This window comes from Phalacrocorax carbo, chromosome 1, assembly GCF_963921805.1.
Source record: "Phalacrocorax carbo chromosome 1, bPhaCar2.1, whole genome shotgun sequence".
NCBI lineage: Eukaryota > Metazoa > Chordata > Aves > Suliformes > Phalacrocoracidae > Phalacrocorax > Phalacrocorax carbo.
In genome coordinates this window covers 142236207-142307379 of record NC_087513.1, presented here as the reverse complement: position 1 = coordinate 142307379, position 71173 = coordinate 142236207, and the positions used below count along the sequence as shown (strand labels likewise).

Here is a 71173-nt window from a genome sequence, read left to right as displayed (position 1 = left end):
GCAGGAGAAAACAACAGCTGTCCCAGGGAAGGGAAGAGAAGCAGCAGGAGGGATGGCCAACCCGACCCCTGTTCCAAGCACCTGCAGTGCTCCTCTGTTGTTGTAAATATGCCAGGTCAGCTTCAGGAAAATCAGATTTTCTGATTTCGAAGTCTTTGCTCGTCATCTCCCCCTCCCCAGCTTCTTTCTCTTCAGCAGGCTCTGGCTGGATGCAATGCAGGGCTCTGTCCCAGGAAATATATTTTCAAACTGCTGCAGGGCACGCACTGTCCCACTGACCCAACGCAAAACTGAAGCCTGTTGCTCCCAGGGCAGCTGAGACTGTGACTCGGGGGGCCTGAGGGGTCTTCAAGGACCCATCTGGCCTCTGCTTTGACTGTCAGATGCAGCAGAACCTGGGGAGCTTTGACCACCAGCAGGGACCTGCCACCTCTTGGCCAAATCCCAGACACAGGCTTGCACTGAACTGCAGATGTGCAGGAATAAGTGCAACCCAAGCACTTCTCTCGGCCTCCTCTTCACTGCCACCGTTACTTCACTTGACTCAGACCTGGCCAGTTGTACAAAATGGTCAGATTAGCAAAGAATTATTAGGCTCAGCTATAGCTTGTAGCTACTTTCACCCTCGTCTTGTTAGATAAAGTACCATTTCCTTTTCATCTTCCTTTACCCTGTCAGGCCAGATAAGCGTGAGTTTAAAGCACAAGTGCTAATCAACTGACACTGCAACAGTTTTGTGGATAAGAATCACATTAGCTGTGTAAAAGCTGCTGATCCTCATTGGCTAGATTTCTGTCCTTGAAGAGAGAGGCATGGCCTGGAGGGCAGTCTGTTCCATTTCTCTGAAGTAGCTGTCTTGGAATAAAATGAAATTTCTTTCTAGAAGTGCCTGTCTTTCCTCATTTGACAAGATTAACCCAGACACCCACATTTTAGACTGTTCAATTTACATGAGCTGTATCCCATCCTTTCTGACTTACTCCAGAAAGGCAAGTCTTAACTCATGGGTATTTTAATGAGTTAAACTCATTACTGCCATTGCTGAGCATATCTTGTAGCTTCCCAAAACTGGCCTTGGCATACTCAGTGTATGAAACTAAATTAGAGTGAAGCTTAGATAAAACCTGAAAACGGATGAGTACAAAAGTGATTTTCTCCACCCCCCACCCCCCACCCCGTTTCTCATAAAGAGATATAACTATTTCGTTTCTGTGGGTGTACAAGTTACAACAATTGAAAACATGAGTCTGAGGTAGTGCCAGTTGGTGCCACTGATGCTTTAGCAGATTAAGTCTAGGGTATTGCTAGCTATGCATACTGATCTTTCAAAATAATTTCAAATTAAATGTGGCAGAATTAGAGCATGGGGCGAGAAAGTAACACTGTTTTTAAACTCCTTAACACTCTTACCTGGAGGTCCTACTGCCAGTCTCATGCATCTAGAAATCCTAAATGTGAGGAATACTAAGAGATTGCTTTAAAAATCAGATTATTTCTTAAATACTTGCTTTATGGGTTGTCATTCGCTGAGATTCATAGCTTCTAACCTGTTTCTGCAGCTTTGGGGATGAAAAACTTTCTCTTAAGAGAAAAAAAAAAAAGGGAAGAAGAGAGTTTAAATTATAATTAAAAGGAACCAATTAATGCAATTAAAAAAGGATCTGAAGTGATCTGGATTTGGAGATTTAGACTGCTAGCTAAATGTTTCCAGATCAACAGGAAAAGCCAGAAGGAAGGTGAGCATTTATTAAACGTAAAATGACATTTTAAAAAGTAGTTTGGAATGTCAAACTTGTGGAAACTAGGAGATAGTAGCATGAAAATCACTCTCCCTCTGCACAAACTTTCTGAGAAAATTTGTTCTTTAACTACATAACCATATTCCCTCTTTTCCTTTGCCTCAGTCAGAGGGTGGCTATTGCTAGGCTACCTCGGCTTTATGTGCCTGTATGGATATAAAGGACTGCTGATGCCAATTATGCGTGTTGGAAAACCAGGTTTTGTTGATACTGCTCATCAAAGCAGGAGCTGTGTTTATGCACTCCCAACCCCACAACCCCATTTCTTTTTGTATCTGCACGTTAGCCTAACCACAGTTCTGGCTCAGTATTTACGGATAACCAGACTCAAATATTTGCAGGTGGATGAACCTGGAGTATACTTGACCCCACCTATGCCCCATCCTCCTGAAACCCAGACAAGGGAAGGGCACTGGGATAAAGGCTTGGGGACTCAGCTAGGCCTGTGCCTGACATCGGGCTGCGGTGTGGGTGCATCTGGGCTCAAGCGCAAGCCCAAATGTAGACAAAATGCAGAAAAGTTGTCCAGCAGTTGCCATCACACATGTAGGGTTTGGAAGCTGTAGTGATGTGGAGCTACCCACCAGGTGGTGCCAAGCAAGCGCAAGAGTTACCATCACTGGCTTACAGTGGCAAATCCAGCAGGGACCTTGTGCTCCTCTAAACCCTGTAGAAATCTGAGTTATTTCACATATAAACGTTTTTTTTTTGCTGCTGTTGTTGTAGTAGATATCAACCCTACGAGATAATTCTTGCAACTGTGTTTCTACCCTGGTCTTTGGAGCTGTATTGTATTTTTCAAGAAACACCATAAAATAAACGCAAAGGAAAAAAACAAGACAGACATTATCGATGTAATTCCTATGTTTTTGACACTATCTCCCTTGACTTTTCTTTCCCTCAGTGTTGAAGAGCATGCATTCAGTCCTGAGATAAAAGTTTCAGCTGATGTTTCGGTGTTGAAAAGATTGTGCTTATCAGCAACGAGCAGGAAAACTGGTGTTATAATAATGAAAACGTTTTGGGGTTTAGTCAGCAGATATCAAGACTGAAAGCACACAGCTTGAGGTACAAACATGTATATCTGCTGTCCTAGAGTGGGAGGTGGGCTCTGACATCCAGTAGTATTCTCTCTTTCTTCCAGTTGTCCTCACAATTACTTTTACTAGCATGTCCTTTCCCCGACACATATCTCAACAATCTTTTTTAGACAGTAAAAAATGGAAAAGAAGGTTATCTTCATCCCTTGGCCTTCCATCTCCTTCCTGAACTCCCTAAGAAGGACAGTTTACTCATCTATACCAAGTGTTTGACTTCCTTTTGTCCCTTTTCCATTTGACTCATTCCTGCCAAGGTATCTACTGTGTCTGACTTCCCCTTGTAGATAATGCTCATCTGCAGGGCTGAGGAGCTGCAAGCAGCAGAAAAATCTGGCACTTTTGGAGGCAGGAGACAAATAATGCAGTATAGTCAGAAGGTGAGAAGGGATTCTCCATACAACCCACTTCTGGGGAGATCTTTGGGCTATTTTGTGCTTTGATGCAAGTAAGAGGAAGAGAGTTGGGAAAAAATTGTGGAGACTTGATAGCTCCAGACAGATAGCCCTGAAGTATAATTCAAAAAGCCTTAAAAAAATTATATGAAAAATCTTAAAGCCCAAGAAGCAACAGCCCACAGTAAGGTTATCAAAGCTCAGTACTGACCAATGAACAAATTCAAAGACAGCCCGTCCTGTTCGCAAATGCCTCAAGGAGTCGGCCCTCATGCAAGGCATTGGGATAACATAAATATAGCCATTTCAAAGTATGATCCTCTGATGCCCGGCTGATGGGTGACAGAGTTTCCAACTGTTAGAAACAAACCACCTGCACTTGCCTTAGAGCTCCTGGGACACACTCCAAGGCCTGGGGCTCAGCACAGATGGCTTGCCTTCACATCAGAGGAGATCCTTGGATGAAGTTGCCTGAGACTTGAGGACAGAGGGGCAAGGCCCCTCATCTCAGCTAGATGGAGAGCTGCCTTGGGTTGAGTGGGGTCATAGCAAAGGAGATAGTGCTGAGTCAGTTTTGGATTCCCGAGGCTGAGGCAGTGGCACCTGCTGAAAACCCCCATTGTTCATTTCCAGGGAATTGTGGCCGAGACAGGGCAGGAAGAACGTGTTTAATGCCATGGCTTTGTTGTGTGACTGAAATGGCAAGTTTCTGACCCCCAGATGGAGGGTTGTAACTGAAAGCTCATTCCCATATTACAGTAATACAGCACCTGAAACATCTCTCAAGAAAGGGACTTTTTTTCTCTGACTCAGACCAGATGTCTTTTCGTCCTAATGTCATGGCTTCATACTTACTTTATGCTGAACTTTGACGTCATAAACACAATACGAGGCAAAAAATAGTGTTTGTATTTCCTTTTGCTAGGTGTTCCACACTGGTAAGGACCATGAGCGGGTTTTCAGCTGTTTCACAAACGGATTTTGATAAATGGACTCTGCATCGTTTGCACGAGAATGCAGAAAAAAAAAAGGAAGCACTTGAGTTGCAAATTATTCATCGCTTTCCTTTTCCTTTCCTTGTGTTTTGGCAATGGGGTCCTTGAGCTCTACAGCTAGCTCATGACTTGGCTATAAATTACAGCCAGGACCTTGATTTACTACCAAGTTTGTTCAATGCCCAACAGTTAAAAACTTCAGGCCATCCTTACTTCTGAGCAGCTTCGCTGGCACAGAACCAGTTTCAAGCTGTTTCAAGCAAGGGCACACAATCTGACAAGCTCAATGTTCAATCAATTTACTTAAGGCAGGACTTATTTCCTACCACATACATAGAAAAGGTAGTTTCTGCTGCACATTCGTACATGAGACAATAGAAAGCCAAGCCTATTGGCTTTCATTTCATGTCATGGCTGGGTCACATTCTCAATCCATAAATGAAACTGCACTTATACTGTCAACAGAGCTTTTTTCTCCACCTAGGATCTCATCAGAAACCGGACATTTTTAATTTTTACTTTGTTATGCCCAGCTGAATCTAAACCCACCTCCCAGTGAGGAACCGCCAAAAGCAGAAACCATTTAAAGGGAGTCAGCCAGGCCCTACAGACCTGTTCCTCAACTCCCTTTTTTGGCAAGGCAGCTGTTATTGCATAGAAGATGTAGTCCAAATCACAACCCTACACTTGCCTGTGAATGGTGAAGTAGTGATAAATAAATAAAAAAGAAAAAAGCTCCTCTGATGAGAAGTGGAAAAGCTCTACATTACCTGTGTGTAATTTGAGCTATATCACAGCCTGGAAAGACACTTTAATATCTAAAATAAGTGATATGAAGCTCAATTGCGTGCTCATGCCAGTAATAACCTTAGCAATATTTTTAGTGCACTGAAGTATCAAGTAGCACATTGAAACTTCATACTGAAATACAAATAAGCCCCATTGTTATCAACTAACATTTCTGTTATGGTGTAACCACTGCCTGTAGATAGAGATATTTCAAAATTATCTGCCTTTATCCCTTCCTGAGAGCAGTAAGTCCATACCATACTACAAAAAGTCATTATCTTTGTGGCTGTATGAAGTAAATGCAAATAAGGGTGATGTTCTCAACATTCAAGGCTTTTACCTGCTCCAATCTATCCTACCTCATTACAGCTGTAGACTCCTCTCTCTGCTCTACTGTGAAAGTCTTTTTTTTTCACATACTATTCTGAAAAGTTCAGCCACAGCCACAAGAGAACAATGTGCTTCCTGAAAGAGACTTGCACAGAAATCAACTTTTATTGTTCTAGGGAACAATATGGTGAGCGGCAGAGTGAGCCTCCTTCCAGATATGATCAGAAAGAGTTCTGAGATTTCTGGGAAGTTCGGGCATGTTCTGGATTTGGGTTTGGTCTGAGTCAGAACAAAACTACACACACAGAGACCTTTTTTTTTTTTAAATTTCTCGCAAACCAAAAATTCCAAGAAATTATGATATTTCCTCAGATGAAACACACCTTGGGTGCTGCCCCTGTTCCAGGAGCTTGATGTTTCTGAGTTTCATGTTTGGTGCAGCAAACCCTCAAGGATTTTACTGAGTTACTCAGTATGTCTATTACCTGCTGCACAGACAAATACCCTGAAGCATCTCTTCCCATCATGGGCTCGTCAGACCATGGCCACACTGGCCTCTAAAGCTTTTTCACTTTGCTGGCCTCACGTTCCAGGACCCTCAGAGCCCTGGTTGGGAACCAGTGACTTTGCTGATAATACAATATATTTCCAGGAAAACAATTTAGGTAAACCAACAGCATTTCTCAGTGATATTTGCAGGAAAAATTCAGACCAGCTCTGCTTCTGAGCCCCCATTCTCCAAGACCCTGAGTGCAGCCCCCAGCTCTGCCACCACGTCCCACTCCCCAGGGCCAGGCTGCTCCTGCTCAGGCCAGCCCTGCTGCAGCTCAGCTGGGTAACCTGGGATCACACTGCTGGGAAAGAGCTGGGGCAGAAAGAGCTGGGAGTAAACTAGGGCAGCTTTATGTCTCCCATTTTCTTGGGAACTGCATTTGTGACCAGATCCTCCACCTTGGTCCTTGCCTGAGCTGCACTGCAGTCTATTTGTCCCCACCCTCGTACCTGCTGACCACCACCTACTGCTCCCCGCTGGACTTTGCACCACCTCCATCGCTGTGGCCTTGCCGAGCGGTTGCAGGGGTCTGGGCTGGCCCTGGTCACCATCCCTGCCCTGTCCCTGCTCCCTCACTGGGTGCTGCTGGATGGACCTGGTTGGGGAGGACATGGCCCTGCTGGCCCATGGCCACCCTTGGCTCCTTGCTTGTGCCTGTGGGGCAGCCTGCCCTCACAGCCCTTGTGACATCTTTATGGGACAGTGACAGCAAAAAGGGCACTCTTCTGCTCACTTCTCAGCTACTCTAATTTGTCTACATACTTGGTTTTACAGGCTCCGGTAATTTCCTAAATAAAAGTCAGGGCACAAAACAGAAAATAAAACAGAATACAGCTACCGAGTGTGTGTGTGTCAAGATGCAAGCACTTGATCAAAAGAGCACAGCTGAACAGAAAAGCAAGTACTTTGGAGATTTCCCATTAGGAGTTATCCTTTCAGTAGAGAGGTACAGGTATCAGGCTATGATGTTGAACTCCCTGGCTATGGAGTCATAACAAACAGAAGTGGAGAGGAAAAGCTATAAGACTTCAGGCTCTGCTTTAATCCTTTAATGGGACTTTCTACAGAAGATATCAATTCCCTTAGACAATATGTCATCCTTCTCAAAAAAGTCATACAGAAACTGGTGAAAACCACTGTACTTTTCCAGTGGCTCCCTGGGGTTTATCCTAAGCAGTCAAGTATGAGGAAAACAGTGGAGGGCAGACAGAAACCAGACTTTTTCACACTAACTGTTCCACAGGGTGAAAAAAAAAAAGCAAGAAAACCACTTCTGTAATGGCCTTTCTCTATGGAAAGAACCTTTTGCCTCATTATAATTGATGGGCAATATGTATGTATGTATGAAATACTTGAAAAGCTCTATATATTGCCAACCTGAGTATTCATAAACTCTGAACGTTGTAACTGAGTATTAATTCGATGACATCTGCACCAGCCTTGCACAAATGTGCAGACGCTTCTTCACAGTGTCTGAAGTCACGCATGTCTGTCCAGGACAGTAAAAGCTTTCTGCCGAAAAGTCCATTTTCTCCCCATGTTTACCAGGTGGCCACGGTGTGTTGACAACAGTCCAGGTCACCTTCCTCCGCTCCACTGTCCCTCCAGCATCCACATCTCACCCACCTTCCCTCACTCTCATGACACCAGTTTCACTTCCCCTCTCAGCAGCTCATTGAATGCACGTACATGCAGATGGACAAGAACAGTCCCTCTCCCTGCAGCAAACCCATGAAGCACAAGTAAAATAAACCAAGCAATTATCTGACTTTTGGTTTTCATTGTTACGCAGTCCCTATTCTACTCAATCCTGCTGCGGCAGGCACCTTTCCTATGTTTCACACTAGCAGGTCTTTGGAAATGGATGCTGAATAAAATGTTTCTTTATGAAGCCTAAGTAACTTCAGAAGGCAAAATCTGACTTGGGTTCTTAAACCACTTAAGCATTCTGAAAACTTCAGCCTTTTCCTGAGATGGATATATGAATGTAAAGTACTTGGCTTCATAAAGAACGTGTGGAAATACACAACCGAGCGAGAGCTAAATACATAGTTGGCTAAATGAATTAACTAGACAGTAGTTACAACACTGAAGCCCTGTTCTCAGAAAAGCACCATTGCCTTAAACAGGGAAGATTTTCACACCTTTATTTAACCATGGTCAGGCCTGAATTCCATACAGATGTTTTCAATAAAATGTGGCTTGTTATAGTACGCAGTTCAACACAGTTTTATGTAATTATACAACTAATTTGGCAAAATAAAAGCACATCACTTATGATCCATAGGGCTTTGGGGAATTTATACATCAAATATTAATCTGGGGGGTTTTATTCTTCTGGAATTTGTCTCACTGACAGACAAAGTAAAGGTAGACCAAAACCTGGATTTAGCCTTGTATAACTCAAAATACAATACAAGAAATAGCAATCACAGTTTCATAAAACAAATAGGGCTGGATGGGGCTGTCTTTGTTCATATCCTTTCCCTATGGCAGAATCAGTTCAATTTCTGACATAAAATGTCTATCTAACATCTTTTTAGAAAGAACGATGGGGAGTATAATTTCCTCAGGCAATTTGTTCAAGTGCCACCTTTAAATTAGAAAAAAGAAAAAATCTAGGCATCACTCTTCTTTACCTAGGCTGGAGCCTGGGACTCCTGTCTTACCTATCCTGAACACAGAGTATGAGCTCCTTCCTATATAAGCCCTGCAAACACTCTTCTTCTCCAGGCTAGACAAGTTCAATCTCTTAAAACTACAAAGACTGAATGAATACTACCATGAACCTAACACTCGTGTCAGTCAAACAAACTGTGGAAAGAGTTACTTCTGCTCCTAATAAATTTATAAATTATTAATAAATTATTCTCTTACCTGACTTTTTAACACACATTGAATTTCTTCAGTCTTTTCTCACTGAATGCATTTCTGCTGTAGAATGCAATAAAAACATGTTATACTGTAACACCTACTTCCTCTTTTTGTTTCTTTTAATCACTGGCAAAGCTATTTTAGAATATTTGCTAAAAGGATACATATTTTTTTCCCAATTCAAAAATCTATTTTTGGAATAGACACCCATTACTCATGAGCACTGTATGGCTGTTTCACTCACCTTGCATCACAAACGCTGAAGTCACAGCCAGAGGTATTTTTCCAGAAAGGACATATGGTTTTGCAATGCTGACATTCCATGTATGTCCACCTTCTCTTTAAAGCAAGGAAAACTGCAAAGAATTTCTTAAAATATTAAGTGCGATCCAAGTAGAAGATGAATACAAGTACAGGGAAAGCAATATGTTTGTCTCCATATTACCAGCCTGATCTGCCTCTGTCATTCACCCATAAGATTAATTTTTCATGGTTGAAAAAAAAAGGTAACCAATTTCAATACTTATTTGAGATTAGGCACATGAGGATGTCCTAAACTGAACCAAGACTCATGGTTTGCAGCTGGTCAGACAGATGTCCAGCTCAAGGTGTCTCCAATATGACACAGTGCAGTGGTCTCCGAACTTCATGCACCCCAACAGTAAAAAATTTTTGAGCCCACCCCCTCAACAGATGTATGTTTATTTGTAAATAAGTTACATGTACTACTGTATTAATATATTATGTACATTATAAAACCTACAAAAAGTAGAAATTAAAAAGGATGACATAAAGATGACATAAACACTATTTTAAAAACTTATATTTTTATTTTATTACTTCATGGTACAAAAATATTTTCTTCCTGCACTCCAGTGGATTGTCTTGCACACTCCTTGGGGTGTGTGCACCCTGCTTTGGAGACAATTGACATAGATATCATGTTAGGTTATGCCAACAGTGGCTACAGAATCCTTAGCAGACCTCTATGGTCCCTGTAAAATCCATTCCTATGCTAAGCCTTCTTCCTAAAAAATAGCTTTTGCATTTGTTTTCCTGTCTCATTAAACCAGAGAACTTGTCTGAATTAGCAGTAGTGCCCCATGCTAATCACATTAGCTAAGAATCACTCCTGACTGGTGCAAACGTCTGAGATTGGGAACAGGATGTCCTCTTCAAGATCTAGTTGGGATGCTGAAAGAAATTATTTACCTCAGCTATTCATATGCTCCTTCGCAGATTGATCATTTAACGTGAGCTCCTCTAAAAGAGCTTAATACGTTCAGCAGTAGAAGATAGCAGCAAAATAGACTGGGGTAGTAATAGACATAGAAGCTTTCACAGTAAAAATGGAAAAAAAATTATATACATCCATCTTGGCTTTGTTCATGTTAATAGGAAATACAACAACTTGAAAGAATCAGAGGTGAGAAGATCCAGAAGTGAGAAGTAAGCTGGGGCTTTCCAGGAAGTCAGAAAGTGTGATGACTAAAATCAGTAGATATTCAGAGTTCTTTATATAGAATAGAAAACTTCATGTTAGTTTTAGGTATATTACACCTGATAACAATTAGGAATACGTGATAAAAATAGTGGTAAAAATAATAATTTGCCCTAATTAATACAATTCTGATTTAGTAAAAGAGGTGCTTTGCTTGGAGATATATCCCTCTCTCTTTCATTGGGCTAGTGTCTGTGTTACAGTTACGTAACTCCTCAAGACCCTCTTTGAAGTTGAGTCTCTCGATTTAAGTTACAGTTGATTTTTCCTCTCTTAGACTGTTCTCCTGTTAGTGATCTTCAAGGTGAAACTTCAGTTTTGAATATTAATATTTTTTTTCTTGCTTGGACATCACCTATATAAGCTAAATTTTATACTCGTTATCTATGAATTCTTGGTGTATTGCCTGTATTTCATTACTCTTCACTTTCTTGTTATTGTACTTGTATCGTCAGTCAGACACAGTTCTTTTCACCTGTTGCTGTGAGAGCCTAGTTACTCTGTGTCACACTGCTTGAACTCTTATCGTTTTTAGATTATAAATGGAGGTCAACAAAGAGAGCAACACACTCTATGTACAGAAGCCTTCCTAAAAGACACCGCTCTATACAAGCAATCTTCTTTGCTTTTGTGCAACATCAAAATTTGCAGCCAGTTTCCTGCACAGAGAAGTACTGAGAAGGAGATGGAGAAAGAACCATATAAGTTTTGTCTTTGTGCTGTTTCTCACATCTACTTTAAACTAGTGCACAATTACATTAATTAAATTAAATTAATTAAATTAAATCAAAGTGATTCTGAATCTGGCAGCAGTGCAGATCCCAAAGTCACACACAGAAGCATTGACCTCAATTGCTCCATATATATTTCAGTGAACTTTTTGTGTCAAGAGATCCAAATGATCTCTTGCAGTGCTGACTGCAGCAGACTAAAATGTGGCATTTGCCCCCAGCTCCTGCATAGTTAAGTAAGTTGGGCTGTGCATGAGGGCAGCAGAGGTGTAAACACAGACTTTTCCTGCTTCTGCTTGCGACATTTTATCTCGAGGAGAGGAGAAAAACAGATAGGTGCAGAAAATAATATCTTAAGCTGAGGTAGCGACTTCTGCCCGACTCTGGCTGGGGCATTAGTTACCACCTGCCCGCTGCCAGCCGGCAGCTGGGCGAAGGAGAAGGCATGGGACAAGGCTCTCCATTACCACAGATAAAATCAATTGGGTCAGCTATGCTAGAGCTGGCTGACTGGCGTTTGCCTTCTGCATGAGGGAGCACTCATAGGAACTGGTTCACTGACAGATCAGCAGACACGGTTGTCTTTGACCAGCATCACTGAATTCAGCAGAGGGTGCCTGGACCTGGTCTAAAAGAAATACCTAAAAAAGAGATGAAGCTGATGTGAAAATAATTGAGAAACACTGTGTATGCAAATAAAAATTTCTCCAAGTACTTCTTACAAGTAGCACCACACAGACTTGGACCTCAGCATCACACAGGCTGTAGAATATCACCCACTGATTCATGCCTTGCGGTCAGTAATTGCTGGCTGAGCAACAGACCTTTGACAAAGTCCTTCATGACAAATTTTGTGTACTAGGTGCTAAAAACAATTTCCTTTACCTTTTAAACTCATCAGTTTGACAGCAGTAAACACTATCACATTTCTGGTTCTAGACCCTGTACTGAAACGTAGAGCTTGCTAGAAACCAAACACCTCAGGTCCGTAACAGTGAACAGTTGCTTCTGTGTTAAGAATATTCTGGTTTAACTACGTTGTAAAAATGTACCCTGATAATTTTGGTTATGGGCTTGTTTCCCTTTGGGCTGAGATGGTGTCATGGTTTTAGCTGGGATAGAGTTAATTTTCTTCACCGTAGCTGGCACAGTGCTGTGCTTTGGGCTTAGTATGAGAACAATGTTGATAACACACTGGTGTTTTAGTTGCTGCTGGGCAGTGCTTGTACTAGTCAAGGACTTTTCCAGCTTCCCACGCTCTGCCGGGTGCACAAGAAGCCGGGAGGGGAGGGGGCACAGCTAAGAGAGCGAATCCAAACTGGCCAAAGGGATATTCCATATCGTATGACGTCAAGCCCAGTATATTAACTGGGAGGAGCTGGCTGGGGGCAGGCAGCAATTGTGGCTCAGGGACTGGCAGCATCGGTCAGCGGGTGGCGAGCGGTTTTATCACTTGTGGGTTTTTTTCCTTATTATTATATTATCATTACTATTAATATTATTACTAGCATAATCATTATTATTATCATTACTATTTTATTCTAATTATTAAACTGTTCTTATCTCAATCCACGAGTTTTCTTGCTTTTGCTCTTCCAATTCTCTCCTCCATCCCATAGGGGTGGGGGCAGTGAGCAAGTGGTTGTGTGGTGTTTAGTTCCCAACTAGGGCTAAACCACAACAGATGGGGAATGAGCTTAGGATTTCCACCTCACCCAAGGGAGCCCGTGAATTGTGAGGGTCCTGTGATTCTCCCACCAGAAGGACCCTAAAGAAAAAAGCAACTGCTTGATCCTTGAGACACAGAGATTCAGCACTTGCCTTTTGCAGAGAGCTGAGATGAAGACCCAAAATCCATACCTGACTTCAGTTTTGGCCAGTTCTGGCTCCTTCCAACTGGCTTTTTAGAATCTCACCTAATGTATTTGACTCCCTCCCTACACTGTATGCAGATGTGCCCATACGGAGCAATGGCTTTACACTTCAAATTTTAGCATCACCGTGCTTAATTCCTTTAGCTGGAAAGGCTTTATACAGAAGTTTTGACAGGGAGGGCAATTCAATTTCAGTCTCTTGGACAAGCATTTCAACTATCAAAATGCTTTCTTCTACGTACTGTGGAGAGTTACTATCAGCTGTCATGCACTTGGACTTGGCAGGCCTCATGAGTTTATTCCTACAGGGATGATGCTTTACTCTCAAACTGATGTGCCATATCTCTAAATCACTGTTCTAGTACGAACATGTGAGAATGTTAGTGAAAGGCAGCAGAGCACGAAAAGGGAGCGCTGAGCTGAGAGTCAGGGCAACTGCAAACATTTGCCTAAAACTTTATACTTCCCTGCAAGCTTGTGATCAGCAGAACTTGCTTAAAAAGAGTCATGGTCCCTGATAAACTGGTTGAGATTACAGGAACAACATCCATCTTTGGAAAGAAAATTGGGGTAGCCCAGGTCTGTAGAGAAGCATAAAAAAGTTGTAAATAATCACTGATGTAGAATCTAAATTCTTCAAGTCCTTTTACAATACCATAATCCACTATATACAATGAGCCATATATATGTAATATATTCAAACACATAATCAGAAGGAAAGAAACATGAAAAAATCCAGCCCTTAGCTCAATAAGCAAAGGCTTTCTAAAAGAGACAACAAGTGCTCCAGAACACTAGCAAGCTTGTGAAGCCAGAGAAATATCACTGAAATCTAGTGGAGATACCAACTCATTATACCACCTGTGTTTACCAGCAAAGGGTAAAGTGGGCAACTGAAGCTACAGACAAAAAGTTCTTATACTTTACAGCTTTGCCCAGATAGATTTATTTCCTACAAAGTCTTTTAAACAAAACAATCTGGCTGTTATCATGAATTCCTCTTTTTACAAGACAAAGAATCTTGCAATCATGACATTTTTCTTTCTAAGTCATGTCCTATTGTGCTGGTTTTGGCTGGAATAAAGTTAATTTTCTTCACAGTAGCTGGTATGGGGCTGTGTTTTGGATTTGTGCTGGAAACAGTGTTGATAACACAGGAATGTTTTCGTTGTTGCTGAGCAGTGCTTACACAGAGCCAAGGCCTTTTCTGCCTCTCACCCCACCCCACCAGCGAGTGGGCTGGGGGTGCACAAGAAGCTGGGAGGGGGCACAGCCGGGACAGCTGAGCCCAACTGACCAAAGGGATATTCCACACCGTATGGCGTCATGCTCAGCATATAAAGCTGGGGGAAAGCTGGGTGGGGGGCCACTGTTTGGGGACAGGCTGGGCATCAATCTGTGGGTGGTAAGCAATTGTTTTCATTTGCATCAGTTGTCTTTCTTGGGTTTTATTTCTCTCTCTTTTTGTTATTTTCCTTTTTGTTACAATTTATTATTATTTTATTGTATTTCAATTATTACACTGTTCTTATCTCAACCCACAAGTTTTCTTACTTTTACTTTTCTGATTCTCTCCCCCATCCACCAGGAGGGAGGGAGGGAGTGGCTGGGTGGTTCTTGGTTGCCAGCTGGGGTTAAACCATGACATCTATGACTCATAATTAGGTCCCCCTGCACTAAAGTAAATAACTTTTCTTTTCCGTTGGTGCAAAGCTTGCTTCATGTGGCTATTTCAGACTAAATTAGAAGAGAGACAACAATTAGACTGTAGCCTATATAGATGAAATTACAGTTAAGTTAGAATTCATTACTTCTTTTATAATTAAAATTACTTAGAATCCTTTTATTCTCTCCCCACTTGAAGAACTGTCATTATATCAGTGATTATCACTGCCCAAAGACATGAAATATAAGGCAACCTATATCTTCCGTCTTGGGGCTCCTCTTCCCACCACATCTGTATTACTGCAAAAGGAATAGGAAAGTGAAGGTTAAATTAGAAAACTGATTAAAAAAGGCTTTTTCCATTCAGTCATTGCAGAATCACCGGTTAGGAAAAGTAGCTTACTTGCAGTGATGTTGTGGGTCTTGCAGCCAGAATACTGGAAACTCCCAAGATTTATGTGAGTATTTAGACATAGGCAGAAGAAGTAAATCCTACACAGAGATGATGTGTCAGATTTTCCTGGGGGGCACGTCAAACTACACTATACCTGGTGATGTCACCAGAACAGAGTTATTAGCCTTATTTCTCCTTCCTTTTACATTTTTCTGCCACTTCCTAATAACACATCATTTCTTACTCAGGTTAGTTTTTACAGCACTCATGTCTTTCTTCATAGTTCTGTCCCATGATAAAGATGGCTAACAGTTAATGATTGATAGGCTTCAGTATATTACTGACTGCTGCAGGAGTTGTTCCTTGGACATGCAACAGCTGATTTCTGATGCTCTATCATACAAACCTTGCAGAAATGCCTTTATTTATTTGTCACAGGCTTCAACGTTTTTTTTTAAATGTTAGAAAACCATTTTAATTTTAATTTTGATTACATACTATAAAGTAAGATGCAAAATGAAAATATATGCCTCTGCCTAACATTTTTCAGGTCTAGTCTGGTTGATAAAATTAGTAAGAAACAGTACTCAGATAGGCAAGTATTTTGCCCAAAGTCACATGAGAATGAGTTGCAAAACAAGGAACAGTATCAAAGCTGCTGCTTTAACCATATGTTGTGGTTTAACCCTGCTGACAGCTAAACACCACACAGCTGTTCACTCACTCTCCCCCACAGTGGGATGTGGGAGAGAACTGGAAACAAAAAAAGTAAAATTCATAGGTTGAGATAAAGACACTTTAATAGGACAGAAAAGGAAGGGATAATAATAATAATAATGATGATGATGATGATGTTGATGATGATGATGATAGAAGAATATACAAAATAAGTGATGCACATTGCAGTTGCTCCCCACCGACCGATATCCAGCCAGTTCCCGAGCAGCGCACACCACCCCCCAGCCAAGTCCTCCCAGTTTATATACTGAGCATGACATCATATGCAATGGAATATTCCTTTGGCCAGTTTGGATCAGCTGTCCTGGCTGTGCCCCGTCCCAGCTTCACTGGCAGAACATAGGAAGCTGAAAAATGTCCTTGACTAGTGTAAGCATGACTTAGCAACAATTAAACACCAGTGCATTATCAACATTGTTCTCATACTCAATCCAAACACAGCACTATACCAACTACTAGGAAGAAAATTAACTGTACCCAGCTGAAACCAGAACAGTATCCACCCATTATACTATACCATCTATGTCATGCCAGCTTCCCACACTTTCCAATACATTCCAATTAATCACCACCACCATTCCTGTCTTTCAATATATACACACACAAATATAATTCCTTCAGTCTATGGGCCATCCCTCTAAAATGACCACTGAGTTATTTTAGTCCATGACTTTGAACTCCATCTGTCATAACAGTCCGTCAGGACAGGAGAGGTGGTGTTGGCGCTGTTGCATGATGAAGCCAATTCTGGTTCCATCACCACTGCACTTTGCTCTGTTTCATCAAAGTTCATTCTTCATTAATCTGGGTGATTCTTTCTGCAATACTATTGATATGGCATACAGCCATCATAGAAGTGATAACATACAGTATCATATAGAAATTAACGTCATACTATTCAATTCATTGGCTATTTTCACCCAAAATCAAATCCCCTTGAGGTGCACATTGGGCTTCCTCATCCTCTCACATCACCCACCAAGTGCAATCAGGTCTTTGAGCAAAAGGAATCCCAGGGATGGGTTTGCCATTGCCTGAGGCAGGAACAACCCAGATTGTCTTCCCCAGGATATTCTTCATGTGCACTACAGGGACTTTAGCCCCCTCTAGAGTACGTAAGAGTTTTGATGGAGCAGGGCCAGCTCGATCAGCAGATCCCCCATTGTTAACTAACCAGGTGGCCTTTGGTATATGTGTAGCCCAGTGTTTAAATGTGGTGTTGTGTCCCGTCCCCCACCCCCCCACCCCCCCATTGCTCTCAGTGTAGTCTTTAACAGTCCATTGTATTGTGTGATTTTCCCGGAGGCTGGTGCGTGATAGGGGATGTGATACACCCACTCAATGCCGTGCTCTTTGGCCCAGGTGTCTATAAGGTAGTTTCAGACAGCAGTCCTGTTGTCTGACTCAATTCTCTCTGGGTGCCATGTCACCACAGGACTTGTTTTTCCAGGCCCAGGATAGTGTTCTGGGCAGTGGCCTGGGGCATGGGATATGCTTCCAGCCATCCAGTGGCTGCTTCCAACATTGTAAGCACATGGCACTTGCCTTGGCAGGTCTGTGGGAGTGTGAGATAATTAATCTGCCAAGCCTCCCTAGAATTATATTTCAACCGTCGACCTCCATACCACAGAGGCTTTACTTGCTTGGCTTGCTTGAGTGCAGCAGAAGTTTCTCATTCACGTATAACCTGCGCAGTAGTGTCCATGGTCCAGTCCATCCATCAATCACGAGCCCACCTGTACGTTGCATCTCTTCTGTGATGGCCTGAGGTATCATGGGCCCACCGAGCTAGAAATAATTCACCCTTCTGTTGCCAGCCCAGATCCACCTGAGCCACTTCAGTCTTAGTAGCCTGATCCACCTGCTCGTTGTCTTGATGTTCTTCACTGGCGTGACTTGTGTACGTGAGTATCCACATGATGTATTTTCACAACAGGTTCTTGGTGACGTGTTAAATATGAGAAAAAAGGTCTTCCCTGTGAGGGTGCCAGAGCAGTGGCACAGGCTGCCCAGGGAGGTTGTGGAGTCTCCTTCCCTGGAGACATTCAAAACTCACCTGTATTTGTTCCTGTGCCCCCTGCTCTGGGTGTCCCTGCTCAAGCAGGGGGGTTGGACAAGATGATCTCTAGAGGTCCCTTCCAACCCCTGCCATTCTGTGATTCTGTGATCTGTGTGAAATAAGAACCACTTTCAAAGCAGGTCAATCCCCTTTTATGCTGCCAATATCTCTTTTTTGGTTGGAGTATAGCAGGTCTTGGATCCTCTGTATCTGACTCCAAAACCCTAGGGGTCGGCCTTGAGTCTCCCCTGGTGCTTTCTGCCAGAGAATCCAGGTAGGGCCATTCTCCCCAGCTGCAGTGTAGAGCACATTTTTTACATCTTGCCCTTCCCAGACTGATCCAAGGGCTACTTCACGAACTATCTCCTGTTTAATTTGATCAAAGGCCTGTTGTTGCTCAGGGCCCCATTTGAAATCATTCTTCCTGCAGTCCACTTGATAGAGAGGGCTTGTAATCAGACTGAAATTTGCAATATGCATTCTCAAAAGACTCACAACATGTAAGAAAGCTTACGTTTCATTATTGCTTGTTGGTAGGGACATGGCTGTTACTTTGTTGATCACATCCATTGGGATCTGACGATGTCCATCTTGCCATTGGATTCCTAAGAACCAGATCTCCTGTGCGGGTCCCTTGACCTTACTTTGTTGAATGGCAAAACCAGCTTTCAGAAGGATTTGGACTATTTTCTCTCCTTTCTCAAAAACTTCTTCCGCTGTGTTGCCCCACACAATGATGTCATCAATGTATTGCAGGTGTTCCAGAGCTCCACCCTGTTCCAGTGCAGTATGGATCAGTCCATAGCAAATGGTAGGGCTGTGTTCCCACCCCTGGGGCAGTCGATTCCAGCTGTACTGGACATCCCTTCAAGTGAAAGCAAACTGTGGCCTGCACTCTGCTGCCAGAGGGATTGAGAAAACCATTAGCGATATCAGTTGTGGCATACCACTTGGCTGCCTTTGACTCCAGTTCGTATTCAACTTCTAGCATATCCAAGACAGCAACACTCAGCAGCAGCGTGACTTTGTTTAAGTCTCTGTAGTCTACTGTTAGTCTCCACTCTCCATTAGATTTCTGCATTGGCAATATGGGACTGTTTAAGTGTGAGCAGGTCTTACTGATGACTCCTTGGCTCTCCAGTTGATGAGTGAGCTCATGGATGGGAATCAACGAGTCTCAATTGGTGCGACATTGCCGCCGGTGCGCTGTTGTGGTGGCGATCGGCACCTCTTGTTCTTTGACCTTCAGCAACCCCACAACAGAAGGGTCCTCCAAGAGACTGGGAAAGGTAGACAGATGTTTAATTCCCTCCATCTCCAAGGCTGTTTACCAAAAGCCCACTGGTACCCTTCTGGGTGCTTGAAATACCCTCTCCTGAGGCAGTCTATGCCACAGACTCACGGAGCCTCGGGGCCACTCACGATGGGGTACTTTTGCCACTCATTCCTGGCTAGGCTCACTTCGGCCTCCAGTAGTTAGCTCTTGGGATCCCCCTGTCACTCCAGCAATGCTGATGGGTTCTGCCCCCGTAGAGCTTGATGGCATTAGCGTGCACTGTGCACCAGTGTCCAATAAAGCCTTATACTCCTGTGGGGCTGACGTGCCAGGCCGTTGCATCCACACAGTTCAGTAAGCCTGCTTATCCCTTTCCTCCACCTGGCTGGAGGCAGGGCCCCTCTAGTCCTGGTCAGAGTATTCTTTGCTCACACTGTGTAAATATGAATCAGAAGTCCCTGTATTAGGATTTGACGTACAATCAGCCCTTCTATTCTGTCTGGAGAACTGCCCACTGGACACTGGAGCAGCAATTTTCCTGGAAGAAGCCCCCTTGTGAGACTGTTTTTCCTTGCAAATCACGTAACCGTGCCTCTAGGGTCAAGGGAGATTTTCCATCCCACCTCCTCATGCCCTCTGCATGGTCATGCAGGTAAAACCACAGGGTGGGCCAGGTGTGGACCCACTATACCCTCTCTCTTGAGCAGGGCGATGCTTACTCCTAATGGCTGAGATACTGGTTCATGCAGGGGGTGGCTCTTTGTCTTTCCAGGTCAGTATTGCCCGTGTGTTTGCGTGTGGTGCTGGAGCGCTCCATACAAACTTCTGCCACATGGGTCATGTGCACCCGACTTTCTCTGGATCTTTGGGTGACTGCTTGTCGTTTGGGTCATCATAAATCACCTCCAGCATGGCCAATTCCCTCAGGTACTGGACACCTCTCTCCTTGGTGGTCCACTTGCCTGGACAACACATGACATCTTCCTTGAAGGGATACCTTTCCTTCATACCTGACAGTAATCTCCTCCTGAGGCTGAGGGTTTGGGCCTCTTTTCCAATCATTTTGTTAATGCCCCCTTCCCTTGAAAGGGATCCCAGCTGTTTGGCTTCCCTACCCTCTCGTTCCAGGCTACTGGCCCTGTTTTCCCAGCATGGGAGCTGCCAGGTGACAACGTGCTTGATGACTGAAATCTTTTTGTATATTTCGCAGCTCTCTCAGGGATAGGGACTGGGTGGTTACCATGTAATTTATGGGTTCTGCCTATTCCTCCTCCTTTCTTGTGACGGCCCTGGTTCATCTTCATCCCTTACCATATGAGCTCATTTTCTTGTGCATTTCTTGTGTGTAGCGGTGACTGATACTGGCATGTGTTGGTTCTCTGGCTCAGCTGCAGTGTCTGTCACGGGGGTTGAAGTAGCCACAGTGCCTGTTGCTGTGGTTTGAGTAGAATCAGTTCCTGTCACGAGGGTAGTTCTCTGGGTGGTATTCTTAAATAGTTGTTTAACCTTATACAAGACCTGGACCACATTCAGGGGCTTAGCAACAGGAGCATGCTGGTTTGAAAATCCCAAGGATATTAAAAATTTTCAAGAGCTGTTGTAATTAGCCTGAAGGAGAAAGGAAAGGTAGAGGAAGGTGTCTCACCCATAGGTTGGCTCTCCAAGGAGAAAAAGTAAAAAGTGTAATTCTTAATAGTTTCTGATAGGTGGCTCTCAATGTACAGAGAAGATGACAATGCTGAGTACAAATACCAGACTGGTGTCATGACCAAAATTTTATCATACCATAAGGCAGTGTTACACAGTACAGCAAAGCAATAACCTTAATCCATCTCCCATAGGTGAGTTGTATTATGTGCTCCCATAGGTGAGCACATAAATACTGACAAACTCTATATATGGCAAGTAAGGTGCTAAACAACAGAACTCTAAGAACATAACCAACAACTTTGAAAGCAAATAAATCAACATTGTGACCAAGCCTACTAAACTAATATAATGAATGCTTATAACGAATTTGTTTTAACATGCTCTGGTCAGATCTGTCAGTATCTCAACCCTTCATGCCCCATGCTGGGTGCTAAAAATGATTAGCCTGATTTAACCCAGCAGACAGCTAAACACCATGCAGCCGTTTGCTCACTCCCCCTCACAGTGGGATAGTGGAGACAACTGGGAAAAAAAAAAAAAAAAAGGTAAAATTCATGGTTTGAGATAAAGAGTGTTTAATAGGAAAGAAGAGGAATGGGAAAAAATAATAGAAGAGTATATAAAATAAGTGATGCACAATGCAATTTCAACTAAACATTGAACTAGCAATTTGAAAGGAAGAGCCTTTAAAAGATCTCAGCAAAGAAATAGCTCATACTGTGAGCACAAAGGACCACTGTACTTGTATGCAGTACACCCTACATTATCCTTTTTAAGCATGTCACTGACAGCTTTTACACTAGATTTGGAATACAAGCTATTTTTTCCATAGTCTTCATTGAACATCAGCCACAGAAAGAAGGAAAGACATTTGAAAACATGGAAAATAAATGTAAGATAACCTTTTTTTCTTGTAGAAAATTATGTTGCCTGATGTTGCAGGAAGAATATTACTACTGTTAAAAATCAAATTAAAAAAAAAAAAAAACAAAAAAAAACCCCAAACAAAACAAACCAGATGATAACTGCTAACCATCTTTTAGATATTGGGATTTAGTGACATGTATAAAAACTGTTTTAGGTACAGAGGTTTTGTAGAATAGTACCTAAACTTTGCAGAATCATTTGCCTTTTCCTGTAATGTCCTTCCATGATGCACAATACATGGTGCCAACGTCATACTTTGAAATCTTTCAAAAATGCTACAGACTGACTCAGCATGTAAAGCCTGCAGTTCTTTCCTTTTGAAGCTGAGGTGGTTTAGCCCCAGTTAGCAACTAAGCACCACACAGCCACTTGCTCACTCCCCCTACCCCAGTAGGATGGAGGAGAGAATTGGAAGAGCAAAAATAAGAAAACATGTGGCTTGAGTAAAGAACAGTTTAATAATTAAAATAAAATAGTAATACCAATAATAGTAATAATAATAACAATAATCATATAATGAAAAGGAAAATAACAAAGGAGAGAGAGAGGCGAAACCTGGGGGTGGGGGGGAAACCCCAAAACAAACAAGAAGTGATGCAGCTGCTCACCACTGGCCTACCAATGCCACCAGCCCCCGAGCAGCCATTGCTGCCTTTCCTGCAGAGAACCATTAACCCCTGCAGTTAATATGCTGGGCATGATGTAATAGGATGTGGAATATCCTTTGGCCTGTTTGGGTCAGCTGTCCCGGCTGTGCCCCCTCCCCTCCCAGCTTCTTGTGCACCCAACAGAGCATGGGAAGCTGGAAAAGTCCTTGACTAGGGTAAGCACTACCCAGCAACAACTAAAACACCAGTGTGTTATCAACATTATTCTCATCCTAAATTCAAAGCACAGCGCTACATCAGCCACTAGGAAGAAACTTACCTCTATCCCAGCCAGCTGTCAAGGAACAGCAAGACTGGGGTTTCTCCGTGAGGCAAGAGGAGCCACAGGTGTCTGCAGCGCTGATGGGGCAGCACCTTCACCAGTCAGGGCACTGTCCCACTGTGCCCAAGCGGGGCCAGGCTGGTGACAGGGCCAGACTCCTCTGACTGCCTGGTGATCATTATACAGGGTGAGGTGCCAGGTCAAGTCCAAGGTCAATCCAGGAATCCAGTCTGCAAGTCAGAACTACTTACATTATGGCTCAAATGGGGCCCTTGGGCAGAGAATCCACTGGCAGGGGAAACAGGTGATGCTGATCAGGGCAGTTAAGGCCTACTGGCACAATCCAGGCCCTTGAAAAAGACCATGTGAATTTTGTACATTCCTGTGTAAGGTTTTTCGCTTGATAGCCAAAGCTACATCTTTAGAGTCTTCACAGCAGCTTTTTATATAGACAGCATTGCTGATGGCTTCTCATGAAAAAATACAACCATTACACAGACCAAAAAATGTGCAAGAAGCTTTGCTCTAAATGGAACCTCCCAGTTTTCCTACAGCCCTTGACTGAGTTTATCCTAACCCCTGTAAATTGCTTACAAAGAGACAACTTGCATAGACTGTCACTTTTATGTATTGTCACTCATGAATCCTGATTCTCCTCCTGAAAAATAGGTGAGAATGTTGTAGCTGTCTTCCCCAAAACTCTGTCCACTCTCAGTGTACATAGCCTCAGTTATCACTTATTTCTTCCCATGATTTAATGGGAAGACCTGGAACAGGAAGGTACACAAGGGTCTTTGTGAGTTCTCATATCTTCGTGGCAGATTGAACTTTCATGCCTCTTTGAGTATGGTCCAGTGTAGATCCACGCTTCCAGCACCACATTTACCAGCTTGATCTAGCAGTTCCTAAAATCAAATGAAGTGGAGATAAGCTGTATCAAATAGCTATCATGGGATAGATGTCCCGAATTAACCCACAATTGGAAGACTGCTGCCGAAACACGCAGTCTGAACTCGATCCAGGAGTGTGATGGAGGCTTTTCGGGTGCAGGCAATTAGACTGCCTGGTATCTACTGAGTGTGTTCAAGCAACAGTATCTGAATATCTGCTCATTTGTGGCAAATTCAACAACCTAATCTTTTTGGGAGCTTTTAGTCTCTGGCTGGAAGTTGATTGCTGTTCAATGTCAGCTATATGTGGTACCTACATAACTTAAGCATTTTCTTCTGACTACCAAGGCTTTTTTCATATCTAAACACTTCAGAAGTGGTCTCTCTACCTACTGACTATCTGGGGAGAGAAGGGAGAAGAGTATTTACAAATTCATCCTAGGGTGGCTTGTCAATCCCTAGCACAGAATCACCAGAACACCTGAGGTCTTTCCCTACAGGAACTTGTGTGTCTCAGCTCACTGCAGAGGGAGCTTAGGGGCAATTAGTTTGTGTAGTACAGTTTGTATATATACATACACGCATGTGTGTATACATAGATAGACGTATAGAGATAGATATAGAAGTATATACATGTTATGGGTCAGAAACAAACGTTGATAAAACTTTGTCAGCGGTTTGAGATACCTGATGATTATTCCAGCTGTCTTAATCTACACCATATATAAAACCACTATCTGGTCAACAGAAATGACTATGAGACATTTTTTAAGATGTAAAGCTTAAAATGAATGAGTCCTGGCAGCACATTCTGAGACATACTGAAAGTATCTGTCAGGATGAAAAGAACAGTGTTATGAGCAAATGGAACATGATCTGGCTTGGTCATCTTCCCTTTGTTTAGCTTGTCATATTTCACAATCAGACCCTGGAAAATGAGAAAGAAGCATTGCCAGGAGCAAAAAGCGATAATAACAAAAACTCAGCACAGCATTCTGCCACTGATTCCCCTGACCTCCCAGATGTGCATGTTGGGAAGCAAGGCTGGGCTATAGGCATTGCTGATGAAACACGGAATTGATGCCATAGTTACTTATACTTAAGCCAGATCTACCAAAATATCTCTGGTCTTTCTGGATTAGGTGATACATAAATGGGGAGGACAGGCTGAACTTACACAGGGGATCTTGTCTGTTTAAAAGCTTAGAAATTCATAGTCCTAGAATTGTAATAACACAGTTTCACTCCTTTAAAAAAAAAAAAGTCTTTGAGATGTCAACAGTTGCACTAGTACTGAATCTTGTGGAATTCTTCCCTTTTCCAAGAGGAATACACTACTGAGGAAGGTTACTACTATTAATATGTTGCTCTTCTCTGCTTCAGAAAGAGATGAAGACATAGGCCAACAGCTCTTGCATTTCACTCCATAAATTGCTAAGAAAAATTTTTTATTTAAAATGTGTACATAAAGACAAAAGATACTTTTCTGATTGGTACCAATCTGTAACATGTCAAATTGTGGAGGAAATTCTTAATTTTCAAATGTTAATTTGAATCACATTCAAATATTTCCCCCTAAACTGTTAATGGAAAAAAAGTAGAAAAACTCCCGACCTTTCAGATTCAGACTTATTGTAAGTGATAGCTACTGAAATCTGCCAGTATGTGAAAGTATTTCATGGGTGCCTGTTTAAAAGCTGAAATAATCAGTAGTGCACCTGACAGCATAGTACTACAACTATTTAAAACATACATCTTGCTAGCGAGCAGAGTACAATGTGTCTTTGCAACTTAAATCTGATTTTTATGTTTTGTAAGCTACAGTACACTATGGTTTGACCAGACAGTTCATAAAACAGTCCCACTACAGATACTAAATCCTCCACAGTGAAAGCAAAAAGCAGTAATTTTGCCATTTTTGTTTCTTGTAAGATAGACGGCAGTGGGCACATGGTACTGAGATAAATTAGTAGAAAGGGCCTGCTCTGCATTGCATGCTCCTAGTCTGTCCTAACAAGACCAATTCTCCACATAAGGATGAGTTAGGGAGAGTGAAACTGTCTCTGGATATTGTAATTTTCTGATGCTTTAAACAGAATACAACAGTTAGGCCTGTGGAGAACCAGCCACAGGAAGCGATGATTAATTCCAGTTAACTGAAATTGCCCTGCATCAGCACACATAATACTTCTAATTTATGTATTCTTTCCAAGGTAGGCAACCTGTCACACCCTCGCACTTCACTGACACACAGCATTCAGTTAGATAAAAAAAAAAAAGTAACTGAGTAGAGCTAATGAAAGGAAATTGAACAATCTGCAGAGCTGTTTCTGACCATGGGAAATAAAACAATATATTCCAGATTCATTCCTCTGTTTCTACCTGCTTCAGGGATTAATTTTGCTTTGTGGGGAGAGGCTATTCAGAGTCTGAAAACAACGTTGTAATGGCTCTTCAACAGTTACACAATCTCTTCATTCAAGAGATTCTTCTGTGCTGCTGCCTCTACCCACAAATACCATGCATAAACTGTGTGACTGCACGGTGAATAATTTTGTTTTCTCTCAGTGTGAGAGGGAATAAAGAAATGTCTCCTGTTCAGAAAACAGAAACCGCATTGAAAGTAACCACAGGGTGCCATGTACTCTGTTTCTATAGAGATATGTACTAGGAGTATTTCTGCATATAATATAGTAGAAAAGATTTAGATGAGCATGGGAGACAAATGATGCTCCAACAGATACAGCCAAGTTTTAAACTAAAAAGAGGTTTTCTTCTTCTTTGACGTGTTTTGGAGAGGAAGGAAGATGGAAGGAAAGGAAATAGAATTATACTGGTCGTTGTTTTATTTTATGTAAACACCCACATAATAGCTTGCATGCATTACCACAAATGACCACTAAGGTCAAGAAAATGGTGCATTTCAGTAAGAGAAGAAGAAGTATACAGATAACCATGTGTGGTTGGGAGAATTATATCCTCTTCCAAGAAAGGAAGAATGGTCTGCATTCTGGCATGACTACAAAACCTAGTATCTCCTGTTTATAGCATATTCTAATTGTGTTTATGAATAGATCTATTATATACATGTAAGTAACAAGCGCTCCCTCTAGTGAACTTCTGTGGGATTCAGCCTTGTAACTACTGAAGGTACTGGTGAGAAGGTTTATAGGCAGAAGTGATAACTTCTGTTAGACTATCTGTTGAAGCCAGAAAAAGGGTACAAGCTTTTGGACACACTTGATGGTTTTTAAGGTCAGTAGCACGACGTATTTGTCAGAGTTGGGGAGAGATAATGTCTTACAGTAAAAACCAGATTTACACACACTGTTGTACTTGGATACTGTGTCCCTTACTGATCGTTACTTTGCCTGTTCATCATTTCTCTTCCTGGTAGGTGTGATACCCTTGCTTTACTGACCTTCATTTCAGATTCTGAAACCCGAAGGGGGACATTTCATTTACTCATTTAGGTATCTCACTACAGTGAAAAAAATAATAATAAAAATGACACATCTGCCCAACACAGAGGACTGCATTTGAGCAGAGACACTGTTTACCCTTGCAGCACTGCAGTACTGATGCTTGATTCCATTTTTTTAAATGTTACATAATCACTACTTCTGCTTGCCCGTACGTTTTATGGTATTATTAAATACAATGCTTGCAATAGTTCTTTCGAGTATATCAGGAAAATAGTCTATGAAAGCTGTCATGGTTGTGGCTGATGTCAAGGCATAAGTAACCTCAGTTCAGACATTTTGTAACTTCTCAGAGCATTCATTTACTCGTTTAGTTTAAAATACAGAATATTTTTTTTCTGGCCAATTCTCAGGGGGTGGGGCTACCATTACGCACAGGATTCAAAATCTTTGCCACACGCAGTGTCTCACTGTGCTACTACTGAAACTCTCTGGACATAACTAGATCTGCTTTGTGCACTCCCAAGTGCAAGTTTGTAGGAGAAGGTATGACATACTATGCAGGGGCTCTCAGGCTATAAAACACAAACTATTTCAAACTTTTGTATGGTAGCAGTAGTTTCCGATTCTGCCTTTACACTAGGACTTAACTAAACCACAAAAGAAACAGAGTAGGACCAGCAGTTACCAGCATCTGTGATGTGAAATACCACCTCTGCACAACAGCTGCGGTCTCGCTGCAGCTGCTGGATTGATGGTGACCTCCTGCGCTGAGTGTTTTTGTTGATGCTTCCATCATTATTTCCGCACAGTGGTTAGCATCAGCTTGCTGCCAAAGGTTACTGCAGTCCTGTTTTCTCAATGATGGGAGGTTATCTGAGGTGGGACCTGATGCCTGTTTTAAAATGCTGGAGCAGGGGCAGGAAGGTGCTGAAGTGGGTGAGTCACTGGATGAGGGCAGGAGGTTGGCAGCAGCAGCAGACACAGCTCATGGGCTGGGGATGAGCAGCAGGAAATTGAGAAAGGTAGGCAGGGACATGCAACTACAGTCCCAGTGTTGAAACCGGGGCTCTCTGAGAACATGGGAGCACCTATCTGGGGGGTGGCAGTGCAGGGAACGGAGGCGGGCCTTCTCCTGTATGTATGTGGCAACTTCTGCGTTCTTCACTTGTGGCGAACCGAAGTGTGAGGAATCCACCGATAGTAAAGCTACAGTGAGAAGCTCTGATGTGTCATCTGCAAAATAGTACAAGATCATTTAAGAACTGTACTTGAGGATCTGCTGGCCTGTCAAATACTTTGCCTCATTTGTACAGCGGGCAAAGCAAACATGAAAAGCGAACAGGCACAAAATAGACAACTGCCTCCTGTGCCCACCTCTGCAACTTAACTCCCTTTTTTCACTGCTGTAAACTGAGTACCAGTGCAGGATGAGAGCATGTTCAAGAGAGGTGCTTGGTGTGCCTTAAATATTTATTGGTGAACAATTATGTAAAGACACATTGATACTTTCCGTATTTCTGTTTCTTCTGCCCATGCAGATGGGGAGAAGAAAGGGAAACCTTTTCCCATTTGGATGCCAGTTAATTAAACAATTCCTGGATATTGAGAACACCAAGAATATCATCCTGTTAAAGTCTTGGACCTCTGAATTCATGTGTCTGCATGTAGACAGCTACTTGTAAATTACAAACAGCATTCAGCTTCCTGGCATAGGGGCTTAGAGTCTATCAAGATGTTCTAGGGTATTGGAGATGTCAGCTAAGGTGATAGTAGGTTCAGCCCAGGATCTGAGAAGACTCACACCTTCCTAAAGCAGCAGCTGAATGCCAAAGCAGGATCCAGACCCCACAGCCTCTGAGATGACACCAAAGGCTCAATTTGGTTGTCTAACTTACATGCCTACTGTCATTTGGGATGCTGTAGGTTATCCAGCGTAACCTCCAGCTGACGGTTTAGTCAGGTTTCCTGTAGGTCATGTGGTGTGTTTTCCAGACCCGTTTGTGTAGTAGCTTGGATTATTTTACAGCATCTCAAGTAGCACTAGTCACTCATGTTTATGCAACTAAATTATGTCTTGCTGATTTGTGCTGTTCTTTCATAAACACAGAGTTTGGGTTTGTTTTCAAAAGAAAAGTACAAACTATTGGAAATGTGTGGTAAGCAGCAAGTTGGAGGCTGTCTCCCTGGGTAGCTGGAGACCTCGAGCACCCCGACTCTGCTCCCCGCTGGGTCGGGTGGCTTTGGGCAGGGCTTTTCATAGAATCATAGAATCATAGACTGGTTTGGGTTGGAAGGGACCTTTTGAGGTCATCTAGTCCAACCCCCCTGCAGTGAGCAGGGACATCCCCAACTAGATCAGGTTCCTCAGAGCCCCGTCCAGCCTGGCCTTGAATGTTTCCAGGGATGGGGCTAACAGCCCCAGGCTGGTAGAAGGAAACGGTGACAACTACCTCCTTGGGCAACACACCTGTCCATACAGGCCGGGTGCGGGGACACGAACCACGCCGCACAGCCCATGTCCTTGTGGGAAAGCAATAAACACGCCCCCGCGCCCCTCAGGAGCGGGCAGCCACCGCCCGCCCGGCTGTGGGCCGCCACTCTCCCGCCCCGCCGCCAGGCGCCGCCCTCGCGCCGCCGCCATAGAGAGGGCTACCATAGAGAGGGTGCTCGCCCGCCCCCTTGCCGGCCGGGGAGCCTTCCGCCACGCGGAAGCGGAAGCGGCTCCGGCGGCGCGCGGCAGGCAGGGTCCGGTGGCCGTTGCCGGCTGCCGGTGAGGCGAGGGGGTTGGGTCGCCGTCGCCGGCGGGCTCTGGCGTCTGGGGAGCAGGCGGCGGAGGGGGGCTGCGGGTAACCCTTTCCGTCCCGCTGGGGTCGGGCCCTTCCCCGCTAGTGCCTCGCCGGGGTCTCGCCCCGCCGCCGCCCGGGGCCCTCCCGCCGGGCCGGGGCAGCCGCCGGCCTTCCTGCGGGTGGGCTGTGCGGTGGCCGGTGGCGGAAGCTGGCTGGCACCCGTGCGGCTCCCGGCGCCCCCCGCCCCGCCTCGGGCTGCCCGGGCCGCTCGGAGGGAGGGCGGCGGGGCGTCAGGGTGTTACCTAAAAGGGACGTTTCTCTGTCGTTGCAGACGCCTTCCGAGCCCTTCTGCTGGAGAGCGTGGGATCCGCCGCGGCGCCGGCCTGCTGGGGTTTACTGGTTGTTAAGTAGACTTCAAAGCGGCGTGACATCGCTCTGCCAGTCCCTTCCTGCCTGAGAAAGGGTAGCTGCTTTCTGAGCCATCACATACCAGCTTCATGTATTCCTAAGATTGTCATCAGCTGCTTGGCTTTTTCTCTGAGGCCTTACTGAGGTTTAATTACTTGTAGGCTCTAGTGGTTATAAAGTAATTTAAGATGTTTGCAGTGCTCGGTTTTAACTCTCTAATTGACTCTTGTATTAAGCAACATTGTTTTAACTTGGGAATGGTTAAATGGCCAAAGAATTCAATTATTTATGGATAAGGGCTATTTTATTTGACTACTGTTGGCCTGCAACTTAAACTTGCATCTTTTATTTTTTTTATCCTATGCTTTTTCTGTGTTATGGCTGCTGCAACAATAGTTCATGATACATCAGAAGCTGTAGAGCTCTGTGCTCCCTGTGGGTTATACCTTAAACCCATTACAAAAATGACCATCAGTGTGGCACTTCCTCAGCTGAAACAGCCAGGAAAATCCATTTCGAACTGGGAAGTGATGGAAAGATTGAAAGGGATGGTGCAAACTCATCAGTTTTCCACTCTGCGGATTTCTAAAAGCACGATGGATTTCATCCGGTTTGAAGGAGAAGTTGAAAACAAAAGTTTGGTTAAATCTTTTCTGGCCTGCCTCGATGGCAAAACAATAAAGCTGAGTGGCTTCTCTGACATTTTAAAAGTCCGTGCTGCGGAATATAAGATTGACTTTCCTACCAGACATGACTGGGACTCATTTTTCCGTGATGCGAAAGATATGAATGAAACTTTGCCAGGGGAAAGGCCAGATACTATTCACTTGGAGGGCTTACCTTGTAAGTGGTTTGCAGCAAAGGACTCTGGCTCGGAAAAGCCAAGTGAAGAAGTCCTCATAAAAGTTTTCAAGAAATTTGGAGAAATACGTAATGTGGACATACCCATGCTGGACCCTTACAGAGAAGAAATGACGGGCAGAAATTTTCACACTTTCAGTTTTGGAGGCCATTTAAATTTTGAAGCTTATGTTCAATATCGAGAGTATGCAGGTTTCATTAAGGCCATGAACGCCCTGCGAGGGATGAAGCTCATGTATAAAGGTGATGATGGCAAAGCAGTGGCTTGCAATATAAAGGTGAGAAACTGCAGGCTTTTTTATGGGAAGCCCTGTGAAAAACCAAGTACAGCTAAATGTTATTTCCCTAGTGCTGAAAACCTGTGTCTCTATACTCTGACAACAGTTGTTGTATTGTATGTAACAGTTGTGCTGTATAATGACAACAGGTGTTGTTAACAGCACTAGTGTAGTTTTATGGGACAGCTGTAAAAGAATTTTTAAAGGAAAATGATGGAAGAAAAATGCTTTGTTAGACTACGTGAACAAAGTGGATGGGGTTTTGCTTTTTGTTTTTTTAAACAAGATAGCTTTAGAAATGAGAACTGCTTGATGGGAGGACCGAGTATATGAACGTTATCTGCTAAATAGTTTTTAGAAAGTAATATGTATTTATAAACCTTGTCATGTCACTTAAAATTCTGATATTTAACGAGTTTAGATATATTTCACCAGAAAGCTGACTTTAAAATGCCTTGTTCTCTTTTGTGTGTACTGCAAATAGAAATTCTGGGGGAGAATTTCACAGCCTCTGTATTTGGTCCCTGCACTGATAATGTGGTCTAACAGCCAAGTATCAGAACTGAAGTTTAATAGCATGTGGCCTGTATGGCCTGGGGCATACACAGTTAATCATTGGAGTACTTCACAGACAGAAAGGCCCCACAAAAATATAAATGATAGATTTAATCTGTAGCACAGTTTCCTGTGAATGTGGGATGCTTAATTCATAATATTTACATACCGAATTTTCCAGATCTTTTTTTATGTAACCTCATTGTCTTAGAAAGCACAGCTATCACAGGAGAGAACAAGACGGTCTGTTCAGATGTGTTATCTATGAAAGCATGGCCCGTAGAGAACTTGCTCTGATATGTTTGGAGGTGGTCTGTACATTTACATATCAGTTGAGTGAAACGTTGCGGGTGTGTTTCATTATGCTCAGTAGTCATTCATCAAATCAGAAAGTCTGTTTCAGGAAGAAGCTTGAATATTCCTTTGTTTAATGTGGGAACATGCAAATATATTCAAGTTGTAGTTTAGTCAGTGCAAGTAAAATACTGTAATCCTTTATCTTGTTATTAAAGTTTGTCGGTTCGAGCACAGCAGCTGTTTGTACCTTGACCCTCAAGGTTTTCAAGGGGATATGAAATGTAAACTGTCACTTACATGCAGGGGATCAGGGTTCCCAAATTTAGTTTGGCCTTGCAAGGGGAAGCGTGCCTTCCTGGCAGCTGTCCTGGGGATTGACAGGAAAGAGAGAGGGCTGTGTTCGCGACTGTGCTGTCAGGACAGATCTCTTTAATACAAGGTCACACCTTGTTGGTTTCTACCTGTCTGTCCTTTTTGCCTGTTAGCGAAACATCATTTTACGTAGAGCCTAGGTGAATTAAACTGCAGAGTATGTGCTTATTGTTCTCTGCCCCATGGTTCATGACGATGGGCCTGTGGGAATGTACTATAGACCCCTGCCTGCCTGCACACAGGCGGTAACTAGAATGGGAGATTAGGAAACACAGGGGTGTGATGTCTGGTGGCATCCTGTTCCAGCACGCAGCTGGACATGGCCAGGGTGTGCTTGTATGTCCTGCAAGCTGAGGGTTTTCCCAGGTTTCATTGCTCAGATCTGTGTAACTTCCTTTTGTGTTCACAGTCTCAAACTTTGAGCTTCAGCCTAATGTACCTCAATTTGGGAATCCTGGTGTTAGAACTGGTGGGGAGGCACTTGCATAAACCAGGTGCTGAATGTTGTAGAACTGTTTCTTCTGCTGAACTTAAGGATCACAGTTTAGATGGAAGGGGAGGCCTTTATTTAGGTCCATTTCTGCCTAGTGCTGTACAGTCCCGATAGCATGCATGAGCTGAGAGAGTTTTTTCTGAAAGAGTATGTTCCTGTTCTGATGCTTAAAAACACTGGACTGCCAGGGTCTAAACTGCTCTAGGGTTTACTTTTGGATGTCAGACACACACAGAAGTGTAAACTAGTACCTGATTGTGCTAGTGTGCAGGCATTTAGTTCCCAGGTATCTGGTTGTAGTACTCTGGTGCTTGCTCTGGGCACGTAGAGAAGTTCCATTCTATATTTCTGATTGTACTTACACTGCAGTTTGGATACCTTTTTGCTAGGTTAAAATTTTGGGGCGTTATGTAGGTTGTTGGGGATTTTGGTTTGTTTTTTTGTCTACTTAAAACTGTTTTCAATCCTATTCTCTGAAGGTTTCTTTTGACTCAACAAAACACCTCAGTGACGCATCAATTAAGAAGCGTCAGCTTGAAAGGCAAAAGCTTCAAGAGCTTGAAAAACAGAGAGAAGAACAAAAACGTAAAGAGAAAGAAGCTGAGGAAAAACAAAAGGAGGAAGAAAGGTATTTAATGCTTATTGTTCAGTTATATTTTTAACAATCAGGCATAACAAAACTAGTTGCTCCTTCGTATCAACATCAATAGAAAGGCAATAACTAAACACAAGTTTCCTTTCAAAGTTCTACTCCTGTAGCTAAAGTGAAACACTTAAAACTGAGTGAGAATATCATGGTCCTTTTGAGGAAACAGGGTTCAGCGACTGAGATTTGGAAGAGAGTGTTTTACACTTTTTTTTTAATTGAACTTTCATTTCAAGAGGTGGGAACTTACATGCTGTGCAGTCGTTCTGATGGAAAAATGGACATTGTAAATGGAAAATAGAAAATAATGCACTAGTTCTGCTACTAAGTAACTTTGATACTATAACGCTCATTTATTCCTAATATGAGTATTTTTCCAGGAAAGGGATGGGATACAAGCATATCTTAACAGTAACATTTTAAGAAAATTTATAGGGGTGCAAAAGTCATATGACAGCTATTCAGAATATAAACACAAATGGAGCAAGATCTTTCAGAGATTGTATGGTGTCCATTTGCCTTGATGCATATAAATTCTCATTGGTTAATGTTTAGATATTAAACAGTTTCTGAAACTCTAAGGTATTTATCACTAATGCTTATGTTGACTTCAAAATACTAAATCTGCAAGATACTTAATTTCCTAAAAATCATGCCATTAGACATCAGATCTCAGAAACCCTTGGCATTATATAAGCTGCCATTTTGTCTTAATGACTGAAATAAAAACCATCAAGCCCTGCACACATTAATTGGCTTGGTAATTTTCTTCTCATGATGATGATTCAGTGCCCAGCTGCCTGATGCATTGTTATTGTCTCTGGTCGAATTGGTTTCAAAACAATTTTTGCCCTAGTGATGTATTATGTTTGGATTCCAACTCCTTTTTAAATACTGGCAGGCTGATGGTTGTTCGCTATCACAAATAATGGTTAAAATGTTCACTGTTTTCTACTTCTGGTTTTCAGTAATCAACAGGGCTTACTTAGAAACAAATTTACTCAAAGTACAAAATATATTTTTCCATAGGAGTCTAAAATTGTACCTGCCTTAGTTAAGGTAAAAACATTAATTTCTTTTTTCTTTTTAGGAAGCAGAGAGAGCTTGAAGAATATGAGAGAGAGAGAAAAAGAGAGGAAAAGTTGCGCAAGAGAGAACAGAAACAGAAAGATCGTGAAGTTCGACGAAATAAAAAGCAACTTGAAAAGCTTCAAGCTGAAGAACAGAAAAAACTGCAAGAGAAGATAAAGTTAGAAGAACGGAAGCTCCTGTTAGCTCAGAGGAATCTTCAGTCCATTAGACTAATTGCAGAACTGCTAAGCAGGGCAAAGGTAACTTCAGTATTTATTTCAGAAGCTAATGAAGAACCCAGCAGAACAAAACCTTTTACTGACTTTGAGAGGGGGGTGGAGAGTGCTGTTCATTAAACAACAGATTTGGTAACTCTCCAGATGCTATTGCTTAGGCCAAAACTTCAAAAAAATGCAATGAAACAGTATTTCTTCCTTGGTAAACTATGCACATACAGGTAAATGGAAAAGTGAAATTGAACCTGCAGTCCTGAACAGCATTTTTTCACCTGTAAACTAATTGGCAGCCTTGCTCTTAGGTCCAGTAAAAGAAAGTGTAAGTGTGATAAAGTGAACTAAATGCAGAGGTTAAGATGCAAGACTCCTTATTTCTAATTCCAGTTTTGATGCTGTTTCCTGTCTGGCTTTCAGCAGTGCCATTAACTATTCTTTACAGTTTCAGAGAATGAGCTTTCATTATTTGGTGTTTGAAAGTATGCAGAATGATTTTTCTGTAGGAAAAGTACTGTCAGCTAAGGTTTTGGATATTAGATCCTGTCTCTCTATTGTTATTTTTCACTGAAACAGGATGTAATTTGCTTAAGACTTGGATAAAGGCATGTGAGGGTGTAATGTAATGCAGGTTAAGTATTTTCTGTAGAAATGAAAAACTATGGCAAAGCACAGGGTTTCTTCCTTGATGCCAGTGTACCTCAGGAGTGGTACAGTGCTATGTGGTCAGTTATATGCTAGGAGAAGGGAGAAATACTTCTTGCAGGCTTTGTAACTTTATGGCTGTGAAATAGAAAGGTTGTCTGATAAAACAGAGCAGTGTGCTTCTTTCACTCCCAGAGTTTTGAGGTCTATACTAAGCCATTTGTCTGGGTCTGAATAAAAAAAAAAAGTTTGAACCTTTTTTTCAGTATCGTGAGTTCCTACAGTGGCTGACAAAATGAGAAGCAGTTTCTACATGATATGTGTGTATTTAGTTATTTGCTCTCTCTTATGGACTCATTGTAAAGTCATCTATGAACCACAGATTGCAATCATGTAAGAGAAATTCATGCTTTAAATTTGACCAAAACCTTCAAGTGTTGACCCTGCTAAATGTATTTTAATACTTCAAATTTCACATGTTGTAGCTTGTGTGTTACTCCCGTCATATTAAAGAGACATAAAGACCAAGCATTGTTTTCACCTTGTGAAACGGCTAGAAGTTTACACTCAAGAGTTTGTGGACTAATACTAACGTTTCACCTTACAACAGTTGTGTGTTAGTGGGGGTTTTTTTTCTCTTTAAGAGGCAACCAACTGTTTTATTTTGGAGTGGTTAAGTTCTCTTTGTTAGATTTTATTTTGTTGCCATATTGCTGCTTTTGTGTTATGGTATAACTTGGAAGCATGAGGAAGTCTATAAATATCTTTTTTTTTGTTACTCTTACCTTCCCTTTGACTATCTTTCAGACGGTAAAGCTTTTGGAGCAAGAGCATAACGAAGAAAAGATTCGTCTTCAGCAGCTAGAGGAGAGACGAAAGCTCCAGGAGGCTGAGCTCAAACGTGTGGAAGAGGAAAAAGAGAGAGCACTGGGGTTGCAAAGAAAAGAAAAGGAACTGAGGGAGAAACTACTGAACAATCTTCTGAGCAAGAAAATGGATGCAGTTAATCAAAACAAAGAAGAAACTGAAGCATCTCAGTCTGACATGCTGAAAACCCCTAGTGGCGTTCCACACACTGTGTCATCCAGCTGCATCACTTCTACCTCAGGACAGGCTGTTGCAGGCAAACCGGCTCCCAGCTCTCAAAGAGAAGTGGCATCCCCTGAGAGCGTAAACACTCAATGCAAGTACTTGAATGGCAACATTCATGACAAAGTTCATGTCAAAGAAGGTCAGAAAATTCATACCACAAACTCTGAGAGGTGTTCTGAGAAAAGAGGTTCAGGGGTACTTTCGTGTGTTCCTGCCAATAACCAGCAGCAGAAGACCCTCTCTAACTATGACCAGAGTACTTGCAGGAAGGACTCACGCTGTGAGCAGGGCAAACGTAGCCCAGAGCCAAGGAGAAGAAAGAGCCGTTCATGTAGCAGCGTAAACACTGATGAGAGTAAGGGTAAACGAGAGAGGAGCAGACACAGAAGAGATGTGAGTTATCAGGATGAAAAGCGCAGGAAAGAAAGGAGGTATTATAGACACTCTAGCAGAAGTTACAGTCCTCGACGAAGCCATAGTCCTCGTCGAAGAAGTGTAAGCCCCAGACGTTCACGTTACAGAAGAACTCGCAGTAGTGAACGTAAACGAGACAGAAGAGAAAGAAGTCATAGTCGCAGAAGCGTGAGCAGGAGACGAAGGCACCGGAGGAGATCACTGAGTAAGCAGAGGAGTACTTGGAGTGGGTAGTGGAAGCCTTGGCTCCTTGGAGAGGGTGTGGTTGGACAAAAGGGCCAGAAAGTTGTAAACAAGACCTCATCGGCATGACTGCTACAGAAAATATGTTTGTTTCAACCAATGTTTAACTTGCACCTAGTCCCTGAAATCAAGAAGATAGATGCCTGACTTTTTTTGACGTTCCTTCGTGCTTTGTTGTCTCTCTCTAGGTTTCTCCCACAATGTAGATACAGCCACCTGTGCTTGTGCTCGAGTTCCTACAGTGCTAAAAGCCAACCTGTTTTCTTGATTTTCAGTTTTATAAACCTTAATTTTAGTCAATTTAGTTTTTGTCTCTGTATCGCCTAATTTGGCTTGAGAAGTACATGGGTGCCAGTTATAGGAACTCCAGGTGTGACTGGCTATTACATACAGATTTGATTTAAAATGCTTTCTGGTGCATTCAATGAAATCACATTTAACAAAGTAGAGTTTTTGCTGATTGAGATGGATAGCAGGACTTTCATATAGTTCTTAAAACTGACTATAAAGATATGCAGGATATCTTTTAAACTGCTATGATTCCTTCGTAAGTCTGTATGGTGCCAAGCTCGGTGGCCCAAATTATTCTGGCATGTAATGCCGTTTGTATAAGAAGACTTTCCATGTAAGAGAGGCACACTGATGTAGGAAGTAAGAAGCAGTGGTAAAATGGTTGAAAAGTTGTTCTGTTATTTTGTTGACATATTTGGCTTTGTAATTACTTCAGGTGGCATAGAGCTGCTTGAAGCATTCTTTCAGGTACATACAGAGCTAGCCATTGGCTTTTGAAAAAGGGGCCTTCTTGCTAAATTATTTTTACTTGTGTTGGAAAGTAAGGCTGCAGTGTCTCTTGTTAAATCCCTTTAAGAATAAATACTTTTGCTTCTAAAATGCAGCTCAGGAATATTAAAAGCTATAACGATTCAGTGAAAGAGTTTATTTTTTCTTTTTATGGTAAAATTAAAAAGAAAACTGTTTCCAGTGAACTGAAGTTGCTGTTTTCATATGTCGGTATATTAAAATCTGCAGAAGTGTTGTATGAGAACCCATTTGTTGGAAAAAATCACTTGACACATTTGAGTAATGAATCTCAGCCACTCTTTTTGATGGTCCTGTTATGTACAGTTATGTCAGCTGTTAATTCAGCAGGATGTGTGCTCTTTATCTGCAGCCTTCAGACGCCATTTTCCTCACACTGATGCATCTAATCATAGTGCATCCCTTTCCTGGAATGCCTGAGGAACACATTGGTGCTGCACCTCAGCCGGATCCCTGGTTGGCTGAGCTTGCCCGCATTGCTTTCAGTGAATCCATGAGGGGTTTGTTTCTTACTAGACCGTGCTGCTGAAATCTTTGTAGTTGGTAGCTGTGGAAAGAAAAGGTAGACATTCTTTTATCTTCCTGGCAATTCACATTTTTAAAGATCTATTAGCTATGTTACTTCACAAGTTTTTGTGACTTCTCTTGTGAATTTCACCACTGTCTTGGGGGATGAGAGCTAGACTGATTTATCTAATCATCTCAACACCACCAGTCTCTTGAATTCTGAGCAGCTGCTTTCTGTGGACAGTTCATTTTTCTACTGTCTGTTAAAGCATTAAAAGCCTATCTACCTTCATCTTTAGTAATGATATAGCTAAAATCCAACCTAATATTGGTTGCAAGTGTTTGATAAAGCTGGTGGGATGCCTGTTTGTAAATACATGCACTTCTGCTTATCCTGCTCTTAAATACTGACATGCTGTCCATGGTAACACCACTTCTTTTATAAAGTGTATTCTGTCTGCATATATGTGAGAAGCTTAACTAGTGGCTGTCAGTCCCAATGTCTTTGAGCTCAGGATTAGATTCTTATTACTATTTCTGCAGTATATTTCTACTGTGGATTTCCACTGGGATCAATATGTTGGGTGGGAGTCTTGACGATGTAGGTAGTTGGGGAGATGCTTGCTTATGCCGTTTTCAGGAAGTCATTAAGCTATGAATGCAGTGTCACTGCCAAGAGTGGAAACAGTTAAAGCAGTGGCAGCCACCAAAAAGTGTTGGAGTCATACTAGAAGAATCCAACAGATATTGATACAAAAAAAGACTGTAGTTGGTAGATTGTTTTTTGTTTTGGTTTGTTGTTTGTTTTTTCACTCCAGAGAAGGCACTAAGAACAGGTTTCATATCCCTCCATGAAATGATTCAATTCCATAAGCTCTCCTGACATTTAGGGCAATTTCTGAGGCTAGAGAAGGTAATTGTGGGGAGGATGTTCTGCTGTCAGGCTTTGATAATCATTCATCTTAACACTATATCCAACACTGGCTTCATACAATGTCCTAAAAGTGCAGTAACGTAACTCAGTTGTTTTTAGTGCTCGTATTTTTTCTTCTTTTCACAGCAGCTTCAGGAAGAAAAGCCTGAAAGTGATTTGAATGCTTACTTTCCAAAATGCACAGGGAGTGTGGAAGAAGTCCTCTTTCAGTCGGCCAGCTGAACCTGATCAAAAACCTCTTAAAACTCCCAGTATCTAAAGTTGCCAAGTAACTACTCAGTGCAGAGTTTTATCTAGTCTAACACTTAGCAGTATTGTTGCTTCAGGTACGTGTTTTGCATCAAACCTCTCCAAAATCTTTTCAGTGATGAATCCTCTGAAATGGATATTGCATCGTGTGTCCTTGTAATGGACCAGGCTGTGATAGGGTTAACTTTCTTCATAGCTGCCAGTATGGTCCCATGTTTTGGATTTGTGACAAACAGTGTCGATAATGCAGCGGTGTTTTACCGGTTGCAGAGCAGTCCTTGCCCAGTGTCAAGGCCTTCTCTGTTTCCCGTTCTGTGTGCATCCCTAAATGGGGAGGCTGAGGCTGGGAGGGGACACAGCTGGGACAGCTGACCCCAACTGGCCAAAGGGATATCCTGTGCTATATACATCATGCTCAACAATAAAAATGGGAGCTTTTGTCTTTCCAAGGTAGCCATTGCTCCAAGATTGGCTGAGTCTCATTTTGCTTGTGGCCGTCATTGATGGGGGGCTTTGAGCTGCAAGGAAACTTGAAAAAGATTTGAAACTCATCTTTTAATAAGGTCACAGATATAAATTATGCCATGCCCAATATCATTTATTCAGGTTTTTATTATGGCTGAGGTATGTGCTTGTACTACTGCAAACACCTCGCTGACACAATAATGTCAAGAATATAATTTTTGATAGTAAACAATTACTCATTGTTCTGTATTGATTGTGTGTCAGTACATTCTACCAAGTAACTTTTAGTCATCTAAGTATTTCAAATGAAAGAACCTAGGATACCAGCAGGCTTTATAAAGGCTTCTAGAAACCAAAGTCCTGAAGTTACTGATATTTTCCCCTACTCTGGAAGAATGTTGTGATGCTGATTGCTGAAAGCTTACCTGATTGCTTGTATTTGCAAGACTGACTTTCAGGAGCTGTCTAAAAGCAGATAAAATTAGTTGGTCTTTTTTCTTCCATTTCAATGTATGTCTGTTGAGTGACCTTGAGTTCATATGAAAAGATAAGTATTTAATATCTGTCCTTTGCTGGTTTAGCTGCTTTAAAGCAATGTTCTTTTGAAATGGACTTCAAACTTTGATCTACGAACTTTGGTCTAATTAATGAAGGAGTTCCAATAATCCACACTGTTGTTCTTGTTTAATTATTAAATTTAGAGTGCTTAAATCACACTGCAGTCACAGGCTCTGATCTAAATATTAAGGAAACTAGATACTGTAGGATTTAGCAACTAATACTTCTCAAAGACATACCAAACTAATAAATGCTTCTCAAATATTGAATTTATGTTGGTATGGTTGAGTACTGGATAGAGTTTGACTTAGCTGCTTTGCTATCTCTACTTTCAGACCCTTAGTTGCTAGAAATCCAATCCAATGAGAATGTCTGCAAAGATACCTGCCTGTTCAGTTCTGAAACCGGTCAGTGAGGATTATGTACCAGTAGTAACCTGACTCTCTGCCTAGGCTTGTCACTGGTTGCATGTTACTTATGTCCCATTGTGTCAAAGTTGCATACTTTATTCCATTTGTCTGTCAATATTCAGGGTTTGGTTTTAGTTTGGTGGCTTTGTTCCCCTGGGTTGTAAGCAGGAATATAGATCTATTCACTTCTTTTATCAGAACATCAAGGATCTGGGTGAGCAACACTGTAAGTCTTTGTTTCTTCTCCATTAGACTACCATTTGAAAAGTTGGAGCCTGGATGTCAGCTTTCATCTTGACTGAACGCGTGGCAGCCCCAGAAGTATAGGGTAGAGGTGGGGAGAGAAACCCTTGAAGATTGTGGAAGACTTCAGTATGAGTCATTCCTCCATAAGTATTAAGCTTATCCCATGTATTTCACTTCTCTCTTTTTTTTTTTTTTTTTTTTTTGTGTCATGCTTTCAAACTTTCAAACTCTGGAGCTCTTCCTGTGCCATTGCAAAGCCCAGAACTGAAATAATTCCCAACTTCTTACTGTGTCAGGCAGCCATACCTGTCAATTTTAAGCTTACTTTAAGAGCAGCCTTTTTTGCTGGGGAAAGCTCGGGTTCGCTCTTTACTGGTATGTTGTTTTTCCTTCAGTAGTGGAAAAATTTCCTCAGTGAGCAGGACTGGCATGGTATAAATATGCAGCGTAAATCCCATTAAGCCATAGATCGGGCAATTCCACCATACAGCACTGTGTTCATGCCTGCTGGAAAGCCTTGGCAGCAGTGAAAGGGACCTCTGAGCCCCGTTCCGCTTACTGAGTCCCAAGAAATGCCCGTGTTCTGCCTCCATTCTTGAGCCTTCAGTCACATGATGAGACAGGGAAAGTTTTCTTAGTTGTGAGGATGCACCTCTCTTCATGCACTCAGCTCCAGGAGAGATTTCACAGTGTGTCCCTTTTGTCCTCATAGAGGTGCCCAAAAGATACGATTGAGCCAGTGGGAACCCACCTTGCTCTTAAGGATGTGTATGGTTCAGAAGTGTATTAATCATCTAATGGTACAAGGCAGTGTGTGACCTCTTCCCATTTGAGGATGAGGACCCTGCTCATCACTTAATGCTTGTAGCAAGGGCTGAGCTGAAGGGAGTGGGAAGGTTGTGGGCCAAAGCTGAGCCTCCCTGTGCTGCGCAGGAGTTGGTGCACGCTCTCCCCGCATGTGCTGTTGCGTCACCATAGCTGTTGGCACTGGCAGCCAGGAGTGGTGTTCTGTAGCCCTTGTTAAGCAAAGAACATGAGCGTCACGGTTTTCTACAGTTGGCAACAAGTACCGTACAGCCACTTGCTCACCCTCCTCCCCATGGTGATATGGGGTAGAGAATCTGAAGAGCAAAAGTGAGAAAACTTGTGGATTTAGATAAGAACAGTTTAGTAATTGAAATATAATAAATTGTAATTAAAAAGTAAAACAACAAGGGAGAGGAACAAAACCCAAGAAAAACAACTGATACAGTTGCTCACTGCCTGCTGACTGGACTGATGGCTGATCCCTGAGTAGCAATGACTGCCCCCCTGGCCAGCTCCTCGAGTTTTATATACTGAGCGTGATGTCATATAGTATGGAATATCCCTTTGGCCAGTTTGGATCAGCTGTCCTGGCTGTGCCCCCCTTAGCTTGTGCACACAGCAGAGCATGTGAAGCTGAAAAATGTCCTTGACTAGTGTAAGCACTACTTAGGAAAAACAAAAACCTCAGTGTGTTATCAACATTGTCCTCATAAACCCAAACACAGCACTATACCAACTACTAGGAAGAAAATTAACTGTATCCAGCTGAAACCAGAACAGTATCCACCCATTATACTATACCATCTATGTCATGCCAATTTCCCACACTTTCCAATACATCCCAATCAATCACCACCACCTTTCCTGTCTTTTAATATATATACACAGATATAGCATTCCTGTAGTCTACGGTTCCATTCTTCATTAGTCTGGGTGATTCTTTCTGTAATACTATTGATATGGCATACAGCCACCATAGAAGTGATAACATACAGTATCATATAGAAATTAACGTCATACTATTCAATTCATTGGCTATTTTCACCCAAAATCAAATCCCCTTGAGGTGCACATTGGGCTTCCTCATCCTCTCACATCACCCACCAAGTGCAATCAGGTCTTTGAGCAAAAGGAATCCCAGGGATGGGTTTGCCATTGCCTGAGGCAGGAACAACCCAGATTGTCTTCCCCAGGATATTCTTCATGTGCACTACAGGGACTTTAGCCCCCTCTAGAGTACGTAAGAGTTTTGATGGAGCAGGGCCAGCTCGATCAGCAGATCCCCCATTGTTAACTAACCAGGTGGCCTTTGGTATATGTGTAGCCCAGTGTTTAAATGTGGTGTTGTGTCCCGTCCCCCGCCCCACCCACCCCCCCTTGCTCTCAGTGTAGTCTTTAACAGTCCATTGTATTGTGTGATTTTCCCGGAGGCTGGTGCGTGATAGGGGATGTGATACACCCACTCAGTGCCGTGCTCTTTGGCCCAGGTGTCTATAAGGTAGTTTCAGACAGCAGTCCTGTTGTCTGACTCAGTTCTCTCTGGGTGCCATGTCACCACAGGACTTGTTTTTCCAGGCCCAGGATAGTGTTCTGGGCAGTGGCCTGGGGCATGGGATATGTTTCCAGCCATCCAGTGGCTGCTTCCAACATTGTAAGCACATGGCACTTGCCTTGGCAGGTCTGTGGGAGTGTGAGATAATTAATCTGCCAAGCCTCCCTAGAATTATATTTCAACCGTCGACCTCCATACCACAGAGGCTTTACTTGCTTGGCTTGCTTGAGTGCAGCAGAAGTTTCTCATTCACGTATAACCTGCGCAGTAGTGTCCATGGTCAAGTCCATCCATCAGTCACGAGCCCACCTGTACATTGCATCTCTTCTGTGATGGCCTGAGGTGTCATGGGCCCACCGAGCTAGAAATAATTCACCCTTCTGTTGCCAGCCCAGATCCACCTGAGCCACTTCAGTCTTAGTAGCCTGATCCACCTGCTCGTTGTCTTGATGTTCTTCACTGGCGTGACTCTTGGTGACGTGTTAAATATGAGAAAAAAGGTCTTTCCTGTGAGGGTGCCAGCGCAGTGGCACAGTCTGCCCAGGGAAGTTGTGGAGTCTCCTTCCCTGGAGACATTCAACACTCACCTGTATGTGTTCCTGTGCCCCCTGCTCTGGGTGTGCCTGCTCAAGCAGGGGGGTTGGACAAGATGATCTCCAGAGGTCCCTTCCAACCCCTACCAAGGTGAGCGGTTCTTACTGATGACTCCTTGGCTCTCCAGTTGATGAGTGAGCTCATGGATGGGATTCAACGAGTCTCAATTGGTGCGATATTGCCGCCGGTGCGCTGTTGTGGTGGCGATCGGCACCTCTTGTTCTTTGACCTTCAGCAACCCCACAACAGAAGGGTCCTCCAAGAGACTGGGAAAGGTAGACAGATGTTTAATTCCCTCCATCTCCAAGGCTGTTTACCAAAAGCCCACTGGTACCCTTCTGGGTGCTTGAAATACCCTCTCCTGAGGCAGTCTATGCCACAGACTCACGGAGCCTCGGGGCCACTCACGATGGGGTACTTTTGCCACTCATTCCTGGCTAGGCTCACTTCGGCCTCCAGTAGTTAGCTCTTGGGATCCCCCTGTCACTCCAGCAATGCTGATGGGTTCTGCCCCCGTAGAGCTTGATGGCATTAGCGTGCACTGTGCACCAGTGTCCAGTAAAGCCTTATACTCCTGTGGGGCTGACGTGCCAGGCCGTTGCATCCACACAGTTCAGTAAGCCTGCTTATCCCTTTCCTCCACCTGGCTGGAGGCAGGGCCCCTCTAGTCCTGGTCAGAGTATTCTTTGCTCACACTGTGTAAATATGAATCAGAAGTCCCTGTATTAGGATTTGACGTACAATCAGCCCTTCTATTCTGTCTGGAGAACTGCCCACTGGACACTGGAGCAGCAATTTTCCTGGAAGAAGCCCCTTGTGAGACTGTTTTTCCTTGCAAATCACGTAACCGTGCCTCTAGGGTCAAGGGAGATTTTCCATCCCACCTCCTCATGCCCTCTGCATGGTCATGCAGGTAAAACCACAGGGTGGGCCAGGTGTGGACCCACTATACCCTCTCTCTTGAGCAGGGTGATGCTTACTCCTAATGGCTGAGATACTGGTTCATGCAGGGGGTGGCTCTTTGTCTTTCCAGGTCAGTATTGCCCGTGTGTTTGCGTGTGGTGCTGGAGCGCTCCATACAAACTTCTGCCACATGGGTCATGTGCACCCGACTTCCTCTGGATCTTTGGGTGACTGCTTGTCGTTTGGGTCATCATAAATCACCTCCAGCATGGCCAATTCCCTCAGGTACTGGACACCTCTCTCCTTGGTGGTCCACTTGCCTGGACAACACATGACATCTTCCTTGAAGGGATACCTTTCCTTCATACCTGACAGTAATCTCCTCCTGAGGCTGAGGGTTTGGGCCTCTTTTCCAATCATTTTGTTAATTCCCCCTTCCCTTGAAAGGGATCCCAGCTGTTTGGCTTCCCTACCCTCTCGTTCCAGGCTACTGGCCCTGTTTTCCCAGCATGGGAGCTGCCAGGTGACAATGTGCTTGATGACTGAAATCTTTTTGTATATTTCGCAGCTCTCTCAGGGATAGGGATTGGGTGGTTACCCTGTCATTTATGGGTTCTTCCTCTTCCTCCTTTTCTCCTCATGATGGTCATGCTTTTTCACCATCCCTTTCTCAACCAGCTGACTTTCTCTTTCAGGATTTCTTCTTGAGTATAAGGGCAACTGATACTGGCATGTGTTGGTTCTCTGGCTCAGCTGCAGTGTCTGTCGCGGGGGTTGAAGTAGCCACAGTTCCTGTTGTTTTGCATCAGATCCAGAGACCTTCTCTTCCCCTTGAGGGTACTGAACAGTGTTGAACAGGGCTTGGCAGGCATGGGCCAGGCCCCAGCACGTTGCAGTGATTTGTGTCTCTCTGGAATTGCCAGGGTCACAGCATACTTTTTTCAAATATTCTACTAATTTTTCAGGATTCTGCACATGTTCAGGGGTGAAGTTCCAAAACTCTGGAGGTGCCCACCGTCCTTGGCATTTGCATGTGCTATCCCACACACCCTGCGACTCATAACTACCCAGCCTTGGGGCAGATCTCTGGATGTTATTCTTAAATTGCTTATTAACCTTAGACCAAACCAAAACAATATTCCCAAGAAATACCAATAGATGTATCTTAACTACCTAAGGATGTTCAAGATACTGAAAAGTTATTGTAATGGAGGAGGAAACATCACAGAAGAAGGTAATGAAGGTGCCAGTCTGTATTTCCTCCATAAAAAACCTCTCAGAGAAAGATGTATAATTGCTAATTGTGTCCATGAGGTGGTACCTGAAGTACAGTAACAGCTTCACTGCAAAGATCAAATACCTGATTAAGCTCAAGGACACTCTTTTAATAACAAATCTCCCAGGCAAAACATCACTAATCACTGCAGGGCACAGCAATCTGCAAAAACCAACACTGACCTTTAACAAGTGCAGCAAAGAAATGAGCATGGTGCAGATAAACTAATATCAAGAACAGATGAATCAATATTGTGACCTGCAGCTCTTAACAGATATAAATTCCAAGTACACTCTGGTTAATCTGTTTTTATCTCAAACCCTTTGAGCCCTGTGTTGGGTGCAGGAAAACACTATTGTGGTTTAGCCTCGGTTGGCAACCAAGCGCCACGCAGCCTCTCACTCACCCTCCCCACCTCCTGGTGGGGTGAGGGAGGGAATCAGAAGAGCAAAAGTGAGAAAACTTGTGAGTTGAGATAAGAACAGTTTAATTGTTGAAATATAATATTAACAGTGACAACAACAACAACAAAAATAATGATAATGTAAAGTAATAATAATGTAATGAAAAGGAAAACGAGAGAGAGAGAGACAACACCCAGGAAAAACAAGTGGTGTAATTGCTCACCACCCACTGGCTGATGCCCAGGTTGTCCCTAAGCAGCGATCACTGCCCCCCCCGTCCAAGTCCCCCCAGCTTTATATACTGAGCCTGACATATTGTATGGAATATTCCTTTGGCCAGTTTGGGTCAGCTGTCCGAGCTGTGCCCCCTCCCAGCTTCTTGTGCACCTGGCAGATCATGGGAAAGCTGAAAAATGTCCTTGACTAGTGTACGCACAGCTTAGCAACAACTAAAACATCAGTGTGTTATCAATGTCATTCTCATACCAAATCCAAAACACAGCACTATACCAGCTACTAGGAAGAAAAGTAACTCTATCCCAGCCAAAACCAGGACAATGAGCCTTGAAAGAGTAAGAAATCCGTGTTCCTCTTGCTATGGACAGTGTTACCACATAGTCCTGTCCTGGTCCTTAAAGAAGAATGTCTCCCTCTGTTTCTGTCTGAGGGCTGATGAGCCTCTGCTCTTACCAGCCTTTTGGCCTGCAATTTTCTTTTTATCTCCTGGCCTCAGCCTGCACTATGTGACTCAGGAAGCAGCTTTTTCAACAGAAATTACAGCTTCTCCACAAGGGCAAGCCCAAGCCCTTCAGTATGATTCTTGTGGTGCTTTCCGTCTGCTTACTGCCTGCTGTAGTAAAGTAATTTTGATAATCTATGTGTCATATTGTTGGAAGTAATTGATATTAGCAAGAAATGGTTACCAAAGCTATGAGCATATCCATGTTTTTTTTCTAATTGCCTCTACCTTTGGAGAATAATCTATTCAATGACCTAGAATAAGGGCATATGCATGATTCAGTATGCATATAAAAAACATTTAATATGTTATCTGGAAGCATCATCTTGAAAGCTGTTAGAGAAATTGGGAATTTTTGCAGTGGCTCCCAAAACTGTGAGTTCGGGACTGGACCAGCTACTGCAAAGTTATAAACACAGACCAAGGAGAGTTGATTACTGATCACTGCTACCTGGACATGGCACCAGTGTCAGCTTTAGGGCAGTTCTTGAACATGTATAGGATCGTGTAACGGACTATTGTGGCTGCTCATGTTTGATAGCAGAGGTAGAGATGTCAGATTCTGTATAAGACAGCAGTTAAACCAACTAGTTTGGCCTATGCCTTAATTCATAAATGGGTGAGCAAAATTGACCACTGATGTCTTGTATTGCTATACAAGTTAAGGGTTTTTAAAATTATAATTAAAAGGAAATATATATATTGCCTATGTTTTGATCTGATATCCTGCCTTTGATGTCTGGTTATAATCCGGATACAACACCCATTTCATTATGCTTATGTTGCATTCTGTTGATCTGGCCCTTCTCCAGACCAATGAGTGTGTTTTTTGCAGAATGTATCGTTTGCTGCCTCACAATAAATTTGCCAAGTTGTCTCTAGTGTTTGTGTAAAGCAGCAATCTAGTTGCAGTAGATCCTTCAGAACTGGGTGTGCAGAATGGATCCCTCTAGTGTCTCACATTTCTACATGTGTAAGTATTATTGTTGTTAAAAGGAGTGAAGGAGTGCACCTTTTGTTTTTTCTTTTTTTTTTTCTTTTGTTTTTTTTTTTACTTAATCCGATACCAGGCTCTTGAGGCTTGTTTGAAATGTTATGCACCACCATTCTCTCCTCTTTAATCACAACACAGAAAATGAATTTGATGTTTCCCCCTCACATGCTGCATCCCCATAATACATCTCCTGCTGCCTGCTGCCTGACCAAAAAAAAAAAATCATAGATTAGCTTAAACAAATGTTTTGCCATAGTAGTGGGTTATACAACTTTTGAAGAGCTAAGGCTGATTGAAATTGTTTTCTAACTGATACCTAATTGAGTCGCATGTGCACTGTGGCACCTGCAAAGTGAGCACTACCTGCTCTGGGCGGGATGCCCAGGAGTGCTGTCCTTGAAACTGGACTATTTGTAGGAAAACATGAAGGGATAATGATGTAGTAGAACCACAGTCGCTCCCAGATAGCAGTCCTAACCTGCCAACAAAGTGTCTGATCAAGAATTTATCACCCTCAGACCCTCAATTCTGCATATGCTCCTGGACGTGTGTCTGGAAGTGCTCTAAGGAATTGCCTAGTGGTGTTTGTTACTTTCTACCTTAACTGGAAAAGGGAAGGGCTGGCAGTCTTTCTCTTCTGCTTGCTGCACCTGATGTGACTTGCTGTTGTGGTTTAACCCCAGCCAGCAACTAAGCCCCACACAGCCGCTCACTCACTCCCCCATGGTGGGATGGGGGAGAGAATCAGAAGAGTAAAAGTGAGGAAACTCTTGGGTTGAGATAAGAACAGTTTAATAGGTAATGCAAAAGCCATGTGCACACACAAAGCAAAACAAGGAATTCATTCACCACCCTCCACCAGCAGGCAGGTGCTCAGCCATCTCCAGGAAAGCATCAGGTGTCATGGTTACTTGGGAAGACAAAACGACATCATTCTGAATGTACCCCCGTTCCTCCTTCTTCCCCCAGCTTTATATGCTGAGCATGACATGATATGGTGTGGGATATCCCTTCGGTCAGTTGAGGTTGGCTGTCCCAGCTGTGCCCCCTCCCAGCTTCTTGTGCACCCCCAATCTCATTGGTGGGGTGGGGTGAGAGGCAGAAAAGGCCTTGATCCTGTGTAAGCACTGTTCAGCAATAATGAAAACATCCCTGTGTTATCAACACTGTATTAATCACAAATCCAAAGCATAATCCTGTATTAGCTACTATGAAGAAAATTAACTCTATCCCAGTGAAAACCAGCACATTTGCAAACAGCATAAAACTGTAAAAAACATTTGAGGTGAGCCAACAGGTAAAAGGACTTCAGGGGTGCTTGCCCATGCCAAGCCATGGAACGCTTTTTTCTGAAGCTCATTTTTTGAAGAAATGGAGGAGAGGAGTATCAGATTAGCACATGTAAAATGGCCTGTGCAAGGCAGTTGCATGTCCACTGATTGCCTTTGTGATGCTTGACAGAGCACAAGTAATTTCTGACATGAGAGCCTGCCTCAGCTGCTGTCTGTCATGGTTTCCATTTTGCACCTCTCTCTTTGAAACTTCGGCCTCTACTGTTTTTAGGTTGTGAAACTGTCTGTCCTCGGGGACACTATGCCTCTTATCTGCTGGGACCTTCCTCTGACAGAGATCACAATGACTGTTTGGTTGAGTTATTTGTTGAGAGATTATTTCCAGACCAGGAATTTAAACCAAGAAGAACTCTGGATTGTTTGCGATGGACTTTAAAACACATTCTCAGTCAGAGTTTTTATTATAAAGAAAACTGAGGAGAAGGGAGGGTTTGCACAGAGAAGGAACAGGGTATGCAGGTTTTCCTGCCCACTCTAGATGTCTGTCAGTAGTATATGTAATGTAAACAGGAAAAAAATAAAATTAGCTGCTGTCAAAAACTGACAGAAGCAATAGTCGTGTTACTAGGGAAATGCATTTATTGTAAACATGAGAAGAATTAGAAGTTATAAAGAAGAAAATGAGCATTTTTGTTAAAATTGGATGTTACATTTGAAAGAGGAAGTACGATACAAAGCATCTTGGCTTTTTAGGATTCTTTAAAAAAAAAGGGCACAAACTGTATTATCTTAGTGCACTTCCAAGCCATCTGATATAAGCTGGGCGTACTTAGAGGCTTAATAATGATAGCAATGCACAGTTGTTTCCATACTGGCAATGGCATTACTGAAACTCATTATCATAGTCACGTCCCTGAGATTTGTACTTGTTGCTTATAAGGAAGGTTGCATGTGTGAAAATAGTGTCACCTGCCATTTCTCACTGGCAGACACATTAATTTTACTAAATCTGATTTGTTAATAGAAAATATCTTACTTTCAAATATTATGCAAAAATTATGCAATTATTTTTCTGTGTAGTATTTGTCTGTAGTGAGGCATTTAGGCAAAGAAAAATTCATCACCAAAATAGAACCATGGAGAAAAAGTAACAGCTTTAGCCTGTGCATGGTCTAAGTGATATGACAAAAACCTTGATGGGGATTTCACAGAAAGCAAGCCATTGCAATTTCATCTTCATGAGTGCATTTGTAGCTTAAAAGAAGCTTAGACTTTAAGCCTCACTAACAATTTACTTGGAAACAGCAACACACTGTGTGTGGCTTTGCATCAGTCTGGTGTGGGTTATCTCCAACCCTCCTCCCCTGCGTCTTGCTGCTGGTAGTAATCCCATTAGACGATTACGTCTGCTGTCCTCAACAGGCAGATTTAGTCATAATCGAAAAAGTACTTCAAGTGGGTTTAATTAACTGTGTGGTCATGTTATTACCACAACCTCTTGTACCCTATAACTTTGCCTTAAGTAAAGTGAATTTATGGCCCATTACGACGTGCTAGTCTGTAGCTGTGCACATAACTGTCTATTATTTAGACAAAACTAGAAGACTCAAGGGCTGAGCATTTTCATACTCAAGAATCTTCAATGCAGCTGTACTAAATACCACTGTAATATCTGATTACCAATCTGTGGCTGAATCATTTGAGGAAAGTGGTCTGTAAGCTGGTGAGCATCAGCTAGATCTTTCCAGAGTTATTTTGTTTAGCTCAGTGGAAGAGAAATGTATACTTCAGTGTGGCGGGCATTTGCTTCCAGTGTGGCTGATGGCCTGGATCCAAACAGCTGTTATGATCCTGGGAATGGGAGATCTTTATGCTCAGACAAAGGTGCACCAATTTGTTTCTCAGTAGAAGGCAGGCAGAATTGGCCTTTAACAGAGAAACATTTTTATTTTCTTACACATTTCTAATCTTTTGGCTAATGATATTTATCTTTGGCTAGTGATGTTTATCAACGCACAATTTATTTCTCTATTTTAATAGGAGGAGAGGGAAAGCTATTGAGGGAAAGTAGTTGACCTGGTTATCCATATGGATGGAGACCTAGTGAGAAGTTTTTGAGCTTTCTTTTCCCATAGAACTGTCTTTGGAACGGAACTGAAAAAACTAGCATGTTCATTAAGAGTGGGTCTAGATTTGGGAAGTGAATGAACTCTGCAGACTTACACTTAGTGCATATGCAGACAGAAGTTCCTGAATAGAAACGGAGCTTGTGTGCTCTCCTTGAGGTGGGGATAGCAGGGGAAGATGTCCAGTACGAATGTAGCTGTGCTTTTGAAACCTGTTGTCCAGGCTTTTCCTTCAGAGAAACTCTCTTGTTAAATGCAAGCTGCACAGATTCACAGTCTCTAGCTGAGAGGTGTGTTGTGACCTCCAGCCTCCACAGTACAAAATAAACAGAATATTAGTGTCTAACCTGTACTGAACAGTGAAGTCTCGTGCACTAGCAAGACATTATCACTCTATTTCCAGGCTATGTTGGCCAGGATGAGGAGGTCTAAGCGTTTCTACAGTTTGGTGTTTGCTGTAGTTTTAGTATGTTTGGACCTAGTGTTCTGGTAACACAGGAGATCCCGTGGTGTTAGAACCTGGGGGACAGGTACTGTTTCTGAACTGTGTACAGAGGGGAAAAAAGCTGATAACTGTGACATCTGCTTAGCTAACTTTAACAACTAACTCTTAAAGCAAGTTGCTGTTTCACTACTGGATAAAAGAAATACAACATCTTTTGGTGGAAATGTAAGGATCTGAATGGAAAATACAGATTAACAGAAGGATTATACAGTGGAAACTTTCATTTGAGAAAGTTTCACTGCATCCACAAAATGGTCAGAAGGAACATGTGGAAAACTTTATACTGTCCTGTTTCTTCTAAAATGTGGCAGGTTCAAAAGAGAAGCCCAGAAATAACCTCCAGCAGTAGCGTATAGATACAACCCTACTTCCTAGGAAAGGAGGAGAACATTAAAATGTTGTGCTGGGACAAAGTTGTAAAGTGCAGTCTTTACACCAAGCTAATGTACACAAAATGTCGATCTGTGCGTTGATTACTATTGCTCAAGTTTTGCCCAGTAACTTAATTGCTGAATCATGAAGAAAGCTACCACTGAAAAAAAAAATGCTATTTTGTAACATTTTGCCATCATTGTATTACCTAAGTCAGGTCTTATTTAATGTTGTTGGCTGAAGGGTCACTAGATGTGTGATATTAAAACTGTGAGTCTTTCCTTGATGGAAAGGGTCTTTTCTCACCTGAGAGTTGCAGCGTCTGCCCAAAAAGGCAAGATGGGCAAGATGGCAGGCATTTACAAGCTGGAGCAATGGACAGTGGGGCAGAGAGGTTTCAGAAAAGTAATCCAGGGTTTAAATTTTCTGATGAAAGCCCTATGAGGTATGTTCTGTGTGAAGTCGAATTCCATGCCGCATCTGGCACTTGGCAGCCATTTCAGTACTTCTTCCCAGGGACTTTCTGCATGCCCCTGGTTAGTATTCAGAGGAGAGGAAGACTGTGGCAGCCAGCTGGAAAATGTAGAACATTTTGTCATCCATCAGCACCCTGCTCTGCCAAAAAATGGCAAAGTGCAAGTACGACACCCCTGCTGTGGTGCTGCTATCGAACAGGTATTGTCTTCTAAGCTGGTATGTGGGGGCACCTGCAAAATACAGAAAAGGGAAAAGAGTTGATTTAATTCCTTGTGGACTTCACCTGACTGATCATTGTCAAAGCAAACTAGTCATTGTGACAAAGCAGCACAACAAACAGACTCTTACAGCTTCCCTTCGGACTGGCTGCTTCTGCACTTAGGGATGGGCTGTACCCTTCTGCCAGCCCGAGGGGCACCTGGACCTGTGCCCATCACAGCAAGTTTCAGCTCCTCTCTGGCTACACGTTTCTTTTATCTTTTCTGTGGGCCTGGGTTGCAAACCGGCAGGTTTTCCACACCTGGGTGGAAATTATTCCAGGCACAGACTGGTGGGATGCTTTCTTCTCCTTCAGTTCCTTGTGTGGGCTCTGCTCTCAATTTATTTCCTTGGCAGCTCTCGCCTGCTATGCAGTAGTTAGTAATTTTTCTTGTGTGGGTAAGGTCTGAGGCCCTGGGTACATGACCCAGATCCAGAAGCTGAACAAATCTCTGTTTCAGCATGGTGAAGGTAAGTGCTGTGCATATGCTTGAGTGAGGGGTGAGTGGAATTGGGGCTGTGTGAGGTGCCAGGCTTGGCCAGGAGTATGTCGTGACCCCTTTGAGCTGAGCTGATATTTCTTCACTCTTAAACCCCTGGGAATGTCCACATTTCACTTGAAGGATTGTGTTGCCAAATTGTTGTTTTCCCCCTGGGGTCACGTCATTGTAAGGATTTCTGACGTATGTAAGGATTTCTATCCTTGGGAAGTCCTCCAGCATCAAAAAACCAGCCCAATGGAGTAAAGCTGCTTTTGAACAAGCCTCAAGTATGACTCTGCTTTGGTTTATGAACTCTTTGGTTTATGAACGGTGCATCACACCGAGTTCAGGTTCTTGATGCTGTTCTGCAGCAATTTCTATTTTGCTTGTTACAAGCTTTCAAGTGCTTCTAAGTACCAGCGTGTTAACTGACTGCTGAACTGACAATATAAGCTTTAATCTGCACTGCTTCTGTAGCCTTGCACTTGATGATGGAGGAGCCAAAGAAACAGCCGAACCTAGTAGGAAGACCCACTGAAGCCAAATAACTTAGCTAACGTGTTTTGTAACCCGTGTGTTTCTGAGAAGCAATAAGATTAAATGGATCAGCTGTTGTGCTCGGTGCCTGGTGGAAAGGAGCTTATTTAAATTAAGAGGACCAGAGAATCTGTGCCACATTCCAGAAAGAAGATGAGTTCCACGGAAGACCTTGACTACCCTCAAATCATCTTGCAATACAACAGTGGATTTTTAGTCTCAAAGGTAAGAAATATAATTCGGTCTTGGAGAGATGTCTGAGAGTATGGAGACAGAAATATTCAAGGATCTCACTCTTGGTCCTGAATATATGTCTTTGATATGAAAACCATCTCGTATGAAAGCATCCTGTCTTTTCATCTAGGCAGGAAGGACATTTGAAAAGAAGAAAGATTTGAAACTGCCCTGACCCCTCAGGATAGGCTTAGCATTTATTTGGACCTCTCTGGTCTTTGGAGGCTTGGATGAGCAAACCTTGTCTCAGCATGGGGCTTTATAAAAACCACAGGGGTTTATAGTCGAGGGCTAGCTGTCTGACTGCCTCAGATGTGGAAAGTTCCTTCAGTGGTTGGATTTCTTCCCACTTTTCATTTATGGAGTTTGAGAAGCAGAGATCTGACTTGAATTGTCTTTTTCCCTCCCTGTTAAACCATGCAAAGAACACGATTTTTCAAGTATCTTCTCAAAGAATTTACTTCCCTCTCCCACGGTTTGTCTGTATGTAGCATGCAGAAGGCTGAGTTTGAGAACTTCTGTGTATTGCCTCTTTTCAGGTGAAAGACAGAGTCTGGTATAATGGCTGTTTTTCCAAACAGCATTTGATTAAGGCACAAAGGTAGAACTATTAATTCCACTTTCCTTATTGTTAAGTGATGTTATTTGCCTTCCTGTGTGTAAGCACCTGAGCATAAAAATATAATATCCAGCACAGTTGAGATTTTTTTATTTTCTATTTAGTTACCTTTCCAATTGTCCCTTGCACCACCTCTGGCCAACATGGTAATGGAAGGAATGCTCTCTGGGTTGTGCAAATAACTGCTGCATCCTAATGCTCCTGAAAGGCAGAACTGACAGTAAAGAGAGGAAAAATGGACAATGAAAAATCACTTTGCTTGGTGAGAAAGAGGAGTGCCCAGCACTTTCCAAAATAACACTGGTACTAATTTTTTTGAAGAATGATCTCAACTTTGGTTAAACCACGTTCTTACTGAGGGTAAAAGGTGCTTCCCATGGACTTTATCAAATCGTTGTAGATACAGGCAGTCAATAGAGTTGATGCCTTTGTTACTGTTTTAGGAGTGTTTGTGTGGCCAGAGAAATAGGCTAATACTTGTAAACTTGACTAGGTACAGCTAAAGAAGGATGTTTTTCTTATGTATGGTTACGTATGTCTGTCTGAAGGTTGAGGGTTGTTCCTGGAGATGTTGCACACCTTCCTTGTCTATGAAAAGACAGCGTAAGTCTGCTGGCCTGAATGAGACACTCCTTTTGGCTGAGAGGAACCTCCCTGCCTCAGGGAGACCACTGTAGTCATGCACGTCAGTCCCTGAAAATAGGGTCCATAGAGTGGGATATTCCCCGCTGCTGAAAGCCACAGGAGAGTCTCCAGGGTTCGCCAGAGCGTGCATTAGATCCTCAGTTAAAGAAAATAAACAACAGCAGAAAAACTCACCACCACACAGTCTTGCCTTTGTGCTCTCCAGGCAAAAAGCAAGAGAGACTGTAAGAATGTGCTCTGAAACTAAGGAAGAGGTAGGAACATTCACACCCAAAAACTGGTCTTAAATGTGAACCTTTGTGAGCCAAAAACATTGGCTGGCTTCACCAGACAAGGAAAAGAAATGAAAAAAGGGGCACTACAAGCACTGTATGGTATTACCAGTGTTCAGAGAAACTTCAGTTTAATCATTGGACTTGTTTGTATGACATACGATTTTACATTAAAAAAATTATTGCCATGTGTATATTTTCTCCAGAAAAGCAGTGTTAGAAATGCAGTAGGCTTTGGTGCTCTTACCTGGTTCCTTGCTCCCACCTTTCCTTGCCCCCAGGTTATGTTCACTGCCTGTGAGTTGGGGGTGTTTGATCTTCTGCTGGAGTCAGGAAAGCCTCTGTCTTCAGATGCCATTGCTGCACACTTGGGTACCAGTACCACGGGGATGGAAAGACTGCTGGATGCCTGTGTGGGACTGAAGCTCTTGGCAGTAGAGCTGACACAAGAAGGAGGTAATAAAGGCAGAAGAAAGTGAAGACACTAAAAGACTTAAACCTCTGATTGTTTTGAAAGTGAGGTGAGGAGTGTGGGGAGCAGTGGTATCTAGTGTTAGGCCAGTTAGTGTAGCTGGAGGGAAGAGACAATTGCTTGAGAATACCATCCCCTCTTTAGCTGAAAGAGAAGAAGCAAATGTCAGCATGATTAAAAGTATAATGTAAAACCCAGGCAAAGGGCTCTATATCCCTAAACTTATTTGTGCAAGAGCCTCAGGTGACCTTGGAGAAGATATTCAGAGTTTCTGCAGAGCTGGCCTCAAGAAAACTCTGAGGTGTGGCATCACTTTAAACCTTAAAAGAAAATGCCAGGGTGATGGACAACAGCATGATTTAAAAGCACCTTTTCATTTTCTTTGGGGTGTTACCACCATGTGAAGTATTTTGTTAGGTTGCTGATCTGAACTGAGGGGTGATATAAGTTTGCCCTTGCATGAGATATATTGAGTCCATGCGGTCAGGAGGCATCTGTTGCCATCAGAGAACTGGTCAGGACTATCCAGAATCTTACAAGTTGTGTCCCCAGCTCTGGCTTTTGTTGCTTTGCCCTCTTTTAGGGCTTACAGTAGTTGCCCAATGAGTTTAGGGAAAGCAGGATCTGTCTTTTATATTCCTTTTTATATGCCAGCCCTGTGGGTGAGTGATGTCACAGCAGATGCTTTGGAGGAAGTAGAGGAGATTTCTGTGAGTCCGTTGGGCATTCATCTGCCTGTAGAAGGTCCTGCCCTAGTGAACTGAGAGAGGGTAGGTGTGGTTGGCATGATGTTTTGGGGACTTGTTTCCCACTTGCTGACCTTGTTGGTCAGAAGAAAAGACTTGTACTCAAGGGCTTCTTATTTAAATAGAGCATACCAAAAACTTCCTTCTATAGTAGAAGCTTATAGGTAAATGATGACACTCATAAGGCATTCCTCTTGCTATTCTTGAAAGAAATGTTTCATGCTGGAGTGAGTGTAGGTAGGTAGTGTTTACTCACATTGAATGGGACAACACACCTTTCAGCAACCCTCACCCACTGCTCATTGCAGTGGAAGGATTAATTGTAGAAGCCATGTGTTTGTGTCTTTGGTCATATGGACATCTTCTGGCGTTAAGTACTGTGCTGTATGGTAGGCTTGGCAAGGTGGTATCTCATGCATGTTAGTAAATATATTTATTTCACCCTTTAGCCCTCTACAGAAACACAGAAATTTCCAACATCTACCTTACAAAATCAAGTCCTAAGTCTCAGTATCATATTATGATGTATTACTCCAATACAGTCTACTTGTGCTGGCATTACCTGGCTGATGCTGTCAGGTAAGGAGGAGCGTTGTGCGCTGTCTGTTGAAGACTGCTCTGCAGCATCTGTGTGGCTGCTGTCAGTGTGGTGTGTTTCCGGGGAAGGGCACAATGAAGATGCTGCTGGTTCTCAGAAAGAAAATCCAACAGATCATTTTGGCTGTTAACACAGCCAATATGTATTCTTGTTTCTTCTTGTTTTCCATTTGTGTGTGTTCTTATTTTCCTTTTCCTCCTGATAGTAGAGATGATCTAGGAATCAGATTTCTGTGTGTTTGACCTTCAGGAAAGCATTTGATCATTACAGTGGCTCTTACTTGAGGAGGCATCAATAAAGTAAATGATGAGTAATGATGGCTAGGGATACTTCTGTTGCAAAGATGTGTAAGAGTAGTTTAATATGGGGCTGGAGTCTCACTTGTTCCAGTCCTTGCAACTGATAATCAAACATGGTGTGTGTGATGGCAATGATTGCACCACTCTCGCACCTTTATCTGAAATGTATTCCCATAAATGATAAAATCATAGAAGTGTTTGGGTTGGAAGGAACCTTAAAGATCATGTAGTTCCAACCCCCTGCCATGAGCAGACATACCTTCCACGACACCATGTTGCTCAAAGCCCCGTCCACCCTGGCCTTGAAAAGACCCAGTCATTCTTGTGAATGCCTGAGAAATACATCAGCATATTTTGGGGTGGCACGTGAGGGTGCCTTTACAGCCATTACAAACAAGCTGGTGTATATCCTGAACAAAGCTGAGCACCTTCTGCAGTGATGAACTAGCTGAAACTACAGCACTGAGGTGTGTTTGAGCAAAAGAAAACTAAATCCATGCTCATATGCTTTTTTGGTTGCTATTTTAGAGAAGGAAGAAACCAATATGAAAGAGCTTTTGGCATTTCTTATGAAGACCCTTTTGGAGCAATGTACAGGTAATCATTCGTATATTCATAGAAATTTTATTCTTCTTATCATAGATAAAATTAATGTTTTTAATTATGGCTCAGGACAATTAAATATGATGATGTGAGAATCCCAGTCATCAGAGCCATCATGCACCATTTTCCTTCCTCAACAATATCCATTACTGGGACAGTGTCTGATACTTTGAATAGAAGTATATAATTTTCTATTCTGAAAATTATATCACAGGTCTCTGGCACAGAGGCAACAGTAGTTGGAGGAAGCATAATACACAGTTGGACTTCACTAGTATTAATTCCCTATTTAAATTCATTAATGCATAGTTGTACCCTTCTGCTACAGTAAGACTCAAGGTAGGCTCTTATGCAAAGAGAATGTATTCAGTGTCAGTGAAAATACAGATTAGTGTTTAACATAAAACTTGTAATAATAGTTATATGATAGGAATCACCAAGGATATAGTAAGTTTCCTTTTCAAAGTGGTGTGTCTGTTTGCATTACTAGATCAGAAGAAGAAATGCTGAAATTCATGGCTGGCCAGAACTCAGTATGGAGTATATGTGGCAGAGATGTTCTTGCTGCTTTTGACCTTTCCCCTTTCAGGCAGATCTGTGACCTGGGAGGTGAGCATCAGTAGATCTTCTTTAATAAGCCTCTGAACTGTCCTTTTTTGCAAGCTGTGGAAAGTAAAATAACTCCTTGTTATATGACGGGCAAAGCAATGGAAAGCAGGACACATCTCAGCGTCTTGTCAGCAATAAAGTGATTGTGTTTTACTCTCTTGGTTGGGTTAAAAGAGAAATGTGAGGGTGGTGAGAGCATTAGGAAGCTGAATGCTTTCCTCTACAGAGCCTCATTTTTGTGAGTCGTGGCCCATCCCCATGTGTACGAGGCAGCTTTGGCATTTTTCCTTGCCTTGCTTGATGCATTCTTCTGGTGCCAAATGCTTTCCCTCCTCCCCTTCAGTCAGTGCCATTAGGTTGAGAGATTGCAGCCTCTTACACTGCTGTCCCAGCGCTGCTGAGCCCTGCCGGGATTCACGGGACGAGTCAGGCTCCCCCGCGGGCTCCATAACGGCCTCCCCAGCGCCTGGTTGTGTGCCTCTGTTTTTCATTTCTCACCTTCCAGCATCCACAGCTGGGTCTGGCCGAGGGATACATAGAGATTTAAGGGCTGGGGCTGTCCCCATAGGCCTGGGTGCTGGGGGCCCAGGGGCTTCCTGCAGAGCAAATGGAAGATGGTGGCATCTCCTGTCCCTCCTCCTCCCTTTCAGCAACACGTGGGGGGCAAATGAGCCTTGCCAGCTGCCATGAGACTGAGTGCACCATCACCTGCATCACTTCATGGGGATGTTGCTGAACAGGTTCCTTTTGTGTCAGTGCTGACCTTCTTTTGTTCTCCCCAAAGGAGGTGGAGGAGCTTTGGCCCAGGAGTGTGTTTCTTTGTACCCAAATTCCATGGTCACAATTTATGACCTGCCGAAAGTTGTGCAAGTGGCCAAAGAGCAATTTGTTCCTCCTGAGGAGCATCGGATCACTTTCCATGAAGGTAGGTGCAGACAACGTAGTATTGTCACAACTGTGGCTCATGAGACCCTTGTCTCTGCTCAGAGGTACCGTACTTGAGGCTCAGGTCTCCAGCTGTCCCTTACGTGGGCAGCGTCCCAGACTGCAGCTTTCCCAGCCCCGGTCTGCAATTCATTGCCCCTGCAGGGCTGTCCCAGTTGTGAACCTGGATCTACCTTCTCTCAGAGACATGATTCTGTTATTCAGCATCCTAAAAGCGATTTACTCCTGAACAGAACCATTTGATTTCTTCAGAACAAGGGTACTTTAACAAAAAAAAAGGCCTGCAATTTTGAAAAACTGCCATGCCATGTTATAAATCTTCCTAATACCCCCTTTTCTCCTGTGCAGACCTCCTGGCAGATGTGTGGGATGCCAGGCCTGCTCTGAGCAAGGGGTTTTCCTTCTCTGGTCACAACTGATTGACTTTCAAGTCCTAAGATATTTCAGGCTTTGAATGTGGACGATCTAGCCCATACTCCTCTTGCACAGTCCATAGATCTTACATGGTCTTTGCACCATCTATGATGAAAATGAGTGTGGGGAGTTCTAAATCTTAATGTCTGCAAAAGCCTTCAAAGTGTTGGAATTACTTGCTTGAAGCTCAGAGAGAGGAAAGAAGCTTTGAGGAAGGACATGAGTAAAAAAAAAAAAGATGGAGAACCAGGAAATGTTACCTGTGCCAGTGATACAAAGAAAATAAAAAAATAAAATGCAGAGAGAAAAATCTGAATGTAGTGTACCAGGAGCTGAACAAAAGGTATGATAATGAAGCTACTGCTAAGAGGTGAGATATGTGTATGTTTTCCTTATGGATTTATGATGTATCCCTGTGGTCTTTGAAAATTTGCTTAAATAAAGGAAAATTCTTTCCTTTTTTCCATGACAGAAACCATACGAAACTGTCACTTAATGCTTTATGAATCTGAGTTCCTGTCATTGGAGAAAAGTTAGACTCAAATGCTTTCCTGTCCATCAAAGGCTGTTTCAGATAAGCTGCTGCTTTTAAACATTTCAGACCTCCTTGAGACTGAACAAGAACAAAATCCCCTGTGCAGTACCACAGAGGACTTTCACCCAGTAACTCCGTTGCTGGCTGATGTGCAAGTTAAACATGGCAAGCCCAGAGTCTTTAGAACTGGACAGAACTGAAAATATTTGCTTAACTCAGCCCTCTGTATTTTGAGGGTTTTGTGTAACACATGCATTCTTGCTTTACAGGAGACTTCTTTAATGATTCAATTCCAGAAGCTGAACTGTATATTTTATCCAAGATACTGCATGATTGGGATGATAACAAATGCAGGCAGCTGCTGACAAAAGTTCACAAGGCTTGCAAACCTGGTAGGTATGAGCTCTTGAAGAGCAGGGTGACTTGCCCATCAGTTCTGTGAAGCATACCAGTCTTGATGTGCAATTTGGGTGGCAGAGTTTCAGTGCAGGGGGTCCTCGGTTTAGTATTTTGCTTTCCTAAGCCAGCTGTGTGCAGCTACGGCAAATAGAACCTGGTCTAAGTTCTCATTGTCTGGCTTCCAGTTTTAGCCTCCTTCTCCACAGGGACTCCTTTTTCAACATATTTACGTATAAGGTCTGGTGATTTGGGGAATTGTTTAGACAGACAGGTGTATACGTTACAGTAAAAATCCCATTAAGTATCACATTTAACCCCTGAGCTTTGAAAATACTGCCTGCAGAGCCAGGTTCTCAGCAAAACCAGTAAGCCCAGCTCCTGTGGATTTCAGCTGGGGGAAATAGGAATTTCCCATTCGGCCCTGGTACTTCAGCATCTACGTAGCCAAGCAGAGGCACGGTCCGATTCTTTTCCTCTGTCATTGTCTTCTGCGATGCTGAAATATGACTTAATGTAGAAGCTGCTTCTTCCTGAAACTAAAGGTTAGGATCTAATAACCCCACTGCAAAATAGCTCATCTTCCTCAAGCCCAGCCTGTGTTTTGTTTCTCTTTATTCAACCAGGCGGTGGAGTGCTGCTGGTTGAATCTCTTCTGAATGAAGACAGAAGTGGGCCTTTAGAAACCCAGCTGTATTCGATGAATATGTTGGTGCAGACAGAAGGAAAAGAGCGAACAGCAGCAGCGTACAGCAAGCTCCTTGAGGCAGCTGGCTTTGGAGAGGTTGAAGTCAAGAGGACTGGAAAACTCTATGATGCTGTTTTAGGAAGGAAATAATAGTACCTCCGTTATGTAACTAGCAAGACAGAGTAAGTGCAAAATGTGATATTCTTTTCTTAGAAGACAATCATCAACTTAGCTTTTAGTTAAGGCAGCCAACTTTTTTGTAAGCTGATACATTGTCGGGAAAATCACTGGCAGCCTGATTAGGGCTTGCTTTTGGCTCTGGAAGGGAGAGAAAGAAATCAACACCTGTTCTACAAGAAATAACCCACAAATGAAATGTGCAGTGTGTCTGCTTCAGATTTTTTCATGCTTTCCAATTTTAACACTGTTTCTGACAAAATCAAAGCTGAATTTGTACTTGGATTCCTGTAAAATAAAACTGATCACTGTACTGAGCTCTGTTACCTGCATTTTTATTCTTGGGGAATTGATATAGTATAAACAGACTAAATTATGTCTCCTTGTCGTTAGCCTTTTCAGAGGTCCAGAAGAAATTGTGTTTGAGCCTTGGGGAGTTTGGCATGAAAAATTATATTAATTTTTCTTTAATTAGAAATTAAAGAAAAGGATCTTAAGAACAAAAAAAGGAAATTAATTTATTTTCTCTAGATTTTTATTTAAGTTATGAAAAAAGAATTTTGTAGCTTGATGACTGGCTGGAGCCCAGTGATGCTCTTCACAGGGCAGGCCCTGAGATGACAGCTGAGAGAGAGAATGATGCAGCAAAGTCACTCAGTTACGCACTGGGGAAGTCCTTATTGCATGCCTCCTGCTAGTTCTTTAAATCAATTGGTCAAGCACAACCTGCCATACCCTGCCCAGTTCTTGGAAGCAGAATTACAGATTACTGGAGTGAGAAACATTTCAAGAAGGCACCAGAAACCCACTCTCTGCAGTTGTGGCTTGGACACTAATTGCATTTTCACATTAAGCCGGATACTAGAAAAGCCTGAGATAGTCTTCTCAGGAGCTATCCACAGGAATGTCCTGCTCCTTTGACTGTAGGCAGACCACCACAGGGAGAAGGTAGCCTCAGTAGGGAAAAGTTGGCCATTTGTCACATTCTGTGATATCAAAATCAAACCACAAGGCTGCCATGGTCCCTCTCATCCTTAAAAGCAATGGGGCACAGTTCATGAGCCACTGATGCCCGAGTAGGATCTCGCCCTGTAAATACTGAAAGGGTGTTGCAGGAGTTGGGGCAAGTAGTTTTGGAGAGTTCCCATGCAAGCTGCAGTCACTGTGCAGTGTTCCCTACCTGCGAGTTACGTGACATGAAGGTGACTTTGCCAGGAGCTGCAGCCTGTGAATAATGTGTTCTGAACACTTGCTTGCTTTCCAGAGAAAGCGAGGTGTTACATCCTGCAGCAGCCAGGCACGAACGCAAATAATGAAATGAGGCTGACCAGGTCTTTGCTGATTCGCCCCACATGCCAAAAAGACAAATGTTTAGAGAAATTATTTTGCTGCTTTACTGAACCAAGCAGCCAATGAAGTATGCTTGGGGGAAAAAAACCAAAACTCCTGTCTGGATTTTCTCTGATACACTTCTTCCCCCCAAAATGTTGCATGCCTATGGACTGGTCGTTGCTCACGTGGCTGTACTATTTCCTGAGTCAGTAGACAGGCCAGTTGTGGTCAGCATGCTGCAGCTGTATATATAAACTGACACATCATATAACCTTGATGAGTCAGAGAATTCCTGTCTCGGCTGGTGTCAGTGTTAATTCTGCCCTTGTCTTGAAAAAAAACATGAGCAGGCTGTTCTGGTTTTTCAAAACAAATCCCCTAAGTACAGTATTTTTGCAATGAGTTGATTCAGAACCTGTTCTGCATGACATCAACTTACCAGTGAGCGGCTTGGGCACAACTTGAATAGGGAAGATGCACACCTAGTTCTAACATACCTTTTAGCTGTATCAATGTTCAAAACTGCTGTGTCTTTAAAGAACAGGATTGACCCATCATTATCCGGCATACAGAGGGAAATGAATAAAGTGCAAAATGGTGACTGCAGAATTTGAAGATCATTGGTATTTAAATGACTTTTGAGGGTCAGATGTGATGGCCTATCAGAGCAGCTAAACACCAACTCCTGATCACAGTGTGCTTTAACTGCCTGTGTGAAGAACCTCTATCTGGCTATAGCTTGGGCTGCTCATTCCCTATCTGCTGGTTGGCATTTGAGCATCCGGCTTCTGGGGAGATGCTAAAGCATTCCTGGCTACTCTCTTATGCTAGATGACCAAGGAAATACTGGAGTATGCATAAGGAAGATAGTAAAAGTCTAAATTCACCTTCAGAGACCACTTTTGAAATCACAGACTAATGTAATAAAAGGACTTGTGTTGTTTTCATTAGAATATTTATTTATCTACTCAGCTCTGATCTTCCTATTCTTTTTCTTCACCCCCTACTCTTTCCTCCACAGTGAGTTTAACTTCCTCTTCCTTCAGAGCCTCTCTTTTCTCCCATGACCCAAAGACAGAAGGTTGCTCTATAAGCACAGAACAAGTCAGTGCCAGAAGTGCTCTGAGCATAAGCAGAAGCTTAACAAAGCAGAAGCATAGCCTGTCTCATCAGGCTCACCAGCCTGTCTCATCTCTGCCTTTTTCCTTTTCTCTTTTTTACCTTTCTTTTTTTTTCCCTAAAAAACAAACACTGTGAAGAAGACCTGAAACAAGTACTTTGCTGTATGCAGGCAAACTAAAACGCTCTTGCTTCCATGCTCCAACAGGCATTTATGATGACACCTTTTTATATAGTGGGCTTTTCAGCTGTGTTTTTTCCTTGTCTCTGGATATTTTAATGTCAGAAAGATTATATAGGAACAAAGCCATACGGTGGAGATTTCCAAGATACTTGTGTTTTGGGTAACGAAAGCAGTTCCCAAGTTCAGGCCCTTTCATGGTGCTGGGGTAGGAGGTTTTCCATTTGTTGCAGATGGCTGTTGTCAACAGCATTCTTTCCCCCTCTCATGGAGTTTGTAGCCATATCACAGAATCACAGAATCCCAGGTTGGAAGGGACCTCAGGGATCATCTAGTCCAACCTTTCTGGGAAGAGCACAGTCTAGACAAGATGGCCCAGCACCCTGTCCAGACGACTCTTGAAGGTGTCCAATGTGGCCGAGTCAACCACTTCCCTGGGGAGATTATTCCTATGGGTGACTGTCCTCTCTGTGAAAAATTTCCCTCTCGTGTCCAATCGGAATCTCCCCAAGAGCAACTTGTGTCCATTCCCCCTTGTCCTCTCCATGTGACTCCTCGTAAAAAGGGAGTCTCCATCTTCTTTGTAGCTACCCCTTAAGTACTGGTACACGGTGATGAGATCCCCTCTGAGCCTCCTTTTCTCAAGGCTGAACAAACCCAGTTCTCCCAGCCTATCCTCATATGGCAGGTTTCCCAATCCTCTGATCATCTTGGTGGCCCTTCTCTGGACCCCTTCCAGCCTGTCCACATCCCTTTTGTATAGAGGGGACCAGAACTGTATGCAGTGCTCCAGGTGTGACCTGACAAGCGCTGAGGAGGGTGGGATAATGACTTCTTTCTCTCTGCTGGCGATGCCCTTTTTGATGCAACCCAGCATCCTGTTGGCCGCCTTGGCCGCAGCAGCACACTGTTCGCTCATGTCGAGCTTCCTGTCCACCAGGACCCCCAGGTCCCTTTCCACAGAGCTGCTCTCCAGCCAGGTGGATCCCAGTCTGTGCTGCGCTCCCGGATTATGTTTTCCCAGGTGCATGATCTTACACTTCTTGTTGAACTTCATAAGTTTCCTGCTGGCCCACTCTTCCAGCCTATCCAGATTTTCCCACAGAGCAGCTCTCCCTTCTGGAGTGTCTACTTCCCTGCTCAACTTGGTGTCATCAGCAAACTTCATCAGGCTACACTTGATGCCAGTATCCAGATCACTTATGAAGATATTGAATAACATTGGGCCCAATATTGATCCCTGGGGGACTCCACTTGTGACAGGTTGTCACTTGGAAAAGGAGCTATTTACCACCACCCTTTGGGTGCGGCCTGTCAGCCAGTTCCCCACCCACTGCACAGACCACTTGTCTAGGCCATAATGCATTAATTTCTCCAAGAGGAGGCTGTGGGGGACCGTATCAAAGGCCTTGGAGAAGTCCAGGTAGACAATGTCCACCGCCCTCCCCATGTCAACCAGGCAAATCGCTTTGTTGTAGAAGGCCACCAGGTTTGTCAAGCACGATCTGCCTTTAGTGAAGCCACGTTGGCTTTTCCCAATCACGTGCTTCATTTGACTTGTGATGGCCCCCAGGAAGATTCGTTCCATAACTTTCCCACCGATTGAAGTAAGGCTGATGGGCCTATAGTTATCCGGATCCTCCCTCGAGCCTTTCTTGTAGATAGGGGTAACATTTGACTTCCTCCAGTCCTCTGGGACATCCCCTGTTCTCCATGACTTCTCAAAGATTATGGAGAGTGGCCTTGTGATAATGACAGCCAGCTCTCTCAACACCATATAGGCTGAGATAAATTTTCTAGCTCCCAATATGACTTCAGAGTAACAAATAAAACCTGGCCGTAGCTGGGGTGAATCAGCCAAGAGCAGAAGATTGGTTTGAATGCACCAGGCAGGAAACATATTCCATGAACTGAGACTGGCTGTGCTGGGCTGGGCTGGATGAGTGCAGCTGCCCCCCAGGCCGCTCTGTCTGGTAGGACAGAATCTTCCAGCAAGGCCTTGGCCTGGTGCCCTGGGAATTATATGAAAGAGCAGAGGGCAGGAGGAGCCTGGGAATTTGCCTTGTTAACATGCTGACTGGAAGGTGAAGGCTGCTACCTTTCAAAGGGAGGCCTCCCCACCCTCCAGGTCCCTTTGGGAAGCTTCCTATTCTTCCAACTACCTGCAAAGGAGTCAAGTCCAGGATAATGTCTTTATAGTGTCTCCTGAGGTGCATCAAGTGAGAGGTGCACACAGCCTTGCTCGCAGTATCCATGAGCACATACACATTCATGGGTCCTTGAGTACAACCATGACCTCTAGTTCCAGCTGATCTCCGTGCCTCAACAGGTCACTGACTCTCACTTCTGTTTTTTCCAGATCAGGTGGGTCTTCTCCTACTCAGCCAATGACACCTCTGTCCTAGGCCCCCATTATCTGCTACCATGTCCAGGTATTTGGGCTAGCCATAGCCCTATGGAATCTGTGTATAGCAATATTAAATGTATTTGTTTGGTTGTTTTTTTAATTTCTTTTTGTCTGTGACAGGAGTCTTTCAATGGTAATTAGGTCTGGGCTAATAATTAAATTCTCAAGACTTCATTAGACTGGGTGATGTAAGTTCCTGGCTCTGCATGGGAGAGGTGTTACTCTTGCCTATAACAGTGATTTTTGGTGTCTCAGTGAGAAGGGGACTGCCTTTGCTGGTGAGGGGCCACCAGCCTTACACTAACTTTGCCTCGTGTTGGCTTCGCAAGGCCCCGGCTCTGGCCTGTGGAGCTTGTTATCTCGCTGTTTTGAGAAACTACAGTGTGAAGCAGAGCTTGATAGCAAGTGTCTCCTGCTGTTTGTCATTCCACACTTAGATTTCCCCATCATAACGAAGTCCTTGAAAGCATGGGTGCAGGCTGAAGACAGGTGTCCCAGCATCATCAAGAATTTGCTGACAGTCATTGGTCATTTAAAAAGCACAACCTTCAGCATGGGGAAAAAGCTGCTTTAAATAGAACGCACAAAGGAAACAGTAACTAGGCAAGAAAAAACAGTGAAGAAGCAGAGCAAGGAACCCCTGCCTAGAAAAATAACAGCCCAGTATGCAGCTGTATCAGGCAGAGGCTGGGGGCTGAGTGCTGCCTAGAAACATTGCACCAAAGGAGACCTCAAACAGAGGGGACAAGGGTGGGAAATTGTCACAATGGGAGCTGTGGTTGCAGAAGGACTACGGGATGGTGGGACCCCGGTGGGGGGCACATGCCCCCAGGCTCCCTGCTGGCTCCAGGGTACAGCCCTCTCTTGCTCCTAGAGCCCCCTCAAGGGACCTGGGTCCTGCCCACCGGTTGTCCTGGACTGTGTGTGCTGCTATAAGTATGTGTGTGCTTTTTCCCACAAATTCTGCACATTTCTCCCTTCTAATGCTCTAGCCCCTCAGAAAATCCTTATTGCAAACCAACCTAGTTTTGGGCAAGAGCAACATTTTGAATGAAGCTCCAGCAGGGTTTTGGAGAATGTCCTACACTGGGAGCAGGGGGGTGAGGTCAGAGAGAGACAGTGGGGAGCGCTTTCTGGATCTCACTAAGGAAGTCAAGAAACAAATGGCTTAATAAAATAACTGTTTTACTAAGACAGAATAAGAGGAATATAGATAACAAGTAAATCTTACATCCGTTCAGATGGCAGGCACTCATGTTCATGTAGCATTGGATGGGGCCCAGTTGGATTTTCCCTTAATGCATTGTACAGATCCTGTCCATGGAGGGAAGCACCCCCTTTTGGGTCATTTGAGTTATTAAATAGTTTTCTTAGAAGAAAAAGGATGTTTGCACAAGAACTTGTTGCTGCGCTGTCAGATAAAGGCAAAGCCACGCAGGTGGTGTAGCCACTGGCACTGAATGGGAGCTGCCTGCAGGGTCCTCTCTTACTGTGAGCTGGCTGAGCTCATCCTGCAGCCGAGGGATGTCGGCAGCACAGCATGGGCCTGAAGACGACCCTGGACATGCAGCATGGTGCAGCATGGGCTTACAGCTGTTCAGGTTAGCTCTGATGTGGATCACTACCTCCTACAGGTGCAAGAGGCTCCTGGTCAGGATCAATACGTTCCACCCCTTGATCTACATATAGCTTATCTTCCCCAAAGATATTATAAATTACAGATTATATTGATAGCATACGGGCTTCTTAAGCCCAAAGTACAAGACCCAGTAGAGCAGACATGGCCTGTCCAAGACCACTGATTCCTTGAGCACAATGTCTTCTGCAAGGCTGCCAGTAGAGTGGCTTCCAGAAGGTCAGCACGTTTCTGAAGAACTGGATGTTTTCACACCTTGCAGCCTCTGAAAGGGTGCAGTATCTGTGTCCAGGTTTGCCAAAGGCAATTTGTTTGTAACAGGATGAAACAGATTTCTTAAAATAAGAAATATGTCTGTGTGTTACATATTAGTGCAATCTGACAGTCAGGAGCTGACTGAAAGCACATAAAGCAAAGTATTTCTTTCCAATGTCTCAGGGTGGATTTTGAGAATGACTTAAAGTTCGTGTTGTTAGAAAGGTACATATTTAGTCTTTAATCTGTGCCATATCTTGTAGCTTTATAGTAGGTAATACTTTTTGAAATGGAATACAGTCTTCAATCAATAAACCTTTGGTGTGATAAATGAAGCAGTGCCAGTAGCACACATTGCTGATTTCTTCTTTCAGCATTTATAATACAAAAGAAAGACTGCAGTTCCAGGCTGTGATATGAATGCTAAGGATGCCAAAGTGCGACAAAACTGTTCACCTCCAAATGCTTATTAAAAAAATAAAAATCTCATATGGAAACACTGAAATATTGGTAGGAATTAATTTTTAGCTGGAGACTAAATAATCTAATACTGCTATACAAACATTTCTTTCAGCTGTCAGAAGCAGCATTCAACATCCTTAGACACCAAAGGAGGCTAAAAAGACAACAGAAGTGATAGCATTAATACGTGTAGGAGTAAATGGTAAGGCCCTAGTGTTATATCTGCTGAGGGCAAGGATGTTGTCGTGGTTCAGCCCCAGTTGGCAACTAAACACCACGCCGCTTCTCACTCACTCCTCCCACCCCTGTGGGATGGGGGAGAGAATTGGAAGAGCGAAAGCAAAAAAAATCCTTGTAGGTTGAGATAAGAACAGTTTAACAATTACAATAAAATAATAATTATAACATTTATTATTATAATAATAAGAATAATGATAATATATAACAAGGAATAGGGAAAAAGGGAAAAAAACAGAAACACAAAAGATACAACCGCTCATCACCTGACGCTGCCCGTCCCCAAGCTGTAATTGCTGCCTCCCTCCCCTGGCCAGCCCCTCCCAGTTATCCTACTGGGCATGACGTTACATGATATGGAATATCCCTTTGGCCAGTTTGAATCCGTTCTCTTAGCTGTGCCCCCTCCCCTCCCGGCTTCTTGTGCACCCGGCAGAGCGTGGGAAGCTGGAAAAGTCACAGAATCATAGAACCATAGAATCGTTAAGGTTGGAAAAGACCCT

General features: G+C 43.2%; 2 protein-coding genes across 5 annotated transcripts; both read left to right on the top strand.

Moving 5' to 3' along the window:
• The first annotated feature begins 30018 nt into the window (after positions 1-30018).
• Positions 30019-38269, top strand: AKAP17A (A-kinase anchoring protein 17A). Of its 2 annotated transcripts, XM_064437633.1 has the most exons (5): positions 30019-30141; positions 30483-31225; positions 33422-33570; positions 34679-34919; positions 36342-38269. In XM_064437633.1, the coding sequence occupies exons 2-5, from the start codon at positions 30551-30553 to the stop codon at positions 37272-37274; spliced, it is 1998 nt and encodes a 665-aa protein (XP_064293703.1). In that variant the 5' UTR covers positions 30019-30141; positions 30483-30550; the 3' UTR covers positions 37275-38269. The 2 variants fall into 2 exon arrangements, with proteins under 2 accessions (XP_064293703.1, XP_009504116.1); XM_009505821.2 differs by having other exon boundaries at positions 30135-31225.
• ASMT (acetylserotonin O-methyltransferase) lies at positions 30083-63348 on the top strand. 3 transcript variants are annotated; one of them, XM_064437652.1, is made up of 11 exons: positions 30083-30141; positions 38455-38664; positions 39670-39869; positions 41478-55014; positions 56841-57015; positions 58227-58356; positions 59203-59271; positions 59768-59886; positions 60671-60811; positions 62050-62172; positions 62803-63348. In XM_064437652.1, exons 4-11 carry the CDS (start codon positions 54943-54945, stop codon positions 63012-63014), a joined length of 1041 nt encoding a protein of 346 aa, XP_064293722.1. In that variant the 5' UTR covers positions 30083-30141; positions 38455-38664; positions 39670-39869; positions 41478-54942; the 3' UTR covers positions 63015-63348. The 3 variants fall into 3 exon arrangements, with proteins under 3 accessions (XP_064293722.1, XP_064293714.1, XP_064293730.1); XM_064437644.1 differs by lacking the exons at positions 30083-30141; positions 38455-38664; positions 39670-39869; positions 41478-55014 and having other exon boundaries at positions 55033-57015; XM_064437660.1 differs by lacking the exons at positions 30083-30141; positions 38455-38664; positions 39670-39869; ... (1 more) ...; positions 62050-62172; positions 62803-63348 and adding an exon at positions 61180-62043 and having other exon boundaries at positions 55033-57015.
• Positions 63349-71173: the final 7825 nt, after the last annotated feature.

What these genes read in the sequence shown, in the direction of transcription:
- AKAP17A (XM_009505821.2), top strand. Translation starts at nt 30,464, where the DNA reads ATGGCTGCTGCAACAATAGTTCATGATACATCAGAAGCTGTAGAGCTC. An exon ending in CAGTGGCTTGCAATATAAAG is followed by an intron (nt 31,226 to 33,421) that starts GTGAGAAACTGC and finishes TATTCTCTGAAG; the next exon opens with GTTTCTTTTGACTCAACAAA. An exon ending in AAACAAAAGGAGGAAGAAAG is followed by an intron (nt 33,571 to 34,678) that starts GTATTTAATGCT and finishes TTTTCTTTTTAG; the next exon opens with GAAGCAGAGAGAGCTTGAAG.
- ASMT (XM_064437644.1), top strand. Translation starts at nt 56,631, where the DNA reads ATGAAAAAAGGGGCACTACAAGCACTGTATGGTATTACCAGTGTTCAG. An exon ending in TACCTGGCTGATGCTGTCAG is followed by an intron (nt 58,357 to 59,202) that starts GTAAGGAGGAGC and finishes TTGCTATTTTAG; the next exon opens with AGAAGGAAGAAACCAATATG. An exon ending in GCAGATCTGTGACCTGGGAG is followed by an intron (nt 59,887 to 60,670) that starts GTGAGCATCAGT and finishes TTCTCCCCAAAG; the next exon opens with GAGGTGGAGGAGCTTTGGCC.